The 71,801-nt window shown below is 45.1% G+C and overlaps 1 protein-coding gene across 1 annotated transcript; it reads right to left on the bottom strand.

The window, feature by feature from the left end:
* Positions 1-16,986: 16,986 nt before the first annotated feature.
* Apob (apolipoprotein B) lies at positions 16,987-54,737 on the bottom strand. The gene is made up of 29 exons (XM_006981434.4): positions 54,513-54,737; positions 54,110-54,148; positions 52,993-53,108; positions 51,667-51,812; positions 49,535-49,688; positions 48,690-48,845; positions 47,152-47,276; positions 46,403-46,488; positions 44,794-45,013; positions 43,784-44,011; positions 43,521-43,638; positions 43,263-43,409; positions 42,355-42,566; positions 41,863-42,100; positions 41,231-41,407; positions 39,709-39,900; positions 37,487-37,654; positions 36,790-37,001; positions 34,269-34,451; positions 33,445-33,560; positions 31,822-32,032; positions 31,059-31,234; positions 30,746-30,933; positions 29,696-29,841; positions 28,525-28,898; positions 20,616-28,058; positions 19,975-20,089; positions 19,687-19,870; positions 16,987-18,832 (listed from the first exon to the last, which is right to left on the bottom strand). The coding sequence occupies exons 1-29, from the start codon at positions 54,592-54,594 to the stop codon at positions 17,246-17,248; spliced, it is 13,539 nt and encodes a 4,512-aa protein (XP_006981496.1). The 5' UTR covers positions 54,595-54,737; the 3' UTR covers positions 16,987-17,245.
* Between the last annotated feature and the right edge of the window lie 17,064 nt (positions 54,738-71,801).

Raw genomic sequence — 71,801 nt, 5'->3', positions numbered from 1 at the left:
CCCATCTCTACGATGCATGGCAACCTTCCTAAACCATCACACACAGCAATGCTCCCGGGGTACCGTGTCAAACTGCACACAGGTCTTCTTTCCTCCTACCTTGTATTTGTGCTCCTCAGCAGTGGGGATTTGGTTGGTGCAGCCTGGCTTGCCCAGTGCAAGAGGTTTGGTCGCAAGTCCTAGACTATGCGAACACTTTCTGTCTCTTCTAGTTGAGATATAAGCTATTAAGCTAGGGTCCAGTGTGTGAGTCCTGTGCAGGGCACTCGGGGCCAGGTAACAAGGCTTTCTGTTGGCTTTCTTTCTCAAGGACCAGTCTTTTGACGATGGCTGCTGTGTCCTGTCCACTTCCAGGGATTAGATATCACAGCCCTTGCTTTCCAGGGACTGTGAAAGAGGAGGTTGGAGAGCAGAAAGAATTTCAGGAGCTAGAGCCTCACAGTGAGGCTGTGTGGGGCGCATAATGGTTAATTTCAACTTTCACTTAATTTTGACTTTCGACTTGACTGGATTAATAAACACCTAGGGAACTGGGTATGGTGGCGCATGGCTGGAATCCTGGTACTCAGGAGGCAGGGGTAGGAAGATTGCCACAATTCTGAGGCCAGCTTGGCTACATATCAAGCTCCAGGCCAGCCAGGCTACATAGTGAGATCCAGTCTCAAAAAACCAGATCAATTAATTAATTAAAAAAAAAGAACACTTCGGGGGTTAATAAGGTATACCTTTGGGTTTATCTGTAAGGGTATTTCCTGAGAGGTCTAAGTGAGCAGGGGGGATGTGGTGACACTGTCCCATATATGGGCTGGTGTTGGACTGAACATAAAGGACAACAGGACAAGGCCAGTTGAGCACCAGCATTCATTTTACCCTGCTTCCTGACTGTGGGCACAGTGTGGCCGGTACCTCAGGCTGTGACACAGTGGGCCGTAGTCTCTCAGTCCTGGAGCTAAGACAAAGCCTTCTTCCCTTAAGTTGCTTCTTGTATTTGGTCCCAGCAAAGCAACTAACACGTGGCATCTGTAACTACTTGGGAGGAAGCGCCGAGCAAAAGCCTGAGCTGGAGGTGTATACTGGTGGTGTGGTCTGTTCTTTTTGTGTTCGTGCAGACATACACATATGCGAATGTGTGTGTGTGTGTGTGTGTGTGTGTGTGTGTGTGTGTGTGTGTGTGTGTAAGTTGTATTTAAAGACAAGCGTGTCTACATTTTTGTGTCCTACATGTGAATGCATAGCACAGGTGCCAGTATGACATGCGCATCTATCCCCGGGCTTGCATTTCTGCTTTGGTTATGATGTCACGAGGTGATGCTCAGGCTCTTTGGCACCTCGCCTCCCAGGTGCACTGACCCATCAGATCAGACACTGTTAAGTAATCACTAGGAGTCGTTGGAGCTCCAAATGGCCCGATGGGAGGGGTCAGAATGACAGGTGCTGGGAAGCTTTTGGGAATCTAGGGCAGCAGCTAAAATAGTCAACATTTCGATAGCAGGTAGCCTTCTTCATACACTAAACAGTGATTCTGATATTTTTCCAAAGATAAACTCGAGTGAGTAATTAGGGAAGCTCTGGCTAAGGTGGGCTTGGTTTTCAGTTCAAAGTGTGGCACAGTTGGAGTGGCCATATGCACATTTGGTAAGGGTGGTGAAAGAGGAAGCGAGATAACGCTTGTGCAGTGTGTCTGGCATGAGGAAGTAGTTAACTGACGCCATCATGTTCATTACGAAAATAACTCGGTGTGTTTCCACGAATAGCTATGGAGATAATGCAGATCTAGAGTTTACGCCTTGTTTGCTGTAAACAAATAAACCACCAAAGCAAAGCTTTTTAACACCCCCCCCCACAGGCCTCAGTTTCTCCATCTATATAATACAGACCACAATATGTCCCTTTTGGTTTATTTTGGTAGCATCATGAACCACTGTCCCTACCAGGTGATCTACAGATGAGACCTGTTGTTATTCCTTCAATGACAGTGGTGGAGCCAATGATGTAGGTTGGAGTCCTCTGTAGTCTGCCAGAACCTGAAAGCCTTTTTAGACCACTGGACTAATTGTATCATTTCACAGAAGGGATTGCTGTGATCTGGAGAGGTGTGACAGGGAACTGACCCCAGGCCTTCCTGCGCCTCTGATCCAAGGATGCCCGCTGAACCGGAAGGAGTTTCCAGCTGGGCATGACTTTGCTCACTTGGCTGAGTCCTGGGCTTCACAGCTGATGGTGGGCCTTTTGTGAGATGCCTGTATGGGCTAAACTTTTCATTATTTACAGTGAACTTGGACTTTGATCATCATGGATGACTTGGTCTCACTTTTATGCATGGATTGTGGTAACAGACACCCTCCAAGGCCTCCAGGTTTCTAGTGACTTTAGAGAGAAAGGAGAAATGAGAGGCTATCACTCTCTTTCCTGTTTGATGGCCGACTTTGCTGGGCTTGCCAAGTGAGCTGACTCTATTGCCCAAGACCCTTCTCTTCATCTTGGAAGGCCTGGGTTGATGCTGGGTTTTAGTGGCAAAGGCAGAAATTCCATTTGACAAGGCCTACCAGAACCCAGGTACCAAATACCACAGAATCCAGTTGCTGCTTTTATTAGGGATGGTGAGAGAGCCAGAGGCTGGTGAGGTATTTGCTTGCTACTCCGCAGAGCATGTTTTTGGAGGAGGAGCCAGAGACAATAAAAATAGCAAAACTTGTAGGGCATTTGCGTCCTGTCCGATACCTGAGCAAATGGCACATGTTAACTTTCACAATCTTCACAAGGAGACTATACTGAGTACAACGACCTCCTCAATTTTACATAGGAAGAAATGGACAGTATTGAACATTCAGGAACTGCCAGGCCATGCCCCTTACAGGAAGGAGAGGAATTAGAACTCAGAGAAGGGGTCTGGCGTCTGTTCTTTCTGATCCTCAGTTGGAGGATGGGGCAGAGTGCAAAGCCTCTTCCTCCCCTTTGCGGAGATTTAGGCAGAACGCTGGGAAAGGGAGAGCAAAGGCATTGATGTAGGCAGAGAGAGGCTCTGGAGCTTTGAGGAGGGGCCAGCTGGGGCTCCCAAAGGGCAGCTGATGCCACATTCCAAGGCTGCCACGCACAGTTGCTTAGAGAACCTCGGGGGAATGTTGGGAGCATCATTAATCATGGGGACCCTTGTGGGGACTGACTCTACTTTGCCCTGCTTCTTCTCCCCTCTTACTTCTAGAATTCTCCGTGAGAAAGGGCTCCCATAAGAAGAGCACTTCTGGGTACTCTAGGATGGGCTCCTGGAATCACTGATGATCTGTGGCGGGGACCAGTTTTGCCCAGTTTGATCGATACGGCTTTGCCTAGCCCTCCCAGAGAGCCCTGGGCTCCCACCAATAGCTACAGAAAGATCAAGGCTTGTGAAGCCAAGGTCTGGCTATGGGAGTTCCCAAGCCTTGCCAGCAGAAGGAGAGAGGGCTGACAGCTAAGAGGAGAGAGAACCCCTGGTAGGGGAGGGGTAGGTTGAGAGAGGGTCTCCTAGAGAAGAACAGTGCTGGGAGCTTTGTAGGGGTAAAGAGGTGACGCGCCATGGGGAAAGGGAGGTAAGCGGTCGAGGGCTACTGGCAAAGCCTTGCCAGACATTTGTGAGCTTGTGTCCTTATGTGTCAGCAGGACTGGTGGCTATACAGTGATGGAGCACTGGCCAAAGGGTCTCCTCATAGGGCATGAGCAGAGTTTACCTGATTCATTTTTCCCCGATGTGTTTCAACTCTCCCAGTCCCTCTGTGCATGCTATGGAGTAGGGATACTCAAGGTAAATGGATTGTGGGAACAGAAGAACTAAAGACAAGTCGTCAGGTGTCTCCCACCCCTGCTGGACTATGCCGGCTGAGCCCACCTCAGGCAGAAGGGCCAACCAAGCTCATTGGAGGTGGTGTGGCTCTTCCTCAGCCCCTCAGATCTCTAGACTTGATATCTAAAATCATGTTGAGAGACCCCTCGTGGCTCCTTAGAGGTACTGCATGGCTGGCAGCTGCTGTTTTCCTTAGTATTTCTCCTGCAGCCCTGTGACTACACACTCTCCCATAATGTACGCCTGAGTGAGATGCTTGAAGGAGTCAGGGGGAAGGCACAGCCCTAGTTAAGACATTTCATGCTTTAGCTTCCAGAGAGGCAACATCCCTGGCCTAGTCTTGGAGCAAACTGACCCAAGGCCATGGCATTTCCTGGGAGACCGGCCATTGGTATTTGGAGGGCTCCATGTCTCCCTCCAGGGAAGCCCACGGACCATTCAGATGCACTTCTCGTCCCCCAACTCTCAGTGTCTTCCCGTGGTCTAGGAGAGGAAGCCCATCAGTCTTTACACACAGGAAAGAATTTTAAGCTGGTGACTAGTTCATATCCCAGCAGGCAAGGGGCTTCTCTTGTCCCTGGGCAAGCCTGAGGCCAACACAATGCCCTCAATGGGGAGGTGAGAAGCGGCATTGGAGAGGGGAGAAGGGCTGGATTCTCAGGGCTCTCTGAGGCTTGGAAGTCACCTCTCTGGGGGCTGCCACCCCCAGCTTTATGTTTGGTTCACAGGCAGTCCTATTAGACGCTGGCCGTTAATTCAGCGTCCATAGAAAATATGCTCTTTTTACTTTTTGACCTTGGGGCCAATTTCCTTTTAAAATAATTCATTACCTGGAGGCCACTGGCATGAAACCTCAGCAGCAGGGCCCCATCGACCCTCCCTCCTATAATTCTAAGGCCTCCCCTCTCTCACCCTCCCTTAGGGGGTCCTTGGCCTCTGGGTGTATACACTCACTTTTTTTTTTTTTTCCCTTTCTCTCTCACACATTCATTGTGTGATTTTCCTTAATTTGGTGTCCTGCCAGGTGCCGGTGGGGGACCACTCAAATACTATGTCAGTGATCTCAAAATTGAACCCCAGGGCTTTTTTTCCCCCTGCCAGCGGCCCGAGCAGATGTGTGGCACACTTTATTAACTCAAGTACCCACGAGTTGAAAATTTCATTAGTTTGAGGGGAGGGCTAAGTCCCATCAAGAGACCTGGTCTGGACAGATTCTTTGTGTCAACCTGACCCCTAGCCAAACGGATTATTGTTCTAAATGAGACAAGCGATCTAATGTTCTGCCTATTAGGCACCCACGGCCTGTAACCTTTTAAAATACAAGTGTGGGAAAACAGCGCGTTCTGCTGCATCCCTGACTGCACATTCCTGCCAGGTGGCAGCCAGCACCTTAGCAACATCCCAAGGAGCCCAGCGCTGTCCTGCGCTTCCCTAAGACCAGGTATTGGGTGGGGTCAGGAAGCCACCTGCCTGGGGTGAAGGGGACCAGACAAGCAGAGATCAACCTCCATTGCAACCCTGTGATGGGTTAGGGGAGAGCTGCGGGTCAGGTTGTCCACTGGTAGGAACATCTCGGGGGGGGGGGGGGGGCGGCCTGGCTTTTGTTCATCCTGGGTCATCCTGGCTCTGGGCTTTGTCGTGGGACCCAGAGAAGGGGAGCCTGGTTGGTTTGTTGTGCAAAGAGGCCTTCGGAGTTCTGGGATGGAGCCTCTAGGGCAGCCCCATCCCCGCAGAGACCTTCTTTCAAAACCACCTCACCTGGCCCAATCCCCTTGTCTTGAGAAAAGGCAGCCATGCTAATCCTGTGCAGCACCTCAGAGGCCCCTCCAGCCTGTGGAGGAGACAGTAGAGCTCCACTGCCCCCCCCCCCCCCGGTGTGTAGGAAGGCTAACACTGGGAAAGAGATGGAATGGGGCACAGCAGGGTCCTAGTCACAGGTGGAAGGTGGGCAGAGAACGTGGCATTCTGCCCATGGGGGCTGAGAGGGGAGTCTAGGGGAGGAGGGTGGGTGTGATGTTGGTATAACCTCAGCAATAGGACGAGAAAGCGACACAGGAAAGCGTGGGTCAAGGAAAGGGAAAGAATGGAGCTACTGTGAGTTGCTTAGAGGGCCCCGTGGTGACTGTCCATGGTACACTTTCCCTGGATAAACCTTGGGGTTTAGACACAGGTGGCCCGCAGACAGAGGAAGAGTCCTAACAGAGAGTACTCAGGGAACGTTTCTGATGGCCCTCTTGTCTCCAGTGGGGCCTGTGATGGAGATCCAGCCTTTGGCACACCCAGCCCTCTCGAGGTGGAAGGCTGGAAGCCTTGGAATGCACCCGGAGGGCCTGGGCTTGGATCTCTAAAGAGTTTCAGTGACCTGGCCTCCCAGAGAGCAGAGGGTAGCGCTACAGTGGCCTCTACCTTCTAGCAGACAGAAAGCAGAGCTGGTTGTAAAAGCTTAATTAAATGAAATATTTTAACAAGAAATTCCGAGAACAGAATGCCCCACTCGTAAGCAAGCCATCACAAAAATAAAAACTGACAGGAAGCGTGTGTTTTGTTGAGCAGGGGAAAGTTTCTACCAGGAGAAATAAGAAAGTGCCAAGGGCCGGGCTGCATCATGCTAGTACTGAGCTGCTTGTTTCTAGGGGGCAGAACTCCACTTGTCAGGGTCTGTGTGGGGCTAGAATCATCCGGCTTTGAAGCGTTTGATTCTGCCAACTACAATCCACACACATGGACCTTTTGTTAGCATCTGCGATGAGCCAGGAAGCGCATGAGGCTGTGAGTGTAAGATGCCATCAGCAGGTAGTATGACAGGGTACCATGGAGGTAAAACTGAGATCAGCATTCAGGACCATTGGATCCCCTGACACCTTCAAAGTCCAGGTTCCTTTACAACTTGATTTGCCTTTCCAGCCTGGCCGTGCCCTTCTTAGGTAGGGGAGGCACTAAGGAGGGCATCTGGCTGAGTGTGCAGGTCCACCAAATTGCTGTCTCTAGATAGAGTATGCCCTTCTGGAGAGACAACAACAAGCCCTATTTGCATAGGAGACTGAATACGGCCTAGGACTCTTGTTCCCACACTGAGTCCTGTAGATCCTGGGACTCATTCCTGCTGGGGTGCCAGGTCATGTCAGAGATGCCTCACCTGAAAGAGCTGAGAGAAAACAGGGGAGATGAACCACTGGGCAAACAGTCAAAAGCCGAGTCAGCTCAGGAGAGGGTTGGAAGTTCTTGAAAGACTTCCAGGAGGAGGTAGGACTTGAGATGACCTGGAGAAGGCATTCCTGGAAGGGATAGAGAAGGAATGAAACCTGAGATTGGGTAGCAGGGATGATATGTGACTAAGAGACAAGAGAAGTGTGCCCCTGAGGAAAGAGTGTAACCGGGGTCATGAACTGATTCCTCAGGGAAGCCTTGCCCAAGGCATGGATCAGAGGATTAACAGAGAGATGTCACCTGCTCCAATCTCAGTTCAGGGCACAGTGAGGAAAGTACACTGTCCACGCAAGTCGGGTAACTTGCCTAGAGTTTTTGATTATTTCTTGGTCTAGAGGTATCTCTGTGACAGCAGGAACAGGTCCCTTTTGATATCGAGTGTGCTCATTGAACACATTTTCCCAACTGCCTCAACAGACCTGGTACCAATAAGCTTTATAACGCTCCCCCCAAACCTCTGAAATCTGCATGGAAGACGTATTTTCTCCAGAGGAACCTTTGCTTTATAAGAATAGTTCCCGTCAAGCTGTCTCATATTTGTAAATTTCAAGTACTTTCTGATTTCACCCACCCGTGTTTTCCAGGATCTAGTGAATACAAGGTGAAGCCGAAATCATATCAGGTCAAACTACAGTAATTGTAAGTTCTGTCCCCCAGTCTCACCTCATTTCTTCCTTTGGGGCCCAGGAGAACCTGGCATTTTGACATTGCAGGTCATCACCTACAAAATTTATATTCAAGAACCACACAATTGAGTTATAAAAAGAAAATCACATGATGTTTTAAGTGAGTTTGTGATTTTGCATTGGGCTGTATTCATAAATATCCTCGGTCCTACATGCAGCCTGTGGCCTGCAAGTTGGACACACCTGCTAGGCACAGAGTAGGAGAGAATGTTTTGTCAGGATTTGGAATCCACAAGGCCTCTCTCCTGGAAAGCTACAGGCTTCATCAGGCCCTCGCGGTGCAAGACTCCAGTCTCTGCTTTTGGGAGAAGACATATGTCTAGGATGTCCCTTTACTCACCCACCTTGTTCCAGTAAAAGGACTTGAAAATATTGTTAAATGGAAGTTGTAACAATTGTCCCAATTTTATTTGTAAAATGAGGAAGAATTGTTTTTAATGCTGCCTGTAGTTAGAACTGATTAGTTTAAAGGGAAGGGAAATGTTTACAAATTTGAGGGCTGCTTGATTTCTCTCTCTCTCTCTCTCTCTCTCTCTCTCTCTCTCTCTCTCTCTCTCTCTCTCTCTCTCTCACTTTGAGACAAGGTTTCTCTGTGTAGCCCCGGCTGTCCTGGAACTCGCTCTGTTGACCAGACTGGCCTCAAACTCACAGAGATCTGCCTGCCTCTGCCTCCTGAGTGCTGGGATTAAAGGCGTTTTGATCCTTAGGAACTTCATTTGCAAAATGGTAAGATCCTCAGGAACAAAAGCTTAGTTCTGATTTTTCTGCAGGGCGACGGCTGCCCTGTGGACTATGGGATGTGAGGCTCTACCAACACCCCATGCACAGCCCACATGAGGGTGCACTGGCCGCAGATTTCAAATCATCCCACACTGATGGAGGCTTCTTATGCTTGGTAGGAAAGATTCCGGACGAGGCGCTGGGGGCAAGTTGAAGGAGAATAGAAAGAAAGTGATACGGAGATGGGAACAGATGGCTCACGCGGACAGGCGTGTTGTAGACCAGAGAACTCCAGGAGGGTATGTGGGACGAGGCTTACTGGCTCTATCCAGATGTTAAAGAGGACTTGGCTCTGCAGACTCAGGCAGCATGCACTTGGGAATAGTGACGTTTAGGCTTGGTAATTCCCTGTTCCTTGGATTTGCTTAAAACAGGGTACACTATAGTATGACGCAATTTGCAGGATGTCAATATTGGTCAGGCGCTAGGGATACTGACCTAGAAGTTGCAGTGTCAAAGGTCACACAGCCTGTTACAGCGGCGTAGAGACCTGCTTCTGGTAGACAGACCTGTTTATAGAAGGACTCTACCAGCTCAGGATATAAAGCTCCTAGGAGATCAAATTTCCTCAGGGCTTTTTCTGTCAGGACCTAGAGCCCCCATGAGGAGCCTGGAGGAGCTGGGTACCCCTGGAGGAGAGGGGAGTTCGAGGCTAGAAAGTCCTGTCTTCATGTTATCCTCTGGGGAGTGGGGACTGTGAGTGCGTACCATCATAGCACTGTGCCTTTGCTATACCCAGGGTTGAGGAGAGATCTTACATCCTCACTTCAATCTTTTGCTGTCAGAGAAAAAGAGCTGGTGGGTCAAGGCGTCTGGGCATGTGTATGGGATAGGGTGGTGGGGTGGAGTCAACATGTAATCTCACATGGCAGCGAGGAGCATCTGTCATGGAAAACATTTGCTCAAAGGCGCTAGCCTTGACAGTCGGGAGAGCACGGCATCATTAAACACCGTGGATTTCAAAAGCTCCCCGAGTTAATTGATCTAAGACAGCCGTTCTCAACCTGTGGATCGTGACCCCACTGAGGAGTCAAATGACTCTTTCACAGGGTCGAACATCAGATATCCTGCATATCAGATGTTTATATCACAGTTTATAACAGTAGCAAAATTGTAGTTATGAAGTAGCAATGAAATAACTTAATGGTCGGGGGTCACCACAACATGAGGAGCTGTATTAAAGGGTCTCAGCATTAGGAAGGTTGAGAACCACTGCTCTAAGACTTCGGAGAAAAAGGGAAGCAGTGAGAAAAGTTATGAAAGATGGACCCCGTGGACTAAATTCTAATTCTATAAAACCAAACTCCCTACCTAGGTGTTGCATTAGGACAAAGAAAATAGAGATGGCTAAGGCTGGGCTCTGGAAAGGTAGCTGGCAGGAGGGCGGGGCTAGAGGTTGTCAGGAGAGAGGAGAGAAGATCTGGTAGGGACAGGGGTAGCTCTATGGCTTGTAGTTAGTATAAAGAAAAGAACAGAGGTGTTTTTATGAGCAACCACTGCTATCTCAGCTTCCTCCTGGGACAGGGACAATATCCCTAGGACTAAGTCAGCCTCATCGGACTCCCCTTTGCCCCCATGAGAGGAAACACTAAACTGTAGTGGTTTCATAGAATGGTTAATGGCTGAAAAGTAGCCAGACAGCACATACTGGAGCTGAGTGAGGTATCCTGGAGGAAACCATAGATGGACTGACTGTTTCAGTAAACTCAGGAAACCTGTAACCACAAGTCCTTTAACTGTCCAGTCAGGCAAAACACAGGGGACATCCAGCAATGTCCTCGAGGGAGCCCTGGTAGAAACCCAGTTTGGTCTGGACAGCAGCATGGGTCAGGGTGACAGAGAGATGAATGCAGAATGTAGACGGGTGAGCTTCAGCCATGATCAGAAGTGGGGTGCAGGAACCAAAACATGCTTTCTATGGGACTTGTAAGACTTTCCTAGAGCAGTGGCTCTCAACATTCCTACTGATGTGACCTTTTAATACAGTTCCTCACGTTGTGATGATGCCCCAACCATAAAATTCTTTTGTTGTTGCTTTGTAACCGGAATTTTGCTGTCACTATGAATTGTAATGTAAACATCTATTTTCTGATGGTCTTAGATGACCCCTGTGAAAAGGTCATTCATGCTCCAAAGGGGTCATGACCCACAGGTTGCGAACCACTGTCCTAGCGGCACAGAAAGGAATCAGTTTGGGAAGCACAAGACTTTAGATAGCCCAGGAGAACTCAGACCCAGCCAGCTCATCTGGGACACATTATTATTATTCTTTGAGTTACCATTTTGCAAATGAAGTTCCTGAGGATCTAAGTGGGGGGCATACATCTCCCAGGGCACTCCAGCTATGTAGATGGCAAACTCAGAAGTCACAACCAGGTTACCCACATAGGAGTGACACACTTCTTCTTGCTCCATTTGTCTCGGTGATCCCAGCATTGTTGTGGGTCCCCATCTGAACCTCTCCTGGGGTTGAAGGTCACCTCCGGTCTCCACACAAGAGGACTTACACATTTTCTTTTTGGACTTGGAAGGTTAGGATAATGCCTGGCCCAGGAGGAGAGGCTTGCTAAATGCAACCAAAGACATGAAATAACTTCCCCTTGAAATGAAGAGTTTGTCCATCTAAAAACCCAGGGGTCACGAAGAGGAAAAGGCGACATAAACTAGTTTAGTGCTTAATGTACGCCAGGCACTTAAATATTTTTTTCTGTTCCTTCTTTTGTATTCATTAGTCAATTCGTTAATATAATTTCACTAGTAGCACAATAAACGCTCAAGGTACCCCCTCAGTAGCAGAATAAGGCCATAGCAGTAATGGTACCTCCCACCCAGCTATGAGTTGTCGCTGTCCTTTCTCCTGTAATCCATCCTGAATCTTCAGTTTATCATTCTCCTGTTTTTAAAACTGTACTTAAAAAAAAGTCGGGGTTGGGGATTTAGCTCAGTGGTAGAGCACAAGGCCCTGGGTTTGGTCCTCAGCTCTGGAAAAAAAAAGTCTTTGGGTTTTCACTGAGTTTGAACTTTATTCCGTCTTCTGAGACTTGCCATTTTACTCTGTATTGTATTGGTACAACTGACTTCTTTGTCTTCTTGTAATTGGACTCACACATCACTAATTTTGACTGTCGCCACTGGGACAAGATCCATTTATCCCTATTCTGTGTGCCAGAGTTGACCTTTGTTATCTAATCCATAATTCCCAACAACTCTCACAAAAGGGAACTACTTTCTTTGTTTTTGTTTTTGTTTTTGTTTTTGTTTTTGTTTTTGTTTTTCGAGACAAGGTTTCTCTGTGTAGCTTTGCGCCTTTTCCTGGAACTCACTTGGTAGCCCAGGCTGGCCTCGAACTCACAGAGATCCGCCTGGCTCTGCCTCCCGAGTGCTGGGATTAAAGGCGTGCGCCACCACCGCCCGGCAAGGGAACTACTTTCATTTCCCAGCAAAACTATTCTGTCATGCTCTGAAGTTTACATAATTCATGAATCAGCTGAAACTTAAATTTTTAATCTTTTTCCTGAGTGAGAGGATGTACTGACTTTTGGGGTCTTCTTTTCTTGTTTTCTCTGTTCTCAGCAGAGTCACGGGACAGTGCTCTGTCATCCCCCCACCGATCCTTTTGTAGGCTTCCAATGCAGCACACCAATGTCCCAGGGAGGCAGCTCTGCTCAAGCCAGTCCAATTCTAGCCCAAGGGCTTTGGGTCTCCTGAAGTCATCTTGGTATCTATTACTCTGGGAGGACCTGGGTACCCTTCTCGACGGACCCTCTTTGTTGGAGGAGAAGGATGTGAAGCCAAGAGGACTTATGGGAAGCTGGGGGATATTTGTGGATCTGGGTTCTTCACAGAGCTGCACTCCCTTCAGGCCAGTGTCTGGTTTAGTGTCTCTAGCCCTGTACCATGAGGCTTGATGTTCCTGTGGCACAGATGACAGACACCCTGAGTCAAAGCTTCCAGACAAAGGTGGGACCACCGGCCCGCAGCTCAGATAGCAGGTCACTCCCAAGGCATGAATGATTCCTCTACTCTAAGACTGGAGTAGATAGCGTCAGTCCAGGGGGGAAATGGACACAGGACCAGAGCTTAGTGCCCATTGCTTTGAGTATCATTGAAGTTCCTCTTAGATCCAGAAAGGCAGGAACCATTTTGGAGGATAAGAAGAACAGGGCTCTCCGCTCAAGGAGACACATGTACCTGCCCCACCAACGTTTTATGAGGCTCTGGAATGTTGTTTGTTGGTGACCACCCAGCCATCCCACCAACAAATGGAGCACCCCGAAGGGAGTTGTAGTGACCTCTTAATGTGAAACAGCATACACAGAGATGAGCTAAGAGGAAGGGTCTGTTTCTGCACATTTATCTCTGGTTATTAGACACTTTTAGAGGGAACATCTGTTTGTCCACTCTGGCTCCCATATTGTAGGCCCCTCTTGAAGGCTGTTCTGGCCCCTTCTCTGACTGAATGGGGACTAAGTCATAAATTAGAACCAGAAGGGGGCCCTAGGGTGGGATGTCAGAGGGGGGTGGTTTACTTATCTAACTGAGAAAGGAAGACTTGAGATCTTCAAGTATTCAGCCTTCAAATGGTAAGCTGGAGAAAATGGAGACCACACCAAAGGTATGTGGTGAGCGCAGTTCAAATGAATCCATTCAGTACAGAGTTTATGCTGGGGATGGTGCGCTCTGTGAGCTGGGGCTGGACCTGGGAGTCAAGTCCCCCCCCCCCAGCATGGTTTGATCATGCTCACAAAGTTCCAGGGACCCGGGCAGGGCGCCATTATTTGATTCCTCCTTTGATTGGAACCTTGGATGTTTGCTTTATTAGAGGACAACTCTGTGTTTATAGGAGGGCTTACCACATCACCTGACAATATGTTCTTAGGAGATGTACAGGGTGATTCACTCGCTGGACAAAGAGGCCAATTAATTATGCAAGGAGAAAACAATGTGTTTTCTTATTAATTTTCCAAAGATGTGTATGACCTGTGTTATGTCGTCCCCATTCTGTTGTTCTCTAGCACACATCTCTAGTTTATCCCAGTAGGAATTTTCCATGTGAGCACAGCAGTATGAATTGGAACCTCCTGTGTCATCCCACAGGTGCATTATGGTTGTGGCCATCTCTGAGGGACAGTCTCTCACCTGCCCCGGTAATCCCCTGCTCATCACATTCTTTCTGGTTCTATTTGTATAGGTTACACAGGTTCAAAATGGTATGACTCTGAGGTCTGCCTTACTCATTGCTATTTTTGAGAATACTCCTAAAATCTTGTCCTACATCTCCACAGCATCAGTATTATGATAAGGGCACACATCTTATGAATGAATAAAGCCTTTTTCTTTTAAAATCAAGTGAGTTGGTTAGTTATAAAAGGGAATTCTATCTATTCCTTCCTTCCTTTCTTTCCTCCCTCCCTCCCTCTCTCCCTCCCCTGATTCTCTTGCTCTTTCCTTGAGTTTGCTTTTCATTCTGCCATTTCATGACTGTGCTGGCTAGTGTTTTTTTTTGTTGTTTTGTTTTTTTGTTTTTGTTTTTTTGTCAATTTGACACAAGCCAGAATCATCTGAGAGGAGGGAACCTCAATTGTGCAAATGCTTCCATAACATCTAGCTGAAGGCAAGAATGTAGTGCATTTTCTTAACTAGTGATTGGTATTGGAGGGCCCATCCCATTTTGGGTGGTGCCATTTCTGGGCTGGTGGTTCTGGGTTCTAAAAGAAAGCAAGCTGACCAAGCCAGGGGAAGCAAGCCAGTTAGCAGCACTCCTCCATGGCCTCTGCATCAACTCCTGCCTCTGGGTTCCTGCCCTGCTGGAATTCCTGCTCCAGCTGTCTTCAGGGATGGACCGTGGTGTGGAGGTTGTAAGTGAAATAAACCCCTTTCTTTCTGAATTGCTTTTGACTGTGGTGTTTCATCACAGCAATAGAAACAGTGACTGAGACGATGACCTAACGTGGAAGCCCTCACCAGAAGCTGGTGCCGCACCAGTGTTTCCTTTCTTTTAGAACTATGAAAACAGTTTATCCCTTATAACTCGCCCAGTCCTTCCCGTGAGCTCCATCTCTCACCAATTCCTCTGATTTCTGACCCTGAACTCACTAATTCATCTTGAGTTTTCACAGCCTTGGCTTTGAACAATGAGTCACTTGATCCTGTCGGTTCTGCCTTTATGTTGGCTTTTCTTTGAATCCTCCTCACCATTCCCAACGCTTATGACTTCTCAAGTCCATTTTTTAATATGGACCCAGGCACAGCCTCATATTCCAGATCTCTCCCATTGTAAGTCACGAATATGTTAGCACATTGATTTCTATAATCACTGGTCAAATGTTCCACTGGATGCCCTTCAGCATCGAGAGCACCGCCTTTCTTCCCAACATTCACATACTCTGAAGTCCTGCCAGGCTGGCCCTTCCGTGTAGTCCTCCTTTTACTCTCCCTGTGTTCTAGCTAAAATAGAGAATCCAGTGTTCATGCGACACACTTGCTTATCTGTTCCTGCTCATGTTTGTCCTCTTCCTGAATTGTCCTTTCTCTTTTATTGTCCATGTATCACCGAGGTCCATCCCAACCCTTCCCACGACAGCTTTCTGCTCCTTAACCTCTTCTAATAATCATCAATGTCACTTGTTAATAGTCATCAGAAGACAAAACCCCTCCCTTCAGTTAGACAGATGGACAGATTATCTACTAATCCGCCTCACCATTGCAGGGGATGTTTAGTAGGGGCTCACTGAAGAGGACCAATTGTTCCGCCTCCTTTCTTTCTTTAACATGAGCTCACCTTAAACAACCACCTCATAATAATAGTCCTTTGCTTGTAGACAAAATTAAAAGTGGCAAAAATATAGGGTTATTATTATTTTTTGTTATGTATCCCTGGATGGCCTCTGCTTGTGTTTTTCTTGCCTCAGCCCTCTGAGGGTAGGAATTATAGCCATATACCACTATTATCCCTGTCTTATAGGTAATAGAATTGAGGCTTATGGAGTTGAGGAGGACAACCTCTTTAAAGTTCAAGAGGAAGGAATACAGCTATTATTTGAACCCAGAGAAATATTCTAAAACACACAAGCAATCCAAAGAAGAGCAGAGTCCTAACCTTCCTGAGGACTCATCTTTCTTCCGACTTTATTCAACACGATGAAGGCATTCGAAGCCAATCACTGCACACGATATGAAGGATAGCAGTCAGGGAGCTGAGCAGGTGTGTTGTGTGATTGCACGATCACAGGATTCATAGCTCTCTTTCTCTCATTTCAGTTCCAGATGTTGACATCATCTCATGAGTACCCAGGACCTTCCTTGGACTCCTCATTTCCCTCCAAATGAAGCCATAATTACAGGCTTCATTACAGTTTGAAGATTCAGCAGGTCATTGCGTTGCTACTCTTAAACTCATTATGGAAATTCTGACAGAACTAAGCTTGGAGCAAGTTGTGTATCACTCTTGAAACTGAGCCTAATTTTCTACCTTTTTTTCATACCCAGGATAGTCTTTCTGGCTCCTAAGTTCTGCATAGAAGAATCATGCTAAGGTATTGATAAACTGTTTCCATTTTTAAAGAATGCTTATGAATTGTAACAGTGTGCTTCATCAAAGGACACAAAAGGGAAAATGGTGGAGTTGGAAATGGGTCTTTTCTAAAGAGCCCTCGTGGAGGACTTCAACGTCACCAACTATTGATCTCTAATTCTTCAAGGGTCTTACTCTTCCACTGTTTTCCAATGCCATTGCTGTGATGTGCCATTTGATCACCTCCCCACTTGTACCAGTGGGACTTCTGTTGCCCAGGTGCTTTGTGGCTTTCCAAGAGCTCCACTTAGAGGCAGATAAACATTGCTCACACTCAAAAGCAACCTTTGCAATGAATGCTCCTGGCAGGAGCAATCCTCGAGCTTTGCTGACACTTGGGATTGTCAGATACTGTATTTACAGCAAGAGGATGTAAGGATGGAAATGGATGTTTGCTTGCAGAAGCACTTAGGGAGTCCATGTCTCTTTTCCACTTACACCTTTTTTTTGCTTTGAATGAATGAGTCCTGGCTAAGCTGTAGGGAGATGTCTGGGGTGTCTACTAGTATCCTCAACCTCTTGAGTCTAGTACGCCTAAGTTATTCCCTCTCTACTACTAGTAGGCCAAGTCAGATAAAAGTCTAGTTGGTTGATCCCAGATGCTAACAGAGAAGAATCTTGTCCAACAGACACAGACAGATAGTTGAGGAAGATGGTATGGCACTTAAAGACATATGACGTATATGTGATGTTCTTCAGGTTAAATTTATACAAAACCCTTTTCCTGTTCACTTAGTTAATGTAGTTATTGAGATCAATTACCTATTTTTATAAGAAGAAAAATATTTTCCTCCATACCTTCTCCCTTTATTTTTATCACTAAAATGTGAGTGTGTGTGTCCTTGTGGAGGTTAGGAAGGCCAGAACCTTTGAATTGATACACTCATTCTATTGTTTTAATACAAATGAGCCAAGCTGAAGGGTATGATGCACAATAAAGAAGTCATTTATTTGTTCACCCCCTCCCAAGTTTAACAAAATAACTCAGATCTTGATTTTTTCTTTAACTTGTAAAAATGTGTCTTCCTGAGTTCTTGGTTCTTATGCCAGTGTGGTTGTAGGCCTAGTTCACACGTGCATCTTACTGTCGGCTGCAGGGCTGGTTCAGTTGGTTGGTTTTTATAGTAGCATGTCATGTCTCCTACTATGTGACAGTTTAATTGGAATAGATGAATAAATGAATCAGAAAGTGATAATCAGTTCTCCTGGGGCAAGCTTGATGTAGGGGCTCACATTATTGGCTGTGGCCACCTGCAACTCTTTCAGTAACTTGGTGATGTATCTCAGAAACTCATGGTAGCTTTGAATGGATAGATCAATCAATCTTGTGGACTCGGCAATGAATTCTTCATAGTAATCAGAGAACTGGTCAGAAAAATCCTGCAGTTTGGAACTGAACTGTTGGTGGTACTCAGAAATGGTTCCCTTCATTACAGTGGGCCAGCTTTTAATTGTTTCCTTTGCCATAATAGAAAGCTCTGCAATCTTCTCCTTCCCTTTTCCATTTATATCAGCAAGGATGCTAAGACATTCTTGGATATCCCTGGGCATGAATTGCTCAACCTGAGTTGTGATTTTGGAAGCAAAATCAATAGCCCTGGCACTGTGTTCAGAATAGAAATCCCTCAAGATAACTAAGAGGGACTTGATGAGGTCAACCACCTTTTCTTCTACTTCATAATATTTTACTGTCCAGCCAACCATGCTTGGATCAAAATACTCTTCACGAAGAGCCTTTATGTACTGATGGACCTGCTGTAGTTTGTAAGACCCCTCCTGAAGTATGCTTTGAACAGAGTCATTGATCTCACTGCAGATAGGATATAGTTCTTTTCTTAGGAATTTCAAAGCATTTGGGATATGTATTTTGAAGATTGTATTGATATAATCAGTGAAGCAAGCATATTCTTTGTTGTTTAGGCATTGAATATTTTCTTCTGTGATGTCTAAAATTCTCTCCAAAATGATCTGAAGATCACTTAGTATTTCTGTGAAGTTAGTATTCTGGAAAACTTTAGAGTACTCTTGGATTAAGTCTGATGAAATGTTTAAGAGCTTCCTGTACTCCAGAATCACATCTGGCAGTTTGCTGGCTTTTGAAACAAAAGGAAATTTAAATTTTATGTCATTGATTAAGCCCAATTTCTCAGCTAGGTCTTGGACATAGGAAAGCAGTTTTTCTAAACTGCCATAGAAACTTGAACATAGCTGAGACAGTGATTTCAGCGTTTCCCTCATGACCATCGTACAGAGTTCATCGATAGTATACATTCCGCCATTACCTGGGAGCTGGAATGTATTGTTTTTCAGGAAATGAATGAATGAGTCAGTGAGAAACGTGACTGCCATGTGGTACTTGTGAGTAACATATACTAGGCTGTCTACCACGGTGTCCTGGAGTCTCTCTGGGATGCTTTGGCCCTCTTGAGCCAACATTTCCTCATACAGATTCTGGGTCTTGCCTTTCCACTCCTGGTAGGCATCATGGGCTGCCTTCTGGAAATCCATGTTCATTTTATAAATCTTCTTTCTAGCACTTTCAGCATTGTTCTGCAGACTCCTCCTCAGCTCTGAAGAAGCATTTCCCAGGTAGTACTTATTGACATAATCATAGATAGCCTCTGTAGCCTTGGGCACATTGCTTTTTAGGGAGCCCAGCAATCTGGAAGCTGCCTCTTCTTCCCAATTAATTTTGATGTGCTTTCCATCCTCAGACTTCTTGAACCTCCACTCGGTTTTGAATATGCTGAGTTTTCTGTCTAGAGGGGACTAAAACCAGAAGAATAAATCAGATGAAAAAAACATACTCTCAATGACTCTGATTATATAATATACTACACTAAAATTTCATTAGCACTTAAAAGTAAAAACCAGAGGAGAGTCATTCATATTCTGAAGGGGGACTTAGCCCTCCTTTGTTAGTTCATGTGTTTGTTTTGTGGTTAAATAGGCCCACTGATGTTAATTTCTCTTTATCACATGCTTCCTAGAGGATAAAAAGGTATGTGTGATATCTACTTAGTGGCATTTAACACTAAAGACTTCTTGGAATGGAAAATCTGGAAAAGGAGGAAAGAGATAGGGGAAAAAAACACATTCTAGAATAAAGAAGAAAAAGTCCAGCTCAAGAGCTCTAACTTCAGCATTCACTTCCCAAGCTAATGACTGGCTTTAGGCTTATCTCCTTGTAGCAATGTCATCTCTGATTTGGTCCCAGTAGAGCTTATAAATGACATCATATGAATTTGATGTACCTCAATCTAACAACTTCACTGTGGAGAAGAATTATGAAGCCTCAAAAAAGAAAAATCCAGAAAATATGATTTAAAAACTGTACACATGGCAGAATTTGTGCATGTCTTAGGAGATTAGGTATTGACTCTTGTCTTTGCCCAGAAAGCCATAAGATAATAGTGCTAATTGGGTCTCATGGGCATGTCTAATAATTAATCTCAGCAAAGATGTACTGTAATGTTTTCAGGACAGTAGTATCTCAAGGAAGGCGTGTGACTTCTCTTTTCTCTAGTTTGAGAATCCTGTCAGAGAGGCGTCTAGAAGGAAATGAATCATCTCTACTTCTCTACTTGCTTTTGAGCACGTGATACTCATCAGCTGAGACCCACCTGAGGGAGGAAGTAAACATTCAGCTCCACACTCTGGTCATCTCTGCTTGACTCCAGACCCACAGTGCCTATGGCTGGGGAGACTGCTGAGGCAGACAGACTTTTCTCATCTTCTTTGTAGTGCAGATGGAGCTCAGTCAACACGGGGCTGGTGATGTCAAGGTGAGCCTCTCCCTGCCAGACCCTGAAATCAGAAAAGAAGATGAGTGATAACAAAATGGGGCCAGAGACAGCAAGTGTCTCAGCAAGTTTTGAAAAGATTGCCAAGTGACAGTAATACTTTCATACCAAAGTCCTTTAAATACACCATCATCCTTGTACTCCACAGTGAAGTCACGGTGTTGAAGTGTTCCTTTGTTCTTACAGATGAACATATGATCTTCAATTTTGTGTGTGCCCACAACTGTATAGGAGAGATTTTATATGTCATTGGTACATCATTGTAAGTGTGTGTGTGTGTGTACTGAAAACTTGGACAGATACCTTAACCAATCACCTAACTTAAAAATTTAAAACATATCCTGTGCAATTTGTAGATTTTTTGAAAAATTATTATTACTATTATTATTATTATTATTTGTGGTAGTACTGGGGTTTGAACCCAGGGCTTCATACATGCTAAGCATGTTCTCTACCACAGAGCTATATTCCAAATCCCTATGATTTTTTTATTTTAAATAAATAGAAGGTATTATTAGTCTTTAAATTATTACAGAAAAAAGCTATTTTCTTTAAATTTGTTCTTCAATGTACGTAGGTGTTCTAGTTTTGTTTTAAAAATATATGGTGGAACATACATGTTCTTTTCATTCTACATTTTGCTACAGATAACAATTGTTCCTTTAATGCCAATTAAATATGTAATTATTTACTCAAAACTCAATTGAAAACTCATAGTATCCAGGAGAGGTGGAAGAACATTTCCTTACCTTTTAGGTCATACTCCAGAAACTGCCAGATTGAACTGCACGTGGAATCCAGGGAGGTTTCAACATGATCTGCTTTGTTTTTCAAACCAGCACTCCAAGTGACATTATACACAGGAGAAGCCACCCCAACATGTGTAGTCAGTGCTCCAAAGAAAGGAATGAAAATTCCTGCAGGTACAGAGAACTTGACAGGTGGGATCTCAACGGTTTGCTCAGGCAGGGTGACGCTAGGCAGATCCACACCTGCAATCATGTTGGCTATCTCATTCAGATCGAAGCCAGCATTGCCAACTGGAAAGCTCTTTGGAAGTGTGAACTGGGACACAATGAACTGAACTTCAGGTATAATTACCTCAAAGGCAGGAACAGAGGAGTCCTCCGGTTTAGAGTATTGTGTTAACACATCAATCCCAGGGAAATTTACCTTCGGGAGCATTGTTAGGTTGAGGGCAAATGGTGAGGTACTTAATTTCTTATAGATTTTTATTCCACTGAAGTCATTTAGTTTCAGCCCTGGTATAATGAATCTATCAGCCAGTTCTTGCACAGGCAGTGAGAAAAGATAGCCTCTAGGGTTTTTGGTATACACAAGAGACGTTGAAGCCTGAAGATACTGTCTCTTTCCATCCATCTGTAGGAGTTTCTGCAAGTATACTGGTAGAAAGATGGTTTGTCCTTCTGTGGATCCTGCAATATCAAGGCGTACCTCTTCTTGATCATTGGAGAACTGCACATTGTGCTGAAGGACCTGTGAATTAATCTGGGCTTCACTTTTCCAGATGACCTTCTGGTTGTTAGTATTGGCTTTCAGGGTTACTTCCTGGTCAAAGTGATGGAGATCAAGAAGGGAACTGGGTTGACTCACATGAACCTGTAGAAGGGTTGACATTGTCCATGGGGAGAGCTCCAGGGTGGCTCTGCACATTTGCTTTCCTTTTGTGACAAAGAAGTTGTCTACCTGCAAATGGTTTTTAATACTGTGTTCCCATGTGGCGTAGATGCGTCGGAGAGTGGCTTCCCCAGCAAAATTTTCTCCTACTTCAATGTTCCAGATACCATCAACTACGGAAGCTCCTTGTAGCCTTACTGAAGACCGAGTACCCTTAGGATTCAGGTATGTGTTGGCCTCGCTGGCAACACTTCCTGAATATTCCTGCAAAAGGACAGAACCTTTGATATTTCCTTTGGTGGATGACTCAATGGAAAAGTAGGAAGTGAGACTTTCCAAGCTGAACTTGTGGTTGATACCTCCCTTAGCAGTGGAGTGCAGCTTTGAGGAGTTGAAGTCATAGTTTAGTTCAATGGATGATGAGAGAGTGGGCTTTGACTTGACATTTCCGTTAAGTTCCTGCTTGAAGTTCATTGTTAAAATGGGAACATGGAGGCTTGCAGTTGTTTTCATGGATGCTTCCATGTTTTTCTTGGTTAAGCTAATGGTACTGTCATGATTGCCTTTTACAAATTTGTTAGTGAGAGAAACAGCTATGGCCAGTCCCCTTTTCTGCGTCAGACGTGAAGTGCCCTCCAATTTGTACTGCAGGGCATCCGTGACAAATGAAGAGGAAGAGAGGAAACGAGCAACAATGTCTGATTGGTTATAAAGTCCAGCATTGGTATTCAGCGTGATGACACTTGATTTGAAAGAAAAGTCATAGGTAAAATTGCCCAGGGCTGGAATATAAATGTTGTCAATAGGGCTCAATTCCTTAAAATCTGGGAGGGAAAACTTGAGAAGATTCCTAGGGAAATGAAGTACCGGCAGCTCCAGGGATGGCAGCACTAGCCTGTATGAAGGCACGATAACATTAGGTCCTGGAATTGTGACACTTGGGGTGCTTATTGCTTTGGGTATCACATGGCTGGAGCCCATTGTCTCTACAGCAAATGGAGACACTTCAATGTTGACAAATGGGATAGTGTACCCATGACTTTGGAAGGTCCTGGGGGGCTGAATGAGGGAATTTTCTGTTTTGTACTTATCAAACTTAATTTTTGCTTCATTATAGGATGTGGTAAGAAAATCTAATGCACTGTCTCTGACTTTCTCAAATTTCCTGTCCCAGGAGTTGACATTGTTGAGAATAAACTCATAAAAAGTGCTCAGAGGAATCATAAAGACATGCCTGTCTCTGTTCTTTTTATATTGAGCCTTTACACTTAAATCAAACGATTGCTTTGTTGTCTTCAAAAATTCTTTCAAGCCTGTTTCTTCCCATATGGAGAAATCCTTCAGTAAGGGAGTTGTGAGCCCTGTATAAGGTAGAGTAATTTCAGGAATTGTTAAAGGTATGTTTAAGAAATCCAAGTTGGCATCTCCATTCATCCCTACACGGGCTTCCATGTTGTGTTCATTGTTAATAGCAGAAAAATTTTGATTGTATTTGTACTGATTGAATCTAGCACCTGCTTGCCAGCTTGCTTGCTGGGCATGAGGGCTCAGAAACAGTGCATAGTTATTCAAGAAGTCTATTTTACCAGTCAACTTTAGTGGAAAACTAACTTTCAAATTCCCTTCATTATTTGTGGATGCAGTAATTGTAAACGGGTGTGCTGAAAAGAAAAGAGAATTTTTCAAAGTCCCGATAACTTTTCCATGTAAGTCAGCATGGTGCTGCCCAGTCATTTCTGCCTTTGCGTCTCTGAGCAGTACTGTTCCCTTGCCAATTAGAATGCTGGAGCCCACGTGCTGAGATTCAACTTTCGATTCGACTTCAAACTTAGAGTAGTTGAGGAAGCCAGATTCGTATGCCAGTTTTTGGATGACCCTCAGGTGCTTGCCATTTATGTTATTAGACAGTCCAAAAGAAGCAACAGGTCCTTCTACAGTGAAGCTAATTTTGGATGAATGTATGCCCTCATCTGAGAAGTTGGGACAGGCCCAATTCCATGACCCTGTCCCTGAAGAAGTCCATGCCACATGTCCAGCTTCCAATAGTGTCTTGATTTCATTGTTAAAGGAAGCCTTACTGGAGAAGTCCAGCCTGGGGATACTCAACTTGTGAAAGTACTTTGTATGACTGTCAAGGGTGAGCTGATTGTTTATCTTGACAATCACACTGTTATTAAACTCCACTGTATTTTTCTCTGTGTATAAACTGGCAACAGTGTCTGATTTACCCTCAATGGCCTTTCCCGAAAATAGTATCTCACCCTCATGCTCCATCCTCACATGTTTACTGGAGAAGTTCATAGATTCCTTCAGGACCAGAGGGTTAGGATTAGGATTTAGCTCCAAGAATTGAGCTTGTGCTTCAAAATCAAAATTGAGAGCTTCAAATTTGGACTCTCCCGTAGCAGCGACAGAAGCCACAATCTGTGCTCTGTTCTGTGAAGTAGTTACATTCTGTATGTTGGCATTCGCATCTAATGTAAAGAGGGGAGACTGGATCTTCAGGATGCCATGAAGTTTGCCAAAAGCAGGTATTTCGATTGTGTGTGAGAGGCGAGGAAGCTGGAATTCTGGTATGTGAAGATCAGGAACTTGAAAATCTTTGAAATTGACATTTGGGATTGTGAATTCTGGAATTGTGATTTCTGGTATGTGGAAGTCCGGCAGAGTGAGTCTTGCAAGAGGGATGTTCACCATCTCAAGGTCTCTCAGGTACACTTCTGGAAGAGGCCACTGTAGCTCACTGCTCAGCATTTGGTCAATAGTTCTGATAATCTTTGCTTTTATTTCCAGCAAGTCTATTGTAAAGGAGGGGATATGGAAGGTATTGAGGAGAGTGAATTCTGGGGTAGAAAATCTTGATGGGATTTTTACATTCTTCAATGTTTTGAAGTTTATCTGAATTGATGGGATCCTCAAATCCGTCAGGGGGACTATGAAGTCAGGAGTCTGAAAGTTAGCTTCTTGGAGAGCACGGAGACTGACCTCAAAGGCAGGCATGGTCCCCAGAAATGTTCGGATTTCGGGCACAGTGAACCCTTGTTCCACCAGCCTTTTCACACTCTCAGCCCAGTTTTGGATAGAGTATTGCTCTGCAAAATCTGTAATGTTCTTAGCAGTTAGAATCCACCAGTCAGAAATATAGGTGACCAGTGTATTGTACACTTGGCTTACCAAGGATAAGAAGTGTTCGAGTTCCCACTGAATGTCCATTTGATAAAGTCGGTCTCGCACATCTTCTAGAGTGTCTTGGAAATGGGCTTTTATGTGAACCAGAGCATCCTGCAGCCAATCAATAAACACGGTTACTTTGGTGTTTTTGAGTCTTTCCAGGTAGGCGGAGACCGTGGCTTTGAAGTCTCCTGCTAGCAGTTTCAACGCTTCAGTTTTCTGGGGAAGTTCAAGAGCTTGGATTTCAACATTGATTCTCCGAGTCACCTCACGTATTTTGCTGTTGGTTTCATCTATGAACTGGTGATAGTCAAATGCTTTTAACATCTTCACCAGCATGTCAAGATATCTATTTAGTTCTTGGATGACATTTTTGAAAGACAATGCTTTCAGCTGCTTGACAGCATCATCGATAAACCCAACAAATTTCTCATAGTAATCTCTTATCTCAATTTGTTGTAGCGCATTGCTTAGTTTCTGAAGAGCCTCACCCAGGCTGTATCTGTGGGCCAACTCTACTGATTCATGCATTAAAACACGGAGCTGCCGGTCTACTTCATATTTCTCAATTAACTCATGGACTATAGCTCTAAAAGTATTGATTTTCTCAGTTACTTTAAAATCTTCAATAAGATTCCTAACAAAGTGTTGGACACGCTCAATAATGTCATTTATTCTTTGGAATAGAATTGCAGTTCTCAATTGATCTAAATGCTTGGTGACATCAATAGCTTCAACCTGTTGTTTCAAGTCTGCAGCCAACTGTTGAATGTCTATAGTCTGTATCTGTGTCCTGAGCTGCTGCAGTTTCTCTTGTATCTGGATTCTGATTTGATATTTAGTATCCACATTTTGGACCCAAGAGGCTGCACTGCTGCCGATTTTGTTAAGATCAACATTTTCAACAAATAAATACAGGTTATGGATTGATTTTTCTAGATTTACACGGATATGATACTGTTCATCAAGAATTTTTAACGTTTCAATGATTCGATCAATGATCTGAGCAATAGCTTTTTTAAAATCCTGTGGATCATAATTATCTCTAATATACTGATCAAATTGTATCACGTATGTCTCAAGTTGAGAAAGTTTTTCATTGAAGTTGATTTTGGCACTATCTAATGCAATTAGTACATCATTGTCTGTAATTTTATAATTTTCCATAAAAGCAGTTAATTTTTCCTTGGCATTGGTTGCTTGTCTCTCCCAGTCAGATGCATTCAGATAATCATGGATTTGCCGTGGAAGTCTGCTCAGGGCTGCTTTGTACTTCCTCACAAACTCATCAATATCGATGCGTTGCAATTCTCCCTGCATGGCTTCCAGTAGAGTTATGATTCCTCTTCGATTTCTCTCCAAATACTCCGGCAGGCTTTTAAAGAACGGGAGGCTGATGGTGTGAACATCCTGGTTCTTATCATACTTCACAAAAGCCACAATTGTGAATTCTTGGGGCTTGTCCACAGCATCATTTATCTCTAAGTCATTAAGGACATTGTCAGGCTCGCTGTGGAAAAATGGCACTTTAATTGGTGAGTCCAGCCCAGAGAGGTCAGCCCGTCCACGAAGCTCGACACCGATTTTGTCTTTAGTGTTGTAGGCTTCAAAGTCCTGGCTGTATACCTTGTCATTCAGTCTGGTCTTGAATTTCCAGCGGCTTGTCTGCTCCGCAGGTGTGAGCAGGGCACTGACTGTATGTTCAAGACCGGTACTGATACTGCTTTTGTGCACAAGATCGTGGTTTGTGGATCCTTTGAAATCATGAGAGAAAGTGAGGGCCAGGGGTTCTGCCTTCAGCAGAAACTTATTATACAGCTGCCCGGTGTGTTCTCCCCAGAGAGCCAGTTTCCCATCTCCACTCGTGTGTGTGTCGATGCCCAACTGGAATGGTTTCAAAACCAAGTGGAAAACATTGTTAAAGTGCAGTGGATCTGAATTATAGTTGGTGATGACGTCAACAGAGGAAGCCAGCCCATTGATGTCTGCGTTAAGCCGATGGTTGAATTCCACGCCCTGAACCTTGGCGACAGTGTCTGCTCTGTAACTGGCTACTATTAGGTCAGCATAAGAGATGGTATAGATGTGTTTTAGCTCATGATTTTGATAGGTTCCTTTAAAGTTCCCACCCACATTCAGTGTCAGTGGTTCCAGCCGTAACCTCCCACTGTTGGCCACATCTAGAGCGTTGTATCTCAAGTCACTGCTTAAAGCAGCTACAAAAGAATAGGGCTGTAGCTGCAAGTTAAAATTCTGCTTATAAAACTTGTCTGCACTGTAGATGTTGTCCATTTTTGAGGAGACGTCCAGTGAGAGACCTGCAAGGCTTAGACTGTGTGCATGGTCAAGTTTCATTTCAGCATAAGAACCCATCATGTCATTGGACAGCCTCAGCCCTTCTCGGCTGAGTTTGAAGTTGAAGATGTTTTTGCTGTCTGCACCCAGAATCATGGCCTGGTAAATGCTTCCCAATGAGACCTCTGTGAGGGCAGCTTTTCCATCCAGACTGAATTTTGCATGGTGTTCCTTGAAGCGGCCATTTGTTGATAATTTCATGGATGCCCCAGAGAGGCCCAGCTCTGCATTCAACTCATTCTCCAGCAGCAGGGGGCTGTACTTCAAGTTGCTGGTTGCACTGGTGGACAGTCCATCCCGGGTAATCTTTAGTGTTGCCTTGTGAGCGCCAGTATTAATTTGGTCAGTGCCCAAGATGTCAGCATTTAATTCCATACCCTGGGAAGTGACTGATCCAGAAAGGAGGGTGACAAGCCTCAGGGACTTGTAATTGGCCTGATGTTCAGAACGTAGCGATGCACTTTGCCTAGAGAATGTCAGGTCCAGCTTGTTAGAAGCAGCGAAGTTCTCATACTGTCCACTGCTGTCAGATTTCAGGGTCAGCTCATAGTTTTCATATTTCAGGGAAGCCGTGTTCTTGAATATGCCATCTTGCAGATCAGAGGTAGAGGTGAGGGAGAAGGTTCCATCCTGGTACACTCCCACTATCTGGTTGGTGCCCTGGAGGTAGGTGGAGTTAATCCTTATGTTGGATTCCCCGCTCAGCTGGCCGGTGGTAGGGTCTCTCTCACAAGACAGGCCATATCTGCCTTGAGCATAAAACGAGGATGCTCTGAACTGTCCATCAACCTTGATTTCTTTGACATACAAATGCTGCTTCTTTTTTGAGTCCAGGTGAACAGTAGCAGACATCCGTGGTCCCAAGGGACTAGATGCTTCAAATGTTAGCAAACCTTTTGAGACTGGCGTGTTTCCAAATTTTTCTACATGACTGACTTTGAATTTTGAATCTAGAAATTTGTGGTGTAGAGAGCCATCACACGACAATGTGAATGTACTCTGGCTGTCATATGTTGTTTCTCCAGATCCTAACAGAAAAAAATTAAAGATACTGGTTAAATTAAGCAACAAATTTCCAGAATAACCTTTATGTTGAATGTCACCAGGAACCTTATACAGCTGGGTCAATTGTAGTAGTGGCATTTGTAATGTATACATGAAATATGGAGTCAAAAGGCATTCCTCCAGGAAGTCTTCCTGGGTTGCGGCAAACCTTGTTGGGTCCCCTTATCAAATGTTTCCACTGCACCTCATACTATATAGTATATACTGTATCATAGCATTTCTTAAACTGAATTATAATTGCTCGTATATATGGCTGCTTTATTGTTACTGTCTACCATAGTATTGAACCCTTACCATATGCTTAATAAATAGTTTCATTAGTTGAATGAATGAAAAGACTTCCAAGCCTACATTCTTTCCTCCTAGAGCTCTCCCATCAGGATGTGAGATATATTAGCTCCATGGACCCTTTACCCGAGCAGACCTCACCTTGCACACTGTAGGAAAACAGGTCAACCGCGGAGTCAGCCTTCATGCGGTACTGAGCCCGAAGGCTGAAGTGGTCTTTGCTGGTGTTGCCACCAGTATAGGAGGCTGACCAGTTGTACAAGTTGCTGTAGACATTTGTGGAAAGGTCTAGAACACCCAAGAGAGGCACTTGCAGTTGATGTGTCTTGGGGATTGTAAAAGTGGGGACCTGGAACGTTTGAGATGGCAGATGGAATCCCACAGACTTGAAGTTGAGGGCTGGTGTTCTCACACTCTCTGGCATCCTTAGATCTTTTGAAGACTTGCCACCCAAAGGCAAAGGAATCTCCAGTTTTATACTGTTCTTGTTCAATGTATATTTGACCCGGCCATCGCTGAAGTGAACAAAGACAGTGTCCCCACAGTCAGACATTAAGAACTCAAAACTCTCTGTCTTGACTCCCCATTTTCCCTAGCCTACTATGTTCTTTTCACCATCATATTTCTTGTGCCCTGGACCCTTTCCTTTTCCCTCTACCTGCCAAACTCTTCCAAAACCCTTCCAAGAACCACCTCTGTATCATTATGATCCCTTGGATCAGTCTCAAAGAGAGCACCCTAATTTTGCTTATATATCATTTACTAGTTCATTTGTTGGTGTATGCAAGACCTATCTCTGGCAGAAAGGATGAAACCTTACCCAGTTTCTGTCTTCTCACTGTTTCTACTCTACCATTTTGCATATAGTAGATACTTGACACTCATTTGCTAAACCTAATAGAAGCAACTTGATATGTAAAAGAACACAGGTCTAAGAGTTCGTAAAGGTAGATGGTAGTTTTAGCTTCCACCAGTTGGGAACGTTATCTTAGAATTAGCCTCTATGAGTCTCAGTGATGTTATTTGCATAGTACTCTTTCTGCTGAACCCCAGAAATGGCCTTGGGTATCAAAGAGGCTTTGTAATCTTTTCAGTAAATACATGTAGCTGATTATGATGATGATCTATAAGAATAAATTAGGTGGTATTTGTTACATTTGAATAACCATTCATTGTTATTCCAATGTATATTCCAAGTGCTTAAATAAATTTCTCTGAAATTTTTCAACAGGAAAGTATAAATCAGGCTAGGTAAAATGTTCCCATTCCTTTGCACAGTACAAAGATAATGCTCCCCGTTTTCCTCTCTTACCTCTTTAGAAAGAGGTTGTCTGGGATGTGGAAGTCAGGCAATCCCATTTTCTGGAGGTTCAACTCCGAGAGGCCATTGAGGTGATCCTGTAACATCTGGGAGTAAGGGAGACCCCTGGATGCCATCTGAAGCCATGTGTTTGTTGCCTATAAAACAACAGAGTTTGAGAGCAAGACATGGGTCTCAGTGGGTTTCCAAGGACAATTAACGTGAGCTGAGAGTTCACATTTGCAGGTCCATTATCAAGCAGGTGATGCCCTGAGAGTTAAAGGTAAGTTACAGCAAAGTATGGATTTCCAGTGACTGATTTCTCTGTATTTTATTTTTACTCATTCATTTGTGTGTGTGTGTGTGTGTGTGTGTGTGTGTGTGTGTGTGTGTGTGTGTGTGTCGTTGTATGTCCATGTGTGCATGTGTGCATGCATTTACAAGTGTGCATGCAGGCCAAAGGCCAACCGCAGATGTCCTTCCTTCTCTCATACTGTTTGCCCAGCTTGTTGTTTTTAGCCAAGTTCTCTCCCTGGGACCTGGGGCTCATCAATTTGTCTGGCCACTGAGCCCCAGGGATTCTTCTGTGTCTCACTATCTTGTGATGGGATCACAAGTACCTTGCCTGGCTTTATGTGGGTGAAGGGGATCAAACTCAGATCTCCATGCTTGTGCAGCAAACACTTTACTGACTGAGCGATCCTTTCCCTTCTTTACATATTTATATATAAAACTATAACTAACTACATATACATTTATATACACATATATACATACATACACAGACACACATATATATGTATACACACAGATACACAGACACATACACATACAAATATATGTCAGATCCCCTAGCCAGTGTACTGAAGCTTCTTTTAACACAGAAAACTCTTTAGCTTAGTGGCATTCATTGGATATTTGTTATATGCTGCTTTGTGTGCCTGGGAAACTAGCCATGCATACTTTGCTTATACATCTTTGGATATTTCTGCATCTACGTCAGTTGGTGATGCAGTTAGCACCTACAGCCATGTATTTATTCTGCTGCATGATCATACTTACAACAATTAATTTGGAACCCATGTGCCGGAAAGTCATGTCTGTCTGAGGGACTCTGTGATCCAGGAGACCATTGGCATACTCATGCAAAGTTCTAGGATAACTGGAAAGATCCACAGGGAAATTGGAGGCTACTTTTTTGGTATCCACGTTGGTTCCCGCGTTCCAGTCAAATTCGATTTTCTCATTGTCTGAAAATGCACAAGGCAACATGGCTGTCAGTGGCGTTAGGTCAGCCCATAGCTTTTACTCTAAGCAGCTACTCTTAAGCACACAGTGCCCTGGAAAGGGCTCACATGACGGGAGGGACACATACCATAACGCCATGCCACTCTCTTGGAGATGGTTGAGCCATACGCTGTAGCAGAGGAGTCCATTTGGAACAGCAGTTTGGTGGGGGACCAGTGGGTGTGGATCTCACTCCTGGCTTCTGCTTGCAAACGTGGTATGGAAATGACACCTTTGATCTTGCCATCTACCCTTCTGTCATAACTATTGAAGAGGAAATCAGGTGGCATCAATGACTTTCGTCTGTTCCAGGGAGCTGCCCAGCATTCAATAATTAGAAGTTTCATTTTTGGTGATAAAACCCAGACATGAATAAATCAGGTATCTGACCATACATAGACCAAACTCATTAACTTATAAAGCCAATATTCAGCATGGAGTATGGAGTTTGCAGGGAGGTAGATAAGCTTTATATATATACATATATATATGTATATATACATATATATATGTATATATATATATACTATTTGCACCTTTCTCTATAGCCTTAGCCAAACAATTAAACCACTCAGAGTTATCATGTCCTTGCCAGTAAATAGGGACAAGGGACTGAGACAATTTTTAATGCATTCAGCATGGTACTTGATAAATAGATAACAAGTGCTTTTTAAATAATAGAAATGTCCAACTAAACGTGTGCAAAGGGTGAACATGTTGAGAACGATATTTGCAGGTAGACTGTAGAATAGAGATGGCTCTGGTTTGGCCAGATGTATAAGGCTTGAAAAAGAAAGCAAAGAGCCATCAAGGCCTCCAGTTCAGCTCAGGTCACTGAAACCTTTCCTTACCTCACATGGCCCACAAGAGCGACCTCAGTGATCTTTTTGTTCTGAATGTCCAGGATGAGTTTGTAAGCGTTTTTGTCCTTAGCGGATTCATCATTGAGTCTGAGGAGTGTCCCAAAGTCAACATCAAACCCTGGAATTAGGACTTCGCTGGATAAAGTCCTGCTTCGCCGATTGTACTTGAACACTGCGGTAGCCTCGGACTGCTGTACTCCTGAAAGAGTACACGGGAGAGTCGAGAGATGAGTGCTGTGAGTCTACGCAGAGGACAAAAGAGGCCGACAAGAAAGCTGCAAACCCCTGACTACCATGGGTTTAAATGAGGACACCAGTTAAGATGATTTTCCCCATTGGCCATGCTATTATCCATTCACTTAATTTTTAAGTATTTCCTGATGGTTTATAATGAGCTCGGCACTGTTCTTGGCACTGGGATACCTGGCCCTTGTATGGCTCATCTTTTAGTGGTCAGTGGGGTCTGCAGACAGTAAGCAAATCAGTTACCTGTGTCCGATGACAGTCAATGTCATGAAGACGTGGGGGGCTGGCTAGGAGGAAAGGGAACAGGGACAAAGGAGGGGCTATTTCTTACACGTTGGCCACAACAATATCTCCCTGTTAAAAGGATATGTGGGCGAGACCACAGCGAGGAGAGGATTGAATCATGCTGAGTTTCATCTGGGTGCGGGGCATGCAGGAAAAGACCTGAGGTGGGGGATGCTCAGATGTTCAAGGAACGCAAGCTCTAATTCTTCCAAATACAACAAGAATATGATGACTTCTCACATCACCCCATCACTTACCATTCTTTCTTGCCTCACTACCTTCCAAATCGTCTCCACAGACACTTATCACATTGTGGACTCATCCTTGCTGTTTTCTCTCCACACTATTGCTCTAATAGCCTGAAAACTTACTCAGATCCAAACACCTCCACCTCTTTCCTGGACTACAGAAATCACTTGCATACTAGACTCTCAGTTCTGTCTCTTTCCCACCTTTACTCAATCTGTTCCAACCTCAGAGTATTTGCACAGGCTAGCCCCTTAGCCTGCAACTCTTTCCCCTGGGGCTTATCTCCTCTCTATCCTGTCATATTTCCCTCTTTCTCTTTTTAAAAAGATCTTCTGGCAGCGGTGGCACACGCCCTTAATCCCAGCACTCAGTAGGCAGAGGCAGGTGGATCTTTGTGAGTTTTTGAGGTCTACAGTGTGAGTTCCAGGACAGCCAGCTACAATGGGGAAACCCTGTCTCGAAAATCACAATGAAAACAAGAGACAAATGAACAAAATTTCACTTTACCAGTGAAAGTTTTCGTTACATCTTCGTTTTATTTCAACCATCCTCCTTTCTCCCTACCATGTAGATGATTTCCTAGAGCCTTCTGTACTCTGTTTCTGCAACCCCTTGACCCTGGTCTAACATCCTGAATACATGTTGTCTTGATTACTGTAACTCCCATGAAGGTAAAGACTTCATTTCTAGCCTCAGTTTTAAGAAAAGGCCTGACATCTACTAGGAACTCAGGACATACTTGTTAAATGTATCACCATAAAGATGTCCTCCTTGTGAGTCCTGAACCCAAGACTGAGGCAGAGATGGAATGGCCTCATTGTGGATACCCACCTTCTGCTTGAACTAGGAACTTCAGTGTGTCCACCTTGTCCTCTTTTTGGAATTCATAGGTTGCACTGGCCGAATACTGCTCCACCTCTCCTGTGGGCTTCAGCTCCAGCTCATACCTAAAGATGTCATGGCATGTCCAGTACACACTGTTAGCTCTTTTAAAGATAGTAATAATACATGCCCCCCCCACAACAATCCAGCCTCATAGACCACAAAAATGCATGAATAGTTTTAATCTCTCTCTCTCTCTCTCTCTCTCTCTCTCTCTCTCTCTCTCTCTCTCTCTCTCTCTCTCTGTTTTTTTTTTTTTTTGGAGATAGGGTTTCTCTGTGTAGCTTTTTCCTGGAACTCACTCTGTAGCCCAGGCTGGCCTCAAACTCACAGAGATCCGCCTGGCTCTGCCTCCCGAGTGCTGGGATTAACGGCGAGTGCCACCCCTGCCCAGCTATCATCTTTCTTTAGCTAGTGATTGTCCTTAACGTTCTACATAATCTCTCCAAAAGCCCCAGGCAAGGGAAGTTTCCAGGCTGTCCGGGACTTTTGGATGAGTTGAAAAGTTGACTTGTGCCTTTCATGCTGAGAACAAGCTGTGAGAATGGGGGGTAGGGGATGAAGATGAGCCCCACAGCATGGTGAGGGCTTTGAGCACACTGGTCAGCTTCACAAAGCTTGTATCCGTGGGTCTGGAGACTCAGAAAAGGAATTGACAGTCAGGAACATGTGATCACCTCATCCAGTGCATGAAGAGCATGGGGGGGGGCACCCAAAATGTTGACCAGAGGACTACCGTTTTAAGTTCCCAGTTGGCACTGAGTATCTCTCACCTTGTGTCCCCTGTCAGGGGGTAGTAGGAAGCAGACTCTGTGGTGCTGGCATTGGAGTAAGCCCCTGTGGTACAGTAGTTCATGCCAGTGAAGAAAGGTTTGCAAGTTGACCAGGACTGCCTGTTCTCGACCAGAGGAGGGATCATCTCTGTTTTGGTGGTGGAGACCAAGTGCAGTGTGTTGCTGTCGAAGAAGGAACAAGGTGGAGTTATCTTTGTGTCATGAACTGAAATGCCTATTGTTGGGCATCACCATGCACATGCCCCCACCTCCACCATCCTCTATCCCTCTCTTCTGTTCACACCCACCGCACATTATTTAGTCTACCGAGAAACAAATATGAGTATAAAGAGCATCAGTAACCTGATTGTAAGGACCCTTATGTTTCAGATGTCACACTAGCTTCTCTGCATGACCTCCCATCCTTCCACTGCAGGTCCAGGATTCCCATTTTACAGTGGGAAGAAAGAGAAGCTTGGAGAGAAGGTTATCATTGAGGTTGGGTATAGGAACTCTGCGTTTTTTTTTGCATGCAAGGTTTCTACATTCCGAGTTCTTTCTACTAGCACTAAAAGGCTCACATTTTGCTGTCTGTGCACCTAATAACGTGACCCCCATCTGCACATCTCTTTATTTCCTTCTTAGCCCATTTTTTTCTCCTTTATAATCGAGGGTTTTCTCCCCTTGCAGTATTCTCGCCAAACACTTTACACTGACTCCCCCTTCTTATGCTCCTGAAAATGCTTCCTTTGGTACTGCCAGTCCTTCCCTTGCTCCTTAATCAATTGTGTGTGTGTGTGTGTGTGTGTGTGTGTGTGTGTGGTTTATCTTTTTTGGCCCCTCAGAAGTGTTTTGTAGAGATGCTCGCTCATATCCACATGAAGATATCAGAGTCTAACCTCTGATAACTTTGCAACACTTTAGAGATGTACTTCAAAAAGGAGAAAATAGAACCAGTTCTACCCATGCTCTGGTTTTTCTTTGGAATATGTGCTTTCTTTGGGATCCCCACCCCCTACTTTGGGTGGTGTCTTAGGCCAAGCTTTGCTGATGTGTCAGTAGCTCTGATGCCAGCAGCACTCTGTCTAGGGGCTGTCTGTTTTGCTATACCCCCTTACCACGGTTTGCTACCTATTCCCCCTCTCCATCACATGCTTATGTTATCTGTGCTCTGGCCGGTGTTGCTCCTGTCTTGCCCTACCCTGACTGCTGTTTAGTTCTACTTCTACATGCTAATCTCTTTACTGGACTCCTAGGTCCATTTGATGCCGAGGTACCTTAAATTTGTTGTTCCCTAGGACACCAAAAGCAGCCATTCAGCATCTCACTCCAAGCTGCAGCTTTCGCTCTCTGTTTCCTATTTCAGTGAAGGCCATGCCACTTCCCTTTCTTCCTTCTTTTGCCTCCATAACCAGCCAACCTGCACTCATTTTTTCGACTTCATTATCATCGCTAGAGCTTTTTCACTCCACCCTACCCCAAATGTTCCTTCAATACAAGCCACTGCCTTCGCTCACACTTAACCGAGCTCCAGCCACATGTCTCTTCTCCCAGTTTGCTCCCCAGAGTTGGAGGACTTCCTCTAGAACACCAGCTCCTCTTATTCATACCCCCTTTCCTAGTTCCTGTGGCTTCAGAAGGGGCCTTAGGAGGCTAGCCATGGTCCAAGATGGACTGCTCTTTTCTACCACAGTGCCCTCAGGCTCCCTGTGCGACTTTACTAATTCAGCTCATTTTAGCGTTTCCAATCGTTTTTCTCTATCCTTCAGGACATCGTATGTACTTTCCTCATTGCAGGGACACACACTCCTTTCTTTTTTGCTTATGAACTCTGACACAGGCCTTCTAACAGATCAAAAATGGGTTCTTTAGAAAGCATTCCAACTCCCAAAGTCTTCATGATCTATGATTCTACAGCATCCCACTCCTCTGACATAGCCCTTGTTTCATTATTGCCATTTCCTTAGCTGCGTGCCTTCCCTGCACAGTTAAAAGACTGGAAGACAAGGGTCCTCATGTATCTCCTTCAACAAGTTTGATACAAACCAGGCAATTAAATGCTATTTCTGAGCAAGCAAACAAATGTGTTGAGGATACCATTGAAACCGGAACTCTTACTATGAGACTGGATCCCATAATCATGTGATTAGGAGTGCAGTGCATGTTTCATCCACAGAGTCAGCTCCCACAAACTAGTGTGACATTTGGTGTTTTTCCTGGGGAGAATGTTTATTTCCCAAGTAGGACGTCTCTGGTACTACTGTTTCTCCATTCTTAGAGTGAATGAGAAATTACACAGAACCCCACAGCCAAGTAACTCCTGACGAACCAGCAGATGTTCAGTGTGGACAGAGAGAGGCATAGGAAACTTTAGTAAAATATGCAAAGTAGACGTAAAGGCAACTCTCTCCCATTTCACTGGAAATGACCCCAGTTAGTTATATAGCCTGGCTAAGTCCTGCAGATACATACTCAATTCTCTCTCTCAAACAGGCCAGGTAGACCCTGGTGATAGAATTACCTGCCACTGAACAGCTTGATTGGCCTCTTTGGAGCAGGAATGACGACCTTCAGCTGTCCGGCCTTCAGGGCCATTCGAGCCTCCAGGCCTGACTCATGGAAGAAGTTGGTGTTCATCTGGACGCCACTCTTAGCAAAGTCTGGGATGATGGTGCCCATATTGGTCACAAACTCCACGGACACAGAAGGCTTTGCCACCAGCTCTGCCTGAATCTGGAAGTCAGAAGATGACCTCTTGAGTTTCAGCCAGCACCTCAGAACCCTGGCAGACAGCTCAGCTTCTCTTTCTGAACTCTGGCAAATGCCTCTGCTAATTCATGCCACAGGGACCATCACCGTGATCTGAGGAAGAAAAGCTGAAGCATCCACTTTCCCCAGAGCCAGTGTGCATTTCCCAGGACTAGGAAGAGCCTGGACTAACATTACTTTAAGCACCACTGGATACAAAGATAACCAGGGTCTTCATTCATTGAGAGAACAGCTGGGCTCTCTTTTCGTTATTGCGTCTCAAGTGGAGATGGTGAGAGATAACACACGCTGGTAAAATCCTAAAATCCCCCATAAAAATTAGCAAGAAGACTGCAATCATAATGCACTTTGCCTTAAGTTGGAGCAGGTCTTAAGCATGCGTGCAAAAATCCCACCCGGAAGGAAAAGAAACAGTCATTGATTTGATTGCGATCAATGCGGAGTCTTACGTTGGCTAATTCCATTCTCACTCCAGCCTTGATCCCAGGGGTGATGACTCCAGAGGAGGACACTTGCAGCTGTAACCCCACTCCAGTAGGGAGCTCAAAGGCATTGTCCATGAAGATGTAGTGAAGAAACAAGTCATTCTTTGACCCATCCCTGATGGCCTGTGCAATCTGCAAAACCAACAAGGGACAGCAATGTAAAATCATCTGGCTGTGTTAAACGTGATCTCCTAAATGTCACACACGATGCCTCTTTATTCAGAGAGAGGAGCTAGTACGTTTTGACTAGCTAGGTGGACTGATGAATGGAAGTTCATGGTTACTGGCATCAATACATTGGGGTATAAGCAGTTTCTCCGGCTTGAATGTCATGTCATTTTAAACTGCTGATTTAGAGGTCCCTAGCTGAACCTCACAGCTTTATGAACTTTAAGTATGGTGTATGACATTATTCTGCTCTTGTGAAAATCTGAATGCAAATGAGACTTCACCGGAAGTGTACTATATTATGGTAAAGTAAACTTTTTGAAAGTAAGTGGCTACTGAGGAAACGTCTGCATTAATATATATTGATTCTTGCTTTATTTTATACAACATTTCATAAAAGAAGTTAAGACTTGTGTTCCTTTTCTTTCTTCCTTCCACAGTGCAAGGGATGGAACCTGGGTTTTGCAGTGCTGGGTGACCTCTGTGTCACTGAGTTACAACCCCAGCCCTTGAGACCTCTGTTCTTTTTAAATTTTTTTCCAGAGCTGAGGACCGAACCCAGGGCCTTGCGCTTGCTAGGCAAATGTTCTACCACTGAGCTAAATCCTCAAGCCCTAGACCTCTGCTCTCGAAGCCCACATGATTATTTATCTAATCATAAGGAACATATTTGTATATTTTCTCCTTTTATAATAAACTTATATAAATATAACACAAATGTGAATAGTGGGCTACAGTTTTCTAAAAACTTTTATAATTGTTGTATCCTTTCAGTGTTTGAAAGAGCTGTCAGCATAGGTCGAGGAAGGTATACTTAGAATTGTTTTCCAGAAGGTCAAACTAATATTCTTGAAAGATATAACTGTTATGAACGGCTTTATTTCAAAATGCTATCACTTTTTTTTAGCTACCAAGAATAATCCTTTAAATAGAGTTTGTGTGCATGTGGTGTGTGTGTGTGTGTGTGTGTGTGTGTGTGTGTGTGTGTGTACATGTATTCATATGTATGCAGATGCACTTAACTGTGCATGCATGTGTAGAGGCTAGAAATTAATGCTGGGTGTTTCTCTTTATCATTTTCTGTTCTTTGACAGGATCTCTCACTGAAGTTGTTCTTGTATTGTACAGGCTTCACCAATGAGCTCCCTGGATCTGCGTGTCTTTTTGTTTGTTTGTTTGTTTTTTTGAGACAGGGTTTCTCTGCGAAGTTTTGGTACCTGTCCTGGATCTCACTCTGTAGACCAGGCTGGCCTTGAACTCACAGAGATCTGCCTGGCTCTGCCTTCCGAGTGTTGGGATTAAAGGTGTGTGCCACCACCGCCCGGCGATCTGTGTGTCTTTGACCTCAGCACTTGGGTCATTGTGGGCATGGCTGTGCCTGGCTTTTACATGAATGTCAGAGATCAATCTCAGGTCTTAAAGCTTGCACAGCAACTACTTTACCCGCTGAGCTATTTCCCTGGGCTCCTTATCTTTTAAGATGGTGTATATATGTGTGTATGCATGTTTACATGTGTGCACTTGTATGTGAGTGTCCATGCACACATGCATGTATATATATGTATGTATGTATGTGTGTTTGTGTAGACCACATCAAGCTCAGATGTCATTCCTCAGGATGCTGTTCACCTTGTTTTATGAGACAGGGCCTCTCAGTATTACCCAGAGCCCCCTGATTTGGCTAGGCTAGTCTGCCAGCAAATCCTCTAGATCTGCCCATATCTGCCTCTCCATTGCTGGGATTGCTAGGGTGTGCCACCACACTCTGCTTCCTTATGTGGTTTCTGGGGTCTAAATCTAGAGCAGTCTTCAGGTCAGGTCAAACTTTGCTGACTGAACCGCTTTTCTCGGCCCTCCAGAATCTTCTTAACTAAAATTCAAGGCAAACTTGTATTTTGAAGGATGTACAAAACATTTTCTCAGGTTTGTGAGGCTGGAGGGCGGGGGGCGGGGCGGGGGGGGGGGGGGGGAGGACCAGGCTAGTCAATGAGTGCTCAGACCGGGCCTGGGTCACTTACCATCTGGGGAATCCCCCGCAATGTTTGTGCACCATTCAGAAAGAGCCTTCCCAGGACTTGGAGGTCTTGGAGCTTGACAAAGCCGAGTTCTTCTTCTAAGATGCGGAGGTAAGCTCTGGCTTCAGGGATTTCTTTAGATTTCAAATCTTTGATCAGCTTGTCTACCATGGGCATGATTCCGTTGACCATGTCCTAGGATTTTAGTAGCAAAATATCTAGTGAGATAGTAGCTTTGCCCAACACTTACAGATTTCTCAGGCTAGTCTCTCTGTGCAGCTGTGATGTGCTCAAACTCAAGCCCTTTCTGAAAATGTGATAAGGATATAGGGCAGCTGCTGGAATCGGGCCCCACCTTTGGGTGAAGGAGAATTCTTCTCAACAGAGATGAAAAACCAGAAACTCTTGCCAGGGATAGGAGTGTTCTCAAAGCAGTGCTTAACTTGAAGGAAACTTAGAGGAACTCCTGTTCTCCAGGCTCCCTAGGGCTCCTCAAGATTAGGATGCTCTCTGTTTCTCTCCCTTGCTTAGCCCTCTTTCCCTTTACTAGGAACGAGTGCCGGGGATTTCTTGAGAAAAGGTGGCTACTATTATATAAATCAGATGGAAGTTTGGAAAACACATGCCTACAGATCCATTATTAGAGAAAAAACTCCATAGACTCACATAAGAAAAGACCCAGAATGGATCAGCTTCTGGTGGAGGTCAGAAATCAGAAGTTGGGCATGAGACCATCAGTGAACACCTGAAAGCAAGCTATGGCCCTACTTCTAAACCTGGAATGTGATCCATGCCCCCCCCCCTGGAGTCTTGTTAAAATCAGTAAGTCTTGGGTGAGCCCAAGAACCATCATTTCTAGCAAATTCTTTTATGGTGCCAATCACAAGACTACACTCTGAGTACAAATAAGTAGAGGAACAAGACAGTCCAGCATATACAAGCTAGCTTCTGCTCCTTCAAGTAGGGGCTCACTGCCAGCTTCCAGGTGGAATTTGTTCTCATTAGCCAGTGCGCTGATGTGAGTGACAGCCAAGGAAAAGTTGTTGGTAATGACAAAAATATTAACTTAAAACTTATAATCGTGTCTGCTTATTGAACCTTCAGTAATAATGTCAGAATCTGCGTGCCTTATTTCATTTAGCCATTAAGTGACAGTGTGAGATATGGATTGTTGTTAGTACCTCTTTGGTCTAGGAATAGATCAGTTACATGTAATACCAAGCAGCTTCCCCAAGGGTTCACAGCTTGGAGACAGCTAGGTGTGAATCCAAACTTGTGTCTGAGGCAGCACACTCTTAATCATTTCACTGGAGTACCTCTAGTTGATCTTGTTCCTACTAAACTTCCAAGAGGCCCTTACCTGTAGAGGATACTGGCCCATAATCTCACAAAGGAGTCTAATATATGGCCATAGTGATCATTTTGGATAGGTAGAATTTTCATGTCTTCTAGGCATAGAGATGTCTGGCAGTGAGACCCAAAGCTTCCCTTAAAAAATAAAAGACACCTAAAAAAAACCACATACCTGTTCATGCTTGTCATCTCTGGTATAGCCAAAGTGGTCCACTAAGACCTTGGAGACACGATCAGGAACTTGTCCATTGACCCAATACAAAGCCTTGTTGACACTGTCTGGGAAGAATCCTTGCTTACCAAAAAGAGCTTCCAGTGTCGGCTCAAAGCCCTTTCCTTCTAAACCAATCTGAGAAAGAAAACCAGGCAAAATATGCCATGAGGCTTCTGGTTGTAAGCAGAATATGTCCCCCCCCCCACTTATGCTCATATAATTAAGCAAGCAGCAGATGAACATGACAGAAACACTTCAAGGAAGTTGCTTATTTAAATCTCATTAGAATCCTGAACAATAGCACTCCTCTGGCTTTTCCTAGAAGACACGGTTAAGGATTAGAGAGAGTAAATAATTAAACTAAGGATTCAGAGCTGGAAGTAGATTCAGAGTTTGATGGGAGAGAATCATGTATTTAACTCAATGGAAAACCCATGCATTTCCTAGGGTTTGGGGTCCAGGGACTTTGCTGAGACACCTTTGATTTCATTTAATCTAAGGAGTCATGCTTCAGATGACCCCTAGTGGAGTCAGATGGTGTTGTACCAAATGGGCAAACTACATTGAGATCCTTCAGTCTCACCACATACCTCAAAGAGATCAGTTGAAGTAAGTCCAAAGATCGTGAGGGTTGTTTTCAGCATGCTTTCTTTGGGAAGATAACTGCTTGGATCAAATATAAGATTCCCTTCCATTTTGGCTGAGACTGGGTCAAATGATGGGAGAGAAACAGATTTGGAAATTTGATAGTTCCGGGAATATTTTCTGAAGTCCATGATTGTTGGAAGTTGAGAGTGCTCCAGAGCATTTTTGATCAAATTCTTCAGACTAAATGAAAAGGAAGAAGATACTTTGAGTCAAAATCCTATGTTACTTTTTTTTTTTGGTCTCCTCATATCCTACAAAATTTATGAATTTCTAATCACAACTAAGATATGTAGATTTATATTGTCCCAAGACTTTGGCTTAGGGTCTGTGCACATTCACTTTAAGTAATCCTGAGGACAGGCAATGACAGTCAGGGATTGGTGTCCCAGCCCAGGGTTCTCAGTGGCTGATGGGTGAAAATTACTCTTACTTACTCTTGGACATACAGTTCTTCCGAGTTCAAGATGTTGGCAATGTGAGACGCCACGAAGTTCTTCACCTGTTCACTCTGTTCCCATTGGAGAAGTTGGATAATTCTGCTCATATCTGATGAGGAAGGGCCCTTCATCAGCAAAAGATAGGCGGCCAGTCTGTTCTCCACAGGGATGGCACTATCCGCAAATGTATCAAAAAGGATCCTTTGGGCCTGCAGGCAAAAGAGGAGATGGAGATAGCTATCTTTTGGTCAAGATCCAGTGAGTGCCTGGCTGATGCTGGTGTTTAGGAGAAAGTCTAGTTGATGTCTAAAATGGCTGCCAATGCTGATACCTAATCTTCTTTTCAGTGTTCAAGGCAACAGCTCAGGGAATGGCGCCCAGAAAACTTGTATAGAATAAGTGCTGGGCTCAATGGCATGAAAGCACCCAAGTGTTGACCAACTCATGACGTGCCTATAGACCTGCCACTTAGTGAAGATAAAATTGTCTTGATGTCGATTATTTTGATGTAAAGATATAGATGGGGTTTGGATAAGGTGGTTTCTAGTGCTCTGGAGTTTTTGTCACCTAAGGTAGGACCCAATTCACTATCTGGTTTGATGAGCTTGGGTAGTACCAATGATGAATGATACCAATGATGAATTGACAATGATGGTCAATTTCATAGTAGAATAGCATGTAGAAACCAAAAAAAGTCTGTGTTCTACCTTGTGGATTAGCTACAGAGTGGTGTGTCTTTCATGTCCACATAGTACTAGGATGTCAATGGGCTTATTGAAACTGACATTTAGATGGTAGTATGGGACAGCCTGGGTCGAGAAACAGGTAATTGATCAATTTCATACTGTGTGAACCTTTCTGGTCAGCATCAGCTTTCCCTTTCAGAACCCCACAGCATGCTTTACCTCGTCTCCCAGTTCCATCTTCCTCAAGGCCTGGATAGCAGCTTTCTGAATCAGCGGCGATGGTTTTTTACTTCTCACACAATTCAGGACTGAGGACTTGAGTGCTGGCATGACCTGTTCCATGGTTCTGCCTGTATTTCCAATGACCTTCATTGAAGAGAAGAAACAAGAACTCATCACAGTGCAGAAGTAAGGGATGTCCAGGATGAGCAATTTTGAAAAAAACAATGTATATAATGCAAAAGACTAAATGAATACCCTCAGAATCAAGTAGGTGTGGTCTTCATCCCACATGCACTCGTTGTCAATCTTTTTCAACAGGTAATTGGCAATATCTTGCAGATCAGTGCTACTTGAATGGTCCACTGTGTAATAGCTACCAAGTAAAAGAACAGAGATTGCAAATTAGCAAGCATAGTTAAGCTTCTCCTACAATGCAAACTCGTGTTTGCTTGTTTTGGTGTTTCCTTTGCTCCCAGGAGGAGGGATGTAGCTTGGAGCAAGGCAAGGTCAAGACTCACTTGTTAACCACGTGGCTCAATGCATACAGGGTGGCTCGGCTCTGCTGCTCCCTGGCAGTGTTAAAGATCTCCTGCAGCCTCTGTGTGGAAGGATTTGGCATCAGAGCCACCAGGTAGGTAACGATGTCAATCAGGAGAGGGTGAGCCTTCTCAGTTTTCAGCCACTGGAGGATGTGAGTGTAGCACTGAGGTTGTCCACACTGAACCAGGGCTTGCAGAGTGATGGGGCTGAGGAGAGATGTTGTGAGAGAGAGAGAGAGAGAGAGAGAGAGAGAGAGAGAGAGAGAGAGAGAGAGAGAGAGAGAGTGTGTTACACAGAGGACCTTCATGTCAAATCCAATATCCTCAGCAGCACCTGGCATGTCTTCTGCCAGGAGAGTACTTGCATCCTTTATTCACTACCCAGAGCTAATAACCATCTTTTACACTAGAGCTCAGAGCCCAGTAATGACGACTTCCTCCATGATGTCTCCCCTAAGGATACCGCCATTGCAGAGACATCATGGAGGGAAGCTGAAGGACTCTCAGACCTGAAGCCAATATGAATGGCTGTCACTGTCCTTTTGTTGGGACATAGACCGTGCTTCCTATGACCTTCTCAGCACTTAGAGCAAGTGCTATTTGTATAGCAAGTGGAGAAATTGTACTTTTTTGTTTGCCTGAGTTCTCTTTCTACTAGCCTGAAAGCTTCAAGGGAGGTTCCTGAATTTTTCTCTCTAGCTCTTCATAGTGCTTGCAATAGAATGAGGAGTTAGAAGATACCCATAAAATGTGAGAGCCACTCAGTACCCTTCTGTGTTAGCACACATGTATGCCTTCAATGGTGAGTGTGTCTTGCCTACAGAACTCTAAGCGCCTTAGATGATGTTTCTCCTTTTAGTAGGTATTAGCTGATTAACTGGTTAAATGAGTTGACAATTACGTAGTTCCCAAGATGCCTGGGCTAAAGGTTCTGCAGCTTCCGCAGGCAGGCCATTGGAGAGTTTGATTTGTAACCATGAAAGACCTACCTGGACACCCCAATCAACTGTGGCAAGAGGGACCTGATTGCCTCATCCCCGAGGCCTCTCAGCTCAGTCACCAGTTTATTGAAGAGATTTGCTCTCTGAGCATTCTGCTCCGAGACAGACAGTCTTTCCAGTTCTCGAAGGGTATTCAAAACAGCATCAGCTTGCTTTGGGGGTGGTGTGGACTTGGTGCTCTCAAAGGCCAGACCCACCTGCTTGGTACCTGGAAGAAAAGAAGCGTCAAGGGAGTTTTGCTTCCGTTCGTAGCTCAACATCTTTGTTGAATCTGAACTGGAAATGGTGTAGGTATCAGTAAGAGGGGGGGAAAAAGACAATGATTATTTTCTCAACTTTTATTAGACATCAGACTCTGAGCTGGATGTTTCTACTCATACATCACAGCCTTCCTGAGGTGTGTGGGGGGGTATATTCTACAACTTAAAGAGAGGAGAAGGAAAAATGAGGTGAGTAACTTTATTTGATAATTCTTTAACAATTTGTTTTCTTTATTTATGTGTATTTCTGAGTGGATATGTGTGCCCAGGTGCAGCTACCCGCAAAAGGCAAAAGAAGCTGTCAGATCCCTTGGAGTTACGAGTTTCAGGAAGTTGTGAGCCACCCAGTGGGGATACTAGGAACTGAACTCAGGTCCTTTGGAAGAGCAGCAGCATGTGCTCTTAACTGCTGAGCCACCTCCCCAGCCCCACTACTTTGAGAATTCTTACCCTAGAACTCTCTAGATCAGTGAGAATCAACCTGGGGTTGAACCCAAGCTTTTGTGAAACTGGTCTCAGACTATCCTGTGCTTCACAGAACGGCAAGGAGGCACTTCGTCTGCCATGGTAACACTGAGGTTAGACTCAGTGGTCCCCACTCATCAGTTCTTCCACTTGGGCCTCTTCACAGCATACGAAGAGGGGAGACTCTCCTACAGCCCCATTAGCTCATGGAAATGAGCTACAGTGTTGACTTTGATTAGAATTGGGCACTCATTCTGTAAAACTATCTCATAAAGCCTCGCTAGGTGTCATTTCCCTCTATGGGATGGACATGTAAGCATATGGCTCCACCCTATGAACTCACAGGCTCTGCCACCAAGCAAACAATAAAACAATGAACAAATCCAAGTGTTCACCGATAAACACACAAAGCATTGTTGGCCTGGGGTTAGACTAGAATTCTCTAAAGTTCTTTTTAACCCTAAAGATCAAGAGCACCAAGTCCACATCACCCCCAAAGCAATTCCTTAGATTTACTACCTGGCCTGACCCTGAAGTTCCTTTCCGGCTGGTTCCACATCATCTGGCGTGGCTCTGAGTCTTATAGGTGTATGAAGTTGTCAGTACTCCCAGTGTTATCACATTCAGCCTAGTCTTCCCATTTCTTACCCAGAAAATACCAGACCATTGTGGATATTGTCTCCCTTCCCTTTGTCCCACAACCTCTTGACATCCTGAAATGCTTTCTTGATGCCTATGGTCCCGTGACCAGAACACCAGAGTCCACATCACTCATTGGTCTGCAGACATTGAACAGGGACCTACTAAGAGCTGAGCCATAAATGGCACCCTATGGGCAGATTGCCTGGTACCCAGGAGACGTAAAGTCTTACCTTCATTGAAGAAGCGACTGTTGATCTTAGGTGTGTCTTCAAGACTCAGTGTCTGTGTAACATGTGTCATGATCCCATATTTATTCCTGGTAATACAGAAAGTACATTATATCGTGGATTACCAGTCATCAAAAAAAAAATTCTATTCTCTTCAAGTTGGAAAGTTCATCTATTCTTCTGCCCCAATTCTGCCCATCTTTCAAAGGATGGTGAAATCCATCCATCTTGATCCTGCAATGGGTAGTGCCCACCTCTTCCTGCTCACACTAGCTATTCTTTATTTCACTCTAAACCAGTCTGGAGGTCTCAGAGGGTTTGGACTACGGCTGAGCCTTCAAAATCTTTTGTAGCTCTCAGAGCACAGACTCAAGGATATAGCAATTACCTAATGAATGTTAGTCGAATGTTGGTTTTTAGCATGGATTTGGATATATAAGCCTTCATCCTAAATCCTTCACGAAGCTCTTTCTAACTAGGGAATAATGCAACACACAATTCACACCTTTTCTGGTTCTACAAGCTTTTAAGGTCTGAGACGGAGATACCTTTTGTTGGTCTCAAATTGCTCCAATGCTCAACACCTTTCTGGAAAATTCCATGTTAACTTAAAAGCAGGACAGAGATGGACTCTGCCTTGTACCTTCCATAGCCTCCTCTAAGCCCAGCTTAATCTGGAACCGGGCACCCAGGAGGTGTTCAGTTACACCAGCCCGTTAAATGATGAGCTCTAGAAGCATCAGGTGACCTACTTGTAGGAGAAAGGGAGGAAAAGGTGTTGCTCATTGCAAATGGCTTGAGACACATCCTTCCTCTTGGGGTCCAGGGTGTACTTGCAAGATTGGCTGCTCTTGACCAGAGTTGCCAAGGGGTTGACCTGTGAACAGGATCAGAGGAAAGCATTTTGGTCAGTCCCTGAGATTTCAAGCTGAGTCTTCTGCCATAGGGACATGTCTCTAAGGAAGGAGAGGATAGAAATCTGCAGCGGGAGTGAACTCCGTGAAAGGAAGAGAACTCAACACTTGTCATTAGCTAAGGGGACACGAGACAGAACACTCAATGTTGGAGACTCTTTTTGTTCCATACCAGTGGAGTGTCCATCAAGTATAACATGAGTACCTTGCATCCTACAAGACCGCCCATGCATATGCACTCCTCACAGCTTCCATTTATACAAGCTTTGAATTTTTCAGGTTTGTTTCACATCTTCCATGACACTGCCCAGTGCAATAGGTGAATGGTGGCTGCTAGATTTTTCCTGGTCTGTCCTAGGGATGCTTCCCTGTACAATTTTATCAACTATAGTATGTAGTGTCCTTAACTGGCAGATGTGTAAACTCTGTTGTCACATTAGTCTGGAAGCACATTGAAGGGATGCTATCCATGATTCGTTTGGTCTCCTCCCTCCCTCCCTCCCTCCCTCCCTCCCTCCCTCCCTCCCTCCCTCTATCCCTCCCTCCCTCCCTCCCTCCCTCTATCCCTCCTTCCCTCCCTCCTTCCCTTCCTCCCTCTGTTTTCCTTTCTCCCTCAGTGCTACCCAGAGCAAGGATGAGCACAGAGCAGAGTCTAAGAAAAGATGCCAAGCCAGTGCATTGACCTTGTATAAGTCTGGTCCTCATGGTCATCAGACCATCTCTTTCTAGCTTCAAGGGCAATGTCCAGGAAGCTTGGTAGGGAGGGCAAGAATTCTTTAATAGCTCATGTTGACCAAGACAACCTGTGACTCATGTTCTAGATCGTGTTTCAGGGACTGGGCAAACTCAGGTAACATGGGCTATATAGGACCCCGTGTGGCAGCAAAGGAGGCTAGTACTGAGAGGGTGGCATAGGCAGGGCCTGGGGGGCTTAACTCTAGTTGAGTTCCACTTGGGATGTCAGAATAGAAAGCTGAGACACAATCATGTCACTTCCTGGGCTGAGGGAGATGAGAGAACATAGGCCTTGGAAGTCCTGTCACTTAGGACAACCAGCTCTTCGATGGGAGAAGGGAAGTGACAAGAATGAACTCTCAGGGAGACACAGGTGGACAGATGGCTTGGTGCTGTGACAGAGGGACAGCAGGAAGGACCGGGCTTTAGGGTGGGAGTCCAGAACCCAAAGCCAGTCCAGCATCTTAATGACAGCCCTTTGGCCTTGGTGGTCCTTCCCATGTCTGGTCCTGGGGTCCCCCTGGAGTCTATCTCGTGGACAAGCCAGGCGGGCTCTTCTCTGAGATCTCCACTAGCTAGAACATTCCAGAAATTTCCAAAGAGGGCTGCTGTGTATGATGATATGATGGCGTGAGACTCACCAGGCCTTTGATGAGGGCAAGAGGGCTGACGGCCGTGCTGATGGGCTGGAATCCATCACACTGCTGCAGGTTTCTGTCTGTGGACATTTCTGTTGCCACGGTTCCCTTTCTTGAGTTCACGGTAACCTGGGTTGAGCAGTTTCCATACACAGTATCCTGTGGGAGCCCAAGATATGGTCAGGTTCATACAATATGGAAAAACAGCACTGGGTGCTTGAGAGAGGCTGGGAAAGACACCTTGGTACAGAGGCAGGAGGGATAAGGATTGTGGAGGGCGGGTTTCTTTGTTTCCAGGCAGAGGGTAGCATTGCTGTGCCTGGCCAACTGGTGTTGCAGGGAGCAGACCCAGGGGAGGTGACTCTCAGGGCAGGGCCAGGCAGGATGAGTCTCTCTATTGTCCCAGCAGAGTGGAGTCAAGAGCTTAGAACACAGCGAGGGCTGAAAATGTTCTTGTGCTCAAAGCACATTGAATTCTCTCTGAGGTTGATTTGAAATACAATATATTCTAATCTTTTTGGCGTCTAAAACACACAAGGCTTTCCTGCGTTATGATATGAACACAGGAAAAAAATAAACCTTAACCAGAGCAAGTAGATTGGTTAAGAGTCTCCAGAAAAAACTTTAAAATTAGACTCAGTATCATCAACCTGCTCAGGATGGTCTATCAATAAGCTCTGGGGACACGGGGGAACTGTGATCCCTGGTATTCATACCAATCCATGGTTTCCCATGTAGCCACTATACAGTCCTTCAAGGGACAATGTATTTTATCTAAGGTGAGGATGGGCTCTGACTTGGGAAGAAGACTTTGGAAGGCCACTGTCACCACCTTTGAAAATTCTCACCAGGAACAACACTTGCTTGTCCTCTTCAGTCTCAGGAGGAACCAGGAGGGCCGAAATGATGCCCCTCTTGATGTTCAGGATGTGTTTAGGCTCATCATTGTCAGGATAAAGGACAACTTGTTTCCCTTTAGAAATGGCCAGCTTGAGCTCGAACCTGCCCGGGGGGAAAAAGGAGGTGCATGCTCACAGAAAAGCCTTTCTTCCACCATGAGCCCATGGAGGGAGCCAGGAGTGTGGGGGACTTCTTAGTTGGTCTTTCGACACATTTTCTTTGTAGGCCCATCTTCCTTATACATCTCCCGAATATGTGTCAGTTTCCTCTTCCCCTTTTCTCATGACCTTTTTTTTGGGGGCTCAGCTCATCCCTTCCTTCTATGTCCCCCTTGTCTCCCTCCATTCTCACCCTTTCTAATGACCTCTCCCTGGGTCCTTCAACATCACTGCCCCGCTAATATGGTTCTATTCAGACTCGCGAGGATGCAAACGGATTTTTTTTTGTCATGTTTTACACAGGTGACATTGCGTTATGCATACTTTCTTCATCTTGATTTTCTCATTTAATTATATCCTGGGCACACCCGAAGAAGCTTCTGGTGTAGCTCCACTAGAGTCTTTACTAAAAGCGATACAGCATTTCATTCTTTGGTTACATATGGCTCCTTAAATATTGCCCCATTTAAGGGCATTGACTTCCTCTCTTCCTGGATTTCTTTTTTGGTCACAGAAATGAATATCCATATATATCTATTTTCACACATGACTGTTTTATTTAGATAGGCCAGAATCCTAGAAATGAGCACTACTATGTTAACATACAAACACTATCAGTTAGACTAGGTATTGGCCTGTGGCTCTCATTTCTACCACTAGTGTATGAGAATATACTTTTCTTTACTGTAGCAATGGGTGCCACCTCAAGTTTTGTAGCTCAATGGGCGTGGGTGAGAAATCCTCTCCTAATACATCATTTGTATTTAGTGACTACCAGTGAATCTGAGCCTTCTTCTCCGAGAGTTGTCAGACATTTGCAATCTCAGGCCAAGATGGAAGTCCAGGTTAACTTTGGCCTTTCTGTTGGGGATTGTTTGAGCTGCCAAGGGCCTGGTGGTACCTGCTCTAGTTAAGTCCACGGGAGAAGAGCACCAGCCCATTTCTCACGATTCTGAACCTCTCAGAACATTCTAGACACGGCAGTGCAAGCCTGGCAACTCCTTGTGTTTATAGATGAGAAAGGGCCAAGGAATAACTGCCACTTTCTCCCGCCGCCACAGCTCTCCCTCACATCCAAGTCTTTCATAAAGTAAGGTGTGCTGATGGAAGGCAGGACCCATTTTTCCTGTCTCTCAGAGAAAGGATGAGGTTCTAACATCCAGCAAATCTAAAACAAAGGCAAGGGAAGAGTGTGTCCCCCCCTGCCGCCCCCGCTACCAAGTTAGCATCCCTCAACTGCCTGTATCCCACACACTTAAGGCTCCCTAAACTAAATGGGCATAAGGCAAGGATGATGTCGAAAATACTTGAGATCGGTACAGCACTGTCACGGTTGTGTGGGGGGAAATGCCAGCTACACATGGCAGCACTGGTCTCCAGTGCACAATGGCTGCCTAGCAGTCATCGGTAGGGGACTGCTAAGGCTCTGCCTGCCCTTTGTCCTGTATTGAACGGATGCCACACCCTCATAAACACACGGGGGTCCATGCCACGTTTATGATCTCAGAGCGGCGAGTGCTGCCTGATCCACCCTGAAGACACCTCTCTCCCCGACCAGGCATCATCCTTGTTCAGTTTTCTAAACAAGATCTTACTTGTTTAAACAAACTACCTCAGCTCTGTAAGTCTCAAAAGTGCTTCAACCGTGAGATCTGTTAGCAGAACAATTTAAATGATAATCAAGGGAACTTATAACTAGAGGAGGGTCAATAATACTTTCCTCTTTTTGATAGATGTGAGTACTCCACAGTAACCTGAGCTATGGTAGACACTGGATATAAATGATAGCACTCAGAGGCACGTCTGACGTGAGTTCACACACTCATATCTCCACACACTCATGCATATGCACATGTATAATGCTCAACTCCTGTAGCATTCACCAAGCTCAGTTACTTTAAAGATATAGACCCAGGCCTTACTTGGACATGGCAGTTGCAAACTCATCCGAGTTCTTGGTTTTCTTCATCAAGGCCTTGCCCTCAGGGTTGAAGCCATAGACCTCTTTCAGGGTACACTGGCTGGTCCTCATGACAAAACTGCAGAGTTGTGGGACCTCTAGCTCCACCTGAGAATGGAGAGTAGCAACACATTGAGGTTCTCCCTCCAGAATGGGAGACATCCATGCAGCCCAGTCCCCAATCAGGAGACTGAGGGGAAGCTGTTGAGAACATGGCCATGGGGTGCCCAGTACCACATGTTCTAAACACATCTCAGGCATCCCCATGCCTAGGCTTATCTTTCGTTATCCTGAGTTAAGAAGTTTATGTTTGCCCCGACGCACGGGAAGGAGAATATCCTTGTATTGGTTTGAAATTTACGAACTTTGTTTATAAAGAACTTGGGGTGATTGCTTAGAAGAAAAGCGGAGTGGAGTGAGAGGTAAGAAAACAAAATGAAACAGTCAAACAGCAAGCAGGAAAAGCAAATGGTTTCCCGGACATGATTTCCCCAAGCTCTCCCTACAAGTGCCTGCCGAAGGCTTCACACCCGGGCATTGTCAAAACTGGTCCTTGGTTGTTTTCTCGGACTAGTCAAAGAACATTCCAGCACGGCAGAGAAGCTAGCTCTATGTTTGTGCTGTCTAAAGTGGCTGCATGAGCCACAGGTGGACCGATGCTGGCTAGATGGCAATAGAGCTAGTGAGAATAAGAACTGAATTTTAAATTTTATTCAACTTAAACGGCCACCTGTGGCTCATGTCTACTGCGTTTGTCCTGTACAGATCAGCACTTATGGCCCAAGAGGGAAAAGGGCAGCTCATCAAAATGGACTTCTCTTCTCCACACAGACCTCAGTAGCAGTCCTTGGATACACGTTATGTGCACAGACAGGAACATAGCAAGTCTTTCAATAAGTACTGTTTCATTTTAACAAGTCAAGTGTTTTAAAATGTTTCTCCATATTATGTTTGGCATCATAAATGCTATGTGCCCTGCACTCTGGTACAATGAATACCTTCTTTTGTGTCCTCCCTGGGCCCCTCTCATGGTCAGATCTATAGGCCGATCCTGCTGACCTCCGAGACCATGACCTCCAATTACACTTTGGAAGCTAATGGGAGAGTAATCTGGCTGGAAAAAATTTTCTGTGGCAGCCTTCTCATTCGGGTGACTTATTGTAGTTTTGAGGTTCCAGCAGGTGCTGGGAACAGCTAGAAGGTTCTACGAAGGTTCTAGGAAGGGGCCCCTGATGGGACAAGGCTAGGTTCCAGCTGCAGGTCTCTCCAGCTCTTGCTCTCTCTGTACCTTGCAGTTGATTTTGGTAGCGCTTCTGGAATCGGCCGTGCCCCGGACGCTGCTGGAACTCTCCGCCTCATAGTTGTACACATACTTTCGCAGGTGCTTGAACCGAGTTGCATCTTCTACAGTGAGGAGAAAATACATCAGTCCCAAAGCAACTCTCTTAAGGTAGCTACCGCTGGGCAGGGACAGGCAGAGGCACAGGTGATCGAGGTGGCGACCGACCTCAAGTTGCTTGTGGTTGGCTTAATTTGTCTTTTTAGATTTCACATCGGGACCGTTTTGTGCTGAGTCTGGTGTTTAAATTACTTGGTATTCTTTAGATCCTCTAAAGTACATGGAAGGGAGGGCGCCAAGCGTCCGTTAACGGAGCTACAAAAAAATCTGTAGGCAGACCCTTTGAAAAATTAAGTTATCGAAGGGAGAGGGCTTAAGCATTTTCTGAGGGTGAAGATGCTATCATGATGCGACTATGAAGTTCCCGAGACAAAGTTAATTGTTAGGGCTGTCTTGTTGACTTTCAGACACCCCCAAGAAGAAACTTCTGGAAGTTTCTTTCCACTGTGCTTGGCAGGAATTTTGGGATTGATTTGAGAAAAAAAAAACAACTGATTAGGAGCCCGGATGTAGTACTGCCAAATGACCACCAGATGGAGGTGCTGCCCCATCAGAGGAGAGGCCAACCCTGGCGCTCTTCGGAGAACTCTGGCGATTGCTGCAAGGACTGAGCCTCTGACCCCAAGGGTCAGGTAAATAGGCAGGGGTGGAAGGGTCTGGAGTTCTGCACAAAGGTTAAAGTCAGCATTTCCTCATCCCCACATACTCGGAATCAATGATTAGTCAGTGATAAACAGCACAGTAATGTCTCCTCACAGTCTCTACCCAACTCCGGACCAAGCCCTGGAACAGAACGGAAGGGACATATAGGAAGGGCCAGGGTCCTTCGCCAGAAGAGACTGGGTGCACAGAGACTCAAAACCTCCGCTTCCAGGGCCCTCTCATCTGAGCATGTGGGTACTGCGTGGAAGGAAGGCCCTTAGGAACAGATGTAGAGGAGGGTGGATGGAGAGGACAGTCGGGGTACAAGGTGCCCAACGTGTGCCACCGTGAAGAAATGCCTTACTTGGACAGCTCAAGCTGAGGTTTTCCAAGACTTCATCTTCTGTAAGAGAAAAAGGAAATCTTGGCTTTCCCGTGTTTTGCAGAGGATTCCAGGGACTGACAGGAGGGACCCCTCTGAAGCCTTAATTGTTGTTTTAGGGCTATCCAGAGCCTTCTTTCTAATTCTCCCATCCACTGTCCTTACCCGGAGCCTGGAAGAGGCACCTGCTAGCTCTAATTCTCACCACCCCCCTTCCCCTAGGACCCCCTCCCCGCAGCTGCCCTCCCTCTAGCCTGGCCCAAGCTACCTAGCAGTCACCCCGACACCAGTTTCCATTCCCTGGTGTAGCGGATGGTTAGAAGCCACAGCCCAGGCCTCTGGTCCCCACCCTGGCTTGCAGCCAGCCCTCTACCCTCGGACTCACGAGCCCAGACGCTGGTGTCCAGGAACAGCAGCAGGAGCAGCAGCAGCAGCGGCGGCCGCAGTGCGGGCCTCCGTGGGCCCATGGCCGGTGGAAGGGTGGGGTGGCTCCCTGGCTGTGGCCGGGCCACGGCCTCGCCCCGCTGCTGGTTCTGCAGGCTCCTCCGAGGCGGCACCCGGGGCAGGCACCTGGTTCTCCGCAGGCACTGGTGGGAATGCCCGGCCACCTGAAAAGTGCTCCATTTATAGGCGCCCGTGGCTTAGGGAGAATTGCCAAAGGTCCAAAGGGCATGGCCTGGGCCCTGTTTGCTTTTCCACACAAGCTTATATCTGGGTGGCTAAGGCTGAGTCTGATGGGGGGGTCTCGCTGGTGGTTCAGCCACCACCACTTGGCACTTTCCTCAGAGTTGATCTTTTCCCTGGGGGGTCTCAGGTAGTGGATGGTGGGCTTTCTGTCCTATAAGCCTGTCCTGACTGTCCCAGGAGACAGCCAGCCATAGGGACAGTGGACCCTGCTCCTGCTCTGACTATGGAGCCGTTTACTAAACTGTTTTTAACGTCCTGGTGGAGGCTCCTTCCGAAGTTTTTTCCCCATTTGGGTGGACTTTGGGCTTGAATAAACAGCCCGGTCCTAACTAATTTAACCAGTACAGGTGGCTGTGGGGAGGGAAGAGAAAGAGGGGGTAACTGGGAAGTCTGGTGAGTCCAAGTCTCCCATAAATCTCGTGAAGAGGGGGCTCCTAGAGGGGACCAGCCCCAGGGTCCATTGTGGGCAGTGCCAGTCATCGAAGGTGGGGTAGAACTGTGATGGCCTGGAAAGGTGAATGAGCCGGGCTGTGCCCTCATAGCCCCTCCAAGTTAATGTGTGTGTCAGGGTCGGCAATATACTTCATAGAGAGGAAGTTGCAGGTGAAAAATTAAGGTAGGATGTAGAGAACGTTAATCCTTGGGGGTGTTTGGAGATGGAGGGGCATTTGGGAAGGAGTGGCTGTACGCGGTGGCCTAGGGACAAGGGAGTGGAACTCTAAGGGACTGGAGTCCTGGAAATAGAGTTATAAAAGTCAGTATCTAACACTACTATGGTGTGTGTGTGTGTGTGTGTGTGTGTGTGTGTGTACAGATTCATGGGCACACATGTGTAGATGTGCATGTACCTGTGTCTACATGGCATACAGAGGCCATGGGTCACTTTTAGTGATTTTAAAAAATCACTCTTTGCCTTAGCTCTTGAGGCAGGGTCTCTCACTGAAGTGGGACCTCATTGACTAGTTGGACCAGCTGGCCAATGAGCTTCAAGGATCCCACCTCTTACTTCTCAGCTCTGGGGTTATAGGAGTATGCTGTCACCTCTAATGCTCCCAGTAGGTGCTGTGCTCAGGTCCTCTGGCTTGCAGGGCAAGCACTTTATGTTCAAACTCCACAATGTGTCTGTTGTGCTTGATGCATGATATAGCCAGATGTAACAAGTGTCTTGTGAAATTGCTCAGATGTTCCCATGAGTCTGACAGATGGTTCTAGACTCTAGAGTCTAGAACATTCGTTATGGACCCATAACTAAGCACACCCAATCCCTTGTTTCCTCAAGAGAGACTCCATCAAGTTTCCTCACTTTCTGCCTTTGACCCTCCACTCCTCGCTTCTCTTAGATGTTGTCTGTAACCACAAACTCCCCATGGCCAGCTACACTCCCCTTAGTGATATGCTGCTTTGGGCTGTATATGTTCATATGGTGAAAGGTGGTTATTTCAAGAGGTCTCACCCCAAGGCTAGCCAAGACCCACAGCACAAAAGGACTAGTAAAGTTATTGCTCTGAAACCTCATTTCTCTGAGCATGGGACTAGCACTGTTAGTGTTTGAGGAGAGGGTTCTGCTTCTCCATACAGGCTTGCTCCAAGGAGAATGGGCCAGAGTACTTACAAACAGAGGAATAAGAAGGAGATGGATACAGAGGAAGCCCATGCCCTATTGTCAGCATCAATGGGGGATATAATTGCTACGAATTGGGAATCAGGGATGGATCTAGTAACCTGCATGCTGAGCGTATGCTGAGATACTTGGATGCCCAGAACCATCTCTGCAGGAGAAAGCCCGAGCCTCTGAAGTATTGAGTTCAGCTTTCTTCTCTTCTCTTGGATGGCCTTTGGAAACTGTCCCCTGGACTGGGGCTCAGCCTCTGTTCTTATCTGTGGACAGGGTCCAGTGCACAGGCACCACACAGCAAATGTCACCGTGCTGAGCTGACAGAGGACACTCAGAAATGCTAAAAGGGTCACAAGTTGATTTTCCTTAACTTACAAAATCTGCCTAGATGGTTGACGAAAAGCCATCCGGAAGTATTTGTGACCACCACTGGGACCTTCATCCATCTCCCTGAAGCAGAAACCTTCTCAGCTCATGGCAAAGAACAACTTAGAAGTTTCAAAGGCCATTTTCAGAGACTTCCACTAGAATAAAGAGTCAGTGGATCCTGGAGTATAAGCAACTCGTTGAGGAGAGACAATCCTGGTCCCTGGAGAGGCCAGTTGCTGTAAAGAAAACCTGTGGGATATTTGGCTCAGGAGGAAGTGGGGCTGGGTTCTAGCTGGTTTCATGAGAGGTTTGCAAGTGACATCAACCGCCTAGATCTCTGTGAAGTCACTGGATTAAATTTACTTTCTGGGAATTTTACCGAAAATTCAGGAAAATATTGTGAAACGCAAGTCATCGAGCAGGATGTCTGGTGAGGAAAAGACATTGATAAAGGATAATGGTTACCACTCCTGATGTGTATGTTACAGTGGACGTGTGTTTGTTGGGTACCTGTCTGAGCACAGTAACCACAGCATAGGAACAGAAGTTAACAGAACACAGGTGGCAGATTAAGGCCAAGGGAAAGCAGTGTGTGGGTAGGGCATCGGTGAGGGATGGTGACCCTGGTTCATCACCCATTTTGCATCTCAGATTTCTGAGTGCTTAACATTGCTGCTCGTCCCAAAGAAAATGGAGGCCCCACTAAAGCAAGCTGGTTAAGGAACTCCCGTCGCCGTGACACACAGACTGATCTCAGCGAGTCACTATGGCTATGACTTTGCTCATGAATGCAAAGTCCTGTTGGTTGGATAATCGATCGAGTAATCATAGGGCTCTGGGGTTTTTTATTAGAAAGTCATGTGACCAGTGGAATTTCAAGGAACCAGACCATGTTAAATAGCCCAATTCTAATCCCTGGAAGCAGACTTTCCATTCTGCCTTTTTGTGGGTGACGAGGGGATCCTGACCAAGTTCAGGGAACCATGGAAGCTCTTAAGGTCTCCGTCAGTCTACTAGGCTGAGTTCAGTGGGGGCTTGAGCATTGGAGGAGCAGCTCAGACATAATTTGCTGAATCTAATAAATGAATCTATGCCATTTAGTTATACTCCATTGCTTCCAAGGAATTTATGTACAGTGACCATGATGCTAAGTAAACGTTTTCAGTGATATAAAATGAAGAAATACATTTTGATATCAATTATTCCCAGCCAGCCTGTTACAAAAACAACAGCAAAACTCATGTGGTAAATGGGGACTAGTATTGACAATGATTAATTAGGCTATCTCTTTTCTACCGGTGACAGCATTATAATTGCAAATGATGCCTAGCAGCTAGGAAGTAAATTTCAAGAATTATAGAGATTGTAGATGGACCCATGCCCAGCAATTCAAAACACGCTAATAACAAAGCATGCATCACACACACACACACACACACACACACACACACACACACACACACATCACATACAAACACATGTATACATATACAAATAGAAATACACACACACACACACACACACACACACACACACACACACACACACACACACACATATTCCAAGATAAAAGTGATGCATTTGGTGAATGACTCTGGTGGAAGGCTCTGAGTTGGATCAGTGTCAGCCGAATGGAAACACTACGGGTGAATGATTATTAATCTCCCACGAGGAAGCAAAAACAAACATTTTTTATTCTGTCATTCTGTGACCCAAGAGATAAGGTCAGAATGCAGAGTGGCAGGTTTTACCAGGGAGAAGGGTCAGAGGACAGAGGGATTCAGTGTGTGGAGGGCTCCCCTGGGGAGGGGTTATCTCTCCCTTGACTTCAGGTCATCCCTCCACCCCTCTCTTGGTTCCTGAAAGGAGTCTTCCCATGAGACCATCCCAGGTAGGTCTCGTGGCTTCCAGCCCTAATTTCCTCAGTCAGTTTCAGTAAGGGACATGAATCAGAAGGGATCTTCACACACACGTGATAAGGAGGAATCAGTGCTGACAACAAGGAATTGTATTTTAGCTGGTAACATTCTTCAATTTTTCACTTATTCACGTATTATCCTACTATCCAGAGCAGTAAGCTTGGCAGGCAGGGACCACGGTGCACACATTATATGTCCTTCTCTTTGCCTCCTAAGCACAAGCACTTCATGCCAGGTGAGGCGGGGCACAGCTAAGGGATTTGCACCGTAGTTGCATGTCCCACGGTCCTTGGGAGAGGGGTGTTTTTCCTGCATGCCTTCAGGATTTCTCTTCAGCATGGCTAAGTGTGGTTTACGTTTGGATTTCGGATGTGTGGTGAACTCGAAGCTATGAGAGAAGAAGGAGCTGCAAGCGTGGATCACGTGACAGCGTTTGAGACTGGTTTCCGTCTCTTCCTGTGATGGAAGTACACATTCAGACGATCTCCAAGGCTTGTTCTATCTCTGACTGTTGTGATTCTGTGGAAGCACTGGGAATTAAGAAATAAAGATGCAGGTCACATTGTTCTAAGCTTTGTGATGGTTCAAAGCTCAGGCTGAGGATTCGGGATTCCCGAGGAGGAAGGATTTTTGAGAGGCTCTCTAATTCTGCCAAGATCGTACTTTAGCTGCCTACAAAGTGGAGGTTAGCAGATTTCTGAGTGAGGAGAAGACAGGCTCCTCTAAGGACAAGGCAACAGAGTGCATCAATCATAACTGCTGCAATTTCTTATTTAAGTCTGGGTTTAGATTCCATCCCTGCCTTGACCTCATTCTTTTATGAATTTCTTTTTATGGATCTTTTAAAAATGTGTGTGTGTGTGTGTGTGTGTGTGTGTGTGTGTGTGTGTGTGACCAACAATTGTGTGGAGGACAGAGAACAATCTTGAGAGATGGTCCTCGCCTTCTACCCGGTTTGAGGCAGGGCCCTCATTGTTGGATACTGTATTGTGTACTCCTGGCTCGCAGGCCTGTGACCGTTTGAGGGAGTCTTTGGTGTCTATCTCCCACACTGCCATGAGAGTGCTGGAATTACACACATGCATCACCATGTGTAGCTTCTTCCACAGATTCTAGAAATCTGTGTAGCAAGTGTTTACCCACTGAATCATCTATCTGATGCCATCTTTATTTAGTCTTTTAAAAACGCATTACTTTACAGTCTCATAAGACTAAAGCCTGAAAAGCACTCTACTCAGAACGGTGAGATGTGTGTTGGGGGTTTGGGGGAGGGGGAGATAGCTGGAGACACAGGTCAGCCTGATCCACATGACCTCTGAGTTCCAGTTAGGATTCAGGGATCGCCCTGAACACTGTCCTCAGAGAGCTTACAGGTGAGAAGAAGGCCAAAACCCTGAGAGGAGGCCAAGTGTAGAGTGTGGCACCTATACAGTTGAACTGCAGAGGACCAGTATGCTCCACAGGTCAAGAAGGGGTGAAGTTGAGCAGAGTCTTGGATGCTGGGCAGGATCTGGGTTATTGGATGAGTGAAACTACTAAAGACAGTGGCAAGTTAGGGTTATGTGTGAAAGGTCTGACAGTCTGGGATGCAGCCAGCCAACTGGAGTCCTGGAGAAGTTGGAGAAAGTGTGATCTGGGATCTGGAGGGAGCACAGTGTGCCAGGATTGGGTCAGGGCCAGGACCATGGCTGCCAGCCTAATTAAAGTAATCATTTTTATTGCAGGTTATTCTAACAGCACATAATATACTTGACATTGAGTGGGGCATGTATGGCTTTAAAACTAGATCGCACAAAAGGCCACGAGCACTGGGTTGGAGGCTCCTTGTCAAAAGCTGTGAAGGAAGATGTAGGGACAGGAATTGAGTCCCAGAAGTAGAGATGATCTTAGATGTCACCCTGAGACTAATTGTATTATTTTAGAAGAGAAAAATTGAGATCTGGACAACTATGGTTTTTGTTTGTTTGTTTGTTATTGCTATACATGGCTTTAAAAATGCTTTTTACAACAATAACTGGCTTGGGTTCACCTCATTTACAATCTAGAATATTCATTCTGGGGTAATTGCACTATATTGACTTCATAAAGCTGCTTAGAGATTGCTCTAAAAAGAGGACTCTTTAATTAGGATCGGTATAGTTACTTATAATTTATTGCTTAATGAAAGTGAAAAAATGTAATTGACTTTCTGTGGTTTTGAATTTAGAGCAACTATTACTCTGTAGTTCATCACACAGAAATATAAAGGTTGGGGGTTTTAAAGGGCTGGAAGTCCTTGAGTATCTCTTTAAAATATGCATGCTCATCAATCTGTAAATTCCTGGGCAGCATTAGTAGGCTGCCTAACTGATGGGATTTGAGGAGATTAAGTAACACTCTACTCAGCTAGCATTTACGAGTCTGTAAAAGGGGAAGCACCTTAGCTTATCTATGTATAGGTAGGTTGATCCCCGCTACCCTCACTCCCATATACATATTCATTGTGTGTGTGTGTGTGTGTATGTGTGCGTGCGCGCGCGCACACACACACACACACACACACACACCAAAAAAAAAAAAAAAAAAGCCCAGAAGAGGGTATTGGATCTCCCTGCCTCAGCTTCTTGGGTTTTGACATTTTTTTTGATAGGTTGCTTGGGCATTTTATTGTTAAATTCTGAGAGCTTTTATGTTCTGTATCCAAGTCCATTATCGGACGCAGTGTCTGTGAGTATTTTCTGTCCGTCTGAGTTGTCTGTTTACTTGATCTGCAGCCTACACATTTTAAATTCTGAGGAAGTCCGATTCTTCTCACCTATTGCTTGTTCTTTTGGCTCCGTCTCTGAGGAACCATTTCTAAAACCATAGTCAAGGAAATCTGTCACTCTGTTCCGTCCTGGTAAGCTGACAGTTTTAGGCTTTGTCGCAAGGGTCTGTATAGTACATTTTTGAGTTAATTTTATTTTTTATTTATTTTTCGAGACAGGGTTTCTCTGTGTAGCTTTGCGCCTTTCCTGGATCTCGCTCTGTAGACCAGTTAATTTTATATAGAGGTTTCCTTCTCAACCTGGCCCTTAGAAATTTCTAAGTTCTGTGAGCTGGTAAGAGGCTTTGAATTGCTTCTTTTGCCTCCTTGCTCATAGGGTGTGACCCTGTCCCAAGAGGATGACATCAGCCCTGTTGCTAACTGAGCAGGACAGCTGATTCTCAAGCTCTGCCCCGCCCTGGTGAGTCCCAAAGTGGTGGGAGCCGGCTGGCTCTGGCGCTGAGCTCCTGCCTAGATAAACCTAAGACCCGGAAGGAACGAAGACACACACGTTCTTGGTGTCTGAAAATGAAATCACCAGCTCCCGCTGGAGTCCACAAAACCCGGAGAATGACTTTTTCCTCGTTTTCTTTAGAAAGTATGTGCGGTTAGAGAAATAAGGCACACAAAACCGATCACCATCTTTTGTGTGAAGCGTTAGTAACAAATGGAGAAGACAAAGTGATACCCAGCACCTTGGGGTGCTTAACTTCCGGTGGAAGGGGAGAATAAATCTTGGAGTGGGGATGGGGAGTGAGGGTGGTAAGCCATTGAGGAAATGAGGCAGTCCTCCCTCAAGGGGCGGTGGGGGCTCGAGCAGCCACGGCAGTGAGCGAGCGGCTCATGTCTCCCCACTCCTGGGCATCGGCAGAAAACAGTTCAGCACTGTACACACGTTCAAAACCCTACGATTTACCAAGGCCCCGAATTTGTGATGGTTTCTTTTCACACGCGATCTCATTTACCTACGTTTTTACTAATTTCTAGTTGTTGTACAGAGCAGTGGTTTTTCCTTATGTAATATCTAACCCCCCCCCCCCCCCCCCGCTGTTTCCCTCCATCTCTCCTTTTCCTGTTCCCTTGCCCCCAGTAATCATCCCTATGTTCTCTTTTTATGTTTGTGTGTTTAAATCCGGATTGCGTGTATGAGAGAAAATACCTAATACTTTGCATTCTTGCCCTCATTCCCTTCTCTTGTTCTTCCCCCTGCTTTATGTCCCTTCTCCCCCACCATAGTTCCCTCTTCTACCTCCATGTCCTTTGCAGATATATAAGTAAATATGCCTTTAGGTCTAGATTCTACATGTGAGAGAAAATGTGGTATTTTCTCCACCAAGTCTGGCTTATTTCATTCACCACACTAACCTTGGTTCCATCCATTTTCCTGGAAATGACATTTCTTAATTACTTCATTAATCATTTCCCTTCTCTTTATGGATGGATAAAATCCCATCATGTGCATATGCCATCCTTTCTTGTTCTGTTTATTTGTTGATGGGCATAAATGATCTCATTTAATAATCAAATGATAAAAAGTATAAGATGAATATTGTTAACCATCGTTCGTAAAAGTGAGAAAGCCAAGGCAAAATGCCCTATATGAAATCAAATTCCACTGTGTTCATTTATGAGTATAGGCACCCAGAAAAGGTAATAATAAATATACGTGCATATCAAATGAACAACAATAGTGTCTCATTGCTGTGGCTGCCCTCTTCCTTGGGAAATGAGCGATTGCCTTCTTACAGTACCGTACAAATTGCACAATATGTTTGGTTTGGTGCCCATTAATCTCTCTAATCTTAATAACTGTGGATTTATGCTACATATTGTAGGTGAGGTATCTGGAACTGCCTGCTTTTCAAAGATACTTCAGGACCACTTGCCACCTAAATAGATGTGCTGGAATTCAAACTCAGGAATTCTGACTTTACGTCATGAAGTTCATACTCTGCCATCTTCAATCTTAGTAAGAGGGTGAGGAGAGCCAAGATTCTTCATGACATTTGTTGGGAAAACAGTGAGGAGGTTCTGAGTCTTAACTGACTCCCAGGGAGGGCTGTCAGGGAGATAATATGAAAACACTGTGGTGGTCTACACCTGACAAAGGCCATAGGGTTTAAGGGTATTTCCTAGGGTAGGCATTTGATAACATCCAGCTTTCTGATGACATTACTCAGGGGAAAGGCACGAACAAGTGGAAACAGCTGTGTTTGCTTTGATGCATTCACAATGTAAATGCTGTTTATCATGATGTTTCTCTTCTGAATGCCTTCCTAAGTTTATTTTTTTTTCTCCAAGCAGGTAAGCACAAGAGTCGATGTTGCCAGCTCAGTTCCTTCTCCATAGCTATCTAGTATTTGCTCAATATTGCTTGATGTATAGTTAGTTCTATTGAGTTAACTACCTGATGTGTGAGACACTATATCACACCCAGAAAAAAACCCCCAAGACTGAGTCAGGATAAAATGAGATATGTGTCTTCTTATCTGGACCAGGTCAGTCCTCTAAACTGGAGTCCATGGGGAGTGGCTGGCAGTACTTTGTTACTTGCTGGCCCTTTAGGTGAAGCTTAAGGCCAACTCTGTCACTTTATTTGGACAGATCTGGTGACATGAAACAGTAAAGCAGAACTATTTCTTTTCTTTTCTTTCTCTCTCTCTCTCTCTCTTTCTTTTTTTTTTTAAGATTTATTTATTTATTATGTATACAGTGTTCTGTCTGCACATATCCCCGCAGGCCAGAAGAGGCACCAGATCTCATTACAGATGGTTGTGAGCCACCATGTGGTTGCTGGGAATTAAGCTCAGGACCTTTGGAAGAGCAAGCAGTGCTCTTAACCTCTGAGCCATCTCTCCAGCCCCAAGCAGAACTATTGATTTAAATCCATATATTCTTTTTGGACCCTATACCCTTTCTGCTTGGACACGTTAGTCAGAAGTGGTGATGAATGCTGAAATCCAGATAGGGATTCTATTCTCACTTCATGAATAACATCGCTGTGCCTCTTGGCTGTTGGAAGGCTGTTGAGGTGTTCACTCCTCATCACAGAAGATTCCTTAAAAGGAAAGAGACAGGGAGGGAGGTCGAAGATCCATAAAGCTTTGGCAGTTTCCAGGCTCACCTCACAGAAGACCTGTCTCCATCATTTGGACAGACCAGTAGCTCCTACTCTCTGGGTCCTGATGCACTGTCCTGCTGTTCTTCTGTGGAGGGAGTGCAAGCCTTCCCGTGTGTATGTTCCTCTCTCTATCACCCTCTTCTCTTATGTCTGCCTTTTCCTCAGGGAGGGCATTTACTCTCCTGCCCCAGATGCCAAAACTCATCTCCCAAATCTACACGCTTTGCGAAAGTGATCTATCCTATTCTCCCCCACAGCATCTTTCTCATTTCTAGCATTCAATGCCCCAAGGTCTCCGAGCGATTTATTTTGAGTTATTTTATGGGCTGTGATGCTAGCACATGGAGAAGGCCCTAGATGACTCTTCACACAGCCCGGGCATTCATCAGTTTGAGCTACTAGACGAATGTACTACAGACTGGGAGGTTCAGACACCAGAACATTTGTTTGCCCTCAACTCTGGATTCTGAAACTTTGAGATGACGGTGTTGGCACATTTGACTTCTTCTGAGTCTTTTCTCCCTGACTTGAAGATGGCATCAAGTCTGCCCAAGTTCTTCCCCATTGTGTGTGCCTGTACCCTGGTGGTCTCCTTATAGAGATGCTAGTTGTATTGGATTGGGGCCAATCCTAGAGACCTCGTGTAACTTTTTAGTGGTACTGGGCTTTGGTCCACTTGGGGTTTGGCCTAAACAATTTATTTTCTAAATTCTGGAGATTGACAGTATGAGGGCAGGATGCAAGCTCTCTTCCTTGCTTGTAGATTCCACCTTCTTGATGTCTTTTTTACATAACAGGAGACTAAGGGGGAGAGACTTCTCTCGTATCTTGTCATAAAAGGGCATTTATTCCATCATAAGGGTCCTGTACGTATTTCCTAATTTAGGGCACACCTCTACATCACTTTGTTGGGGAGACTTTGCTGTATAAAGGGGGTCCAGCTAGATTCACAATAACTTAAAAACAGACTTTATAGCTCCTTAGAGTGGGCAATGGCATTGACCTACATTTCCTGTGTCTCCTAAGAATGGCTTTGGAAGGCTTCTCAAAGACTTTGCCAGTTCACCAGGTGGCCAGGGACTACGTTCTGAATGAACTTGTGATTGCTTCCCATGTGCGGCCTCCCTCATAACCAAGTGCTTCCCGAGATGAGTTTCCACTGTGGTGGTGAATGCTATACGGAAGGACACTGTTGGAGAATGCTGCTATGGCATCTTGCTGGTCAGCATGACTCCTCCACCCTGGGTGATAGTCATTCTCCAGGGAGGACAAACCCAGAAAACAACTGCTCAGAACAAAGATAGCTTGTTCACAGCTGCAAAACAGCCCAGGGAGAAGTGTGATAACGCTTGTTGACTTTGCCCCTGTAGAGGGATCAAACAGAAACTTCCCAGGGAGCTATGGGCTCTCCTGCATCTTCAAATTAGCAGTCCCTTAGCTCAAGAGACAATGCAAGTACAATGGTGTGCATCTGAAAATGCAGTAACGAGGCCAATTATTTTGTAGGTTGACTAAAAGAAATAATAAAAAGAGACAACACAGCCTCCAACTTTGCTCTAATCAGGGAGGGAAGATTAATGCTTCAGTGCTGTGAACGGTTTGGCTGGCAAATAAGAGACATAAAAGTATCACTTTGTAAGGAAAAGAACAGACCCCAAACTATGAAATTAGAAGAGGTTCATTTACATGCAATACCAGGCTGCTTCAAAGAAGTGTTAGAGGAAACATTTTTTTTTTTGGCTCTTTCTATGTGATATCTTTAAAGTGACTCTGAGGACATCAGCCAGCGTACAAATAAAAGGAATGCTAATAGAATATGATATCAAAATAAAGTGACAATGTTATATTACTTCTCTGAACACAGCAATAGTTTGATTCCATTATGGTCAGAGCATTTATTCTGTATGACTCCACTTCTTTTAAGTTTGTTGAGATTTGTTTATAGCCTAGAATATGGTTTCTATTGGTAAACGTTCAATGGGTAATTGAAAAAAAAATGTGTTATGCTGAGAATTTTCTTTTCAGTTCCGACCAATACCAGTTTGATACTACTTGTCGATACCGTTGTTGATTTCATTTATACCCTTGCTGGTTTCGTCTTTGAAGCTGGGTCCCCAAAACAAAAACAGTAAAGCTTCCTGGACAAGTATTAAGGTATTGAGCCATGACTCTCAGTATCCCTAGCTCTCTACGGGGTGCCGAGAGAGGACATAAGAGTGTGGTTAGAAAACGGCGTGCTTCCATCATACATGAGATAGATGTGCATTTGTTCATGCTGACGGGCTCGGGTCTGCGTAACTTCCCTTTCTAAAGATTTTGGTTTGTGTTTGGTTAACTTAGCTTGTTAACCACACTTGGTTCTAGGTGGCAACAGGAAGCAACCAGAAGGAAGGCGTGGCTTCTAAATAGCAGAAGGCCCAGAGAGTGACTTGCTCTTATAGACCAAGGGGATTCTTGGCAGACCAAGGAAATACCCACCGTTTTCCAGAGCTACAGTCTCATACTTCTGCCACCTTTTATAGCTCATTAAAAATGCCCCTTATAAGCCCAGATTCAATCTCTATATGTATTCTCAAGATATATATTGATTGACTGTCAAAAATCTCATACGTCATGACGAGGATTCTAGATTTCGTATAAACAAAAACAAATTTAGTGAGAAATTCTATATAAAGAGATGAATGCTGCACCTCCATGTAAAAGATGGGATGGAGAAAGGGACCAGAGAATAGAGAGGCCAGAGGAACAAGCAATGGTACAGAATCGGGGAGGGATGCTCACTTGTCTACCCTCCCCTCCCCCAGGAAAGGATGAACTAAAGATTGATTTCCAGGTCTTTGAGCCCATAAGCTCGAGTTTTTTAGAAACCCTGGAGCCTCACCCTAAGATACAGTCCTTATGTGCAGTCAGTAGTATAGACCCATGGCTAAGATCCCAGTATCTAAAATGAGTCTGTCTGGGCTTGAACCTTTCTCTGGACCCCCACAGTTTCCAGAAAGTTACTTGATATCCTTATGCCTTAGTGTCCTCACTGTAAAGCTGGAGATAATCACAGTCCTGCCTTTTAAAGGTGTTCTTATTATTTGTGTTAAATGAGCTAATGTAGGTTAACAGGATTTGGTAATATTAGTATGTGTTGGCCATATACATTGTTATTGACATGTGTATCTAAGCCATGCTTTACCCTCTATGTGTACTTGCTAGAATTTTCCCAGCTCATATGCTGCCTAGCCTTTGATGGTTAATCTTCTACTGCCCTCTTCTCCAAACAGAGTAGGATTTCTCTGGAAATACCAATGCCTATTTATCTGTTAGTCTGAGTGACCTACTTACAACATTATCATTTTTACAGTGCATCAAGTATTGAATATCGAGTATCTCCTATGGTTCAACCTAAAATAAAGAATGTCCTTGAAATAAGGCCTGTACCCCAGACAGTTTCTTCTTAGTGTTGTGAGTTAGGAGCTGGATATATCTTTTGAAGGATCAACCCTACAACCCCGTCCACCCTCCAAGTCCTAGCTTTGGTCTTTGTGATTTGCCATCCCTTCCTCCATGGTCCCACGGGATTAAGAAAAATGAATAGTAGCAATGCAGGATGCTTTATATCTAAAATTGTATAGAAGCTTTCTAAGAGAAAGCAGGAATTGCCCCATCTTAAACGAGTGTAGCTGATTCTTTATCCTCACATTAGGGCATAGGTGTAAACATGTAATCTATATAGCCACGGGATAGTTTTGCTGTTATTCATTTGCTTCATGAGTGTTCCTAAGTTTGAAAAACGGAGAGTGATTTGCAAGTGACAGGCGCTGTCAGCTTGTAGTTTATGATGGATATATGTACATATACCAAGAGACTACTTCTGAGATATATAGGATTAATGATAATGAAGGGCTGTTGTCCTAACAGGACATGGGCAAAACATACAGACAGACAATTTACAACAAAGGACACCGTTCTCAAACATGGCAAGATGTGCAATCTTTCTTTTTAAGGAAAAACACCATCGTAGATGCTGTGCGTTATCACAGGACAGGCCTCCTAGGGGCTTGGGATTGACACCCCTGGATGAGGCCGGATGGGGAAGGGAGGGCCACACTCTTATTGTCTCATGTCTCCGGGTCCTCTGCACTTGATTTCCCAGCCACAGTTTCTGGTTTGAAGGCAGAGCTTCTCCGAGTGGCCCCCTCACAAAATGCAAGGTTTGAGTTTATGCGCTTTATGTCTGTGTCTTATAACTGCCGTTCATCTTGTCAGCTCTTCTGTCGTGAGGCCTGCCCCATACTCTGCACGTACTATCCACATGGGGAAGACATATACGACACTATTGTCGCTCTCATAAAAACCAGAAAGCAGCAGAAAGTTAAGGAGAGATGTGTGGAGTAAGCAAGAAGAATATGCTGAGCTCCTGACTTTTTTCCTTCCCACTAATTCAGAATTTGTTTTCTTCCCCGCTATTTGGGCAAGCCGCCAACCAGTTGCGTCTGACAGTCCAAGGGAATGTGTGTGTGTGTGGGGGGGGAGGGCAGGGATGCTACTTTGCTAAGACTCTCTGTGTTTCCTCCGAATAAAGGCGCAATGAAATGCCACCTGTTAAAGGTAGCTGCACTGGATACAGCAGACCTCATGCCACCACCTCCTGTCCTTTGGGTGGGTAAATATTGGTGCTGGGGTAAATATTTCCTTAGTCTTCTGAGATCCTGTCTGATCGCGCGTGGGGCGGGGGTGTGTGTGTGTGTCTCTACAAAAGGAGACAGAAAGCCATTCTGTTGGGATGGGGAACTCCGATGAGTGGCAAATGCTTCTCTCTCTCTCTCTCTCTCTCTCTCTCTCTCTCTCTCTCTCTCTCTCTCTCTCTCTCTCTCACACACACACACACACACACACACACACACACACACACACACACACACACACACACACACACCATCTTCTGTCCTCTGGACATCCCCAACTAGGCAGACACACTTTTCCCTGTCTGGTTCTACTAGTGGTTTGCTAAGAAGGCATCACCGTGGTCTCTAAGATTGTTTTCTTCCCCAATCCCGTGCTTTGCACATTCCCAAGCCTCTTGGCATGTTTTAGACAACAAGCTAATTGCTCTGTCTGTGTTCTCACCCTCTCCTGCTTTCACAGTGTCCCAGGTCACCTGCCACGACTGTCTCATCTATCTCAAGCCTGCTCCCTCAGCAACAGGGTTGCTCCAAGCCTTGGAATTAGGTTTGGGTGTTCAGCTTGCTTCAGAATTCACTTGCCTTGGAGTAGGACAAATTGTTTAAGTTCTTAGAACTGGCTTATCCATCTTCAAAAGGTCAACAAGGAATCCCTTGGTTCCGCCTGGACTTGGAGGCCAGACTGCGGGCTGTTTCCTAGCCTTGTGCCCTTTAGAAAAACTTTGCTTCTTTTCTTATCTGCGAAATGGGTGTGATAATAGTATCATGAAGGTCAAACGAAGTAATAAATGCCAATTAGAACACTGCCTGGCGCATGGTAGGTAGTTAATAAAATTTTAAATATTATCTTTCAGAGTGATTCTGAAGTGACCTGAGAAAGCATGTTCAGAAAGCCCTAAAATAGCACATATGAAATGTGTAATGCTGTTTGCATATAAAATATCTCTAGTTCATCTGCCATCTTAAAAAAGTAATCTGGACCCCTCTCTCTCCCCACCACTCTTGGTTCTCTTCCATTTCCGGGTAAATGTCTTCACAATGTATTTCACATGTATCATCTCCATCCCCTCATTTCTATGAATTTCTCAGTTCAGCGCTATCTGATGCAGCCCTTCCTTTTGCTAAAACCACGACACTGCCTTGTTAACATTGCTGAAGCTTATTGCATGAATCTAAGGGCAGCATCTCAATTACTTCTCTGCTTAGCCCAACTCCTAGCTGGTTTTGTTTAATTGAAAGATGTCTAACCTATGAAAACTGCCCCACATCACCAGTCACTAGGAAAATGGAAGTCAGAACCACACTGAAGACTTTGAGAGACGGCTCATTGGGTAAAAGTGTTTGCTACACAAGTCTGATGGTCTGAGCACTGTTTCTGGAGCCCTTCGGTGTGGTGGTGGACACTTGTAATCTTAGTATACCTGTGGTGAGATGGGAGGCAGAGCTGGGGAGATTCTGGGAGCACAGCGCACAGCCGCAGAAATAAGAAAAAGAGACCCTGTGGAATGAGACACCTGATCCTGAAAGCTATCTTCTGAATTCCACATGTGCACCATAGCAACCATCCCTGTACTCACAGCCCTTGCATACAAGCAAGTGAACATGTACACACACACACACACACACACACACACACACACACACACACACACGTGCACGCGCACACTAAACCACATCACCACATTGAGACAGTTACGAAAAAGACAAACATTGACAAATGCTGGGGAGGAAATAGAAGAAATTTTATATGCTGGGGATAGGGATGTGTGTTAGTGCAGCTACTAAGAAAACACATTGGTGGTTCCTCAGAAACAAGGAAACAAGCAAACACTACGGCTCCTGGGACTGTGTGCACTGTTCACATCTCAGAGCCCCGTGTTCCTGCTGGCTCTTACGTCATCATGTCCCACGGGTCCTTGTTCTAGCTCGTGCATAGGGTGTTTACGGATGGCTTCATACCTACTGTTGGGTCTCCTCTTTCCATGTCACTTGGCTCTTGGGCTCTACCTTTGCAACTCTAACTCGTATCTATATACCAACAGCTCCATATTTATAGTTTTAGCTTAGTTCCCACCCCACCCCTTGCTTCCTGATCTATTGAATATAATGACCAACCAGATATGTCTTGAAGGCATTATCAAACAAGTACTCAAAAGTGGCATACATCATTTCAAGCATCTTTGATGCCCAATAAATCTCTTCCCCATGTATCTTCCCTATTCTCCTAAGTGGTCCTTAGTTTCCCAAGCCAGCAACCCGATGGCTGTTATAGCCCTCTCTCGCTTACTGCTCCCACCCTATCCGTCATGACAACTAGAAAGCTGACGTTCTAACCTTGTTCACACATTCCTCTGGCCTCTCTCCACTGCCATCCACCGTATCAGGTCTCTAGTGCTATTGAGATTCTCTACTCTCTGGTTGCCACAGACACAAAAATCAGTCCTTGGTTTCCTTGATAGCTCATGCTGCCTCATGACACCGATTCCTTGGAGATGTCTATCTCTC

The sequence above is a fragment of the Peromyscus maniculatus genome, chromosome 22 (assembly GCF_049852395.1).
Source record: "Peromyscus maniculatus bairdii isolate BWxNUB_F1_BW_parent chromosome 22, HU_Pman_BW_mat_3.1, whole genome shotgun sequence".
NCBI lineage: Eukaryota > Metazoa > Chordata > Mammalia > Rodentia > Cricetidae > Peromyscus > Peromyscus maniculatus.
Note: the sequence above shows the minus strand (reverse complement) of the source record. Positions and strands in the feature narration are given on the sequence as shown.

Coding starts and splice junctions, on each gene's coding strand:
- Apob (XM_006981434.4), bottom strand. CDS start 54,594: ATGGGCCCACGGAGGCCCGCACTGCGGCCGCCGCTGCTGCTGCTGCTC. Junction 42,101..42,354: donor GAAGAACTGTATGTCCAAGA/GTAAGTAAGAGT, acceptor CTTTTCATTTAG/TCTGAAGAATTTGATCAAAA. Junction 28,059..28,524: donor GTTTTCCTACAGTGTGCAAG/GTGAGGTCTGCT, acceptor TTTTTCTGTTAG/GATCTGGAGAAACAACATAT.